The sequence below is a fragment of the Dermacentor andersoni genome, chromosome 1 (genome assembly GCF_023375885.2).
Source record: "Dermacentor andersoni chromosome 1, qqDerAnde1_hic_scaffold, whole genome shotgun sequence".
NCBI classification, from domain to species: Eukaryota; Metazoa; Arthropoda; class Arachnida; order Ixodida; family Ixodidae; genus Dermacentor; species Dermacentor andersoni.
This window is the reverse complement of record NC_092814.1, coordinates 354,149,082-354,221,170: the sequence shown is the minus strand read 5'-3', so window position 1 is coordinate 354,221,170 and position 72,089 is coordinate 354,149,082. Positions and strand designations below refer to the sequence as shown.

Genomic DNA, 72,089 nt, shown 5'->3' with positions numbered 1-72,089 from the left:
TTGTGTATACGTGCATGAGCTTTGTTTCCAGTGACACTTTGTTGCCCTTTATCAAGCTGTATCTTCGCATTTGTATATTCCATTATATATTCACATTTCTAATGTACGAGGGCGAGTCAAATGAAAGTGAGCCAACCCACCCCGCGCAATAATGGTTCGGTTCATTATCTGCAAGGCATGCGCGTAGCACACAAGCATCTCCCATTTACAAAAGTGACATGTAGGTGTGAGGATAAATGCTCTTTAATACTCTCATACACTGGGTTGAACATGGTTGCGTGACATAATGGACGCTCAAGAAGTTGAGCAGCGTGGTGTTGTGAGGTTTTTGACTGCTGAAGGTATTTCGTAAAAAGAAATTAGTTGCCGTAGGGCTGCCGTGTACGTTGAACATCGGATTTCATTGGCCACAGTGAAGCGTTGGAGCGAACGGTTCAAAGAAGGACATGAAAGTTGCAAAGATGATCCAAGACCGGGCCAAAGCCACCGTGCAATCACCCCCAACACAATTGCAAAGGTTGATGAGCTGATTAGACAAGAACGGAGGATAAGCATTGATGAACTGGCAGAGCGTGCGAACATCAGCCACGCTTTTGTTCCCACCATAATTCATGAACATCTCGGTTATCGGTTCTTGTGTGCGCAATGGATGCCCAATATGTTGAACCCCCGCCAGAAGATGGAGAATTTTTGCACTGCCTTGACTCATCTGATCTCGTATGACAATGAGGATGACGACTTCTTGTCTGCAATATTGATCGGGGACGAACCATGTTGCCACTGCTACGAGCCTGAAACACGACGGCAAAGCTTACAGTGGAAACATTCGAATTCACCACCCCCAAAGAGAGCAGAGGCCGTCATTTCCACCGGAAAGGTGTTGACTTTTTTTGGATCGTCAGGGGTCATTACTGATAGAATTTGTCAAATATTTACAGAGTATCAATTGTTTCCGATATTGTGACACGCCGGATCGGTTGCGTGTCGCAATCAAGGACAAACGACGTGGAAAATAGGTGAATGGGGTCATCTTGTTCCCCACGTCGCTGATGTGGTTAACACAAAACTGGCAAAGTTCAAGTGGGAAACGCTTCAACATCCGCCATACAACTCAGACCTGTCGCGTTGCCACTTCCACATTTTGGGGCAACTGAAAAAACAGCTCAAGGGAACCAGATTCATGTCGGACGATGACGTGCAAGAGTCAGTTGCAGACTTTTTGAAGCAGCAACCCAAGGAGTTTTATGAGACGGGAATCACGCGACTCGTTAGTCAATAGGACAAATGTCTAATTGTTCATGCAGACTAATCTTAAATAAAGTACCCCGTTTGTCATATGTTCGCATGCTCACTTTCATTTGACTGGCCCTCGTATATTTTGCAAAACTTCTGGTTTTTATACGTGCTCTCTGTTGCGACTATAATTTCGGTGCAATTACTCACGATACACGACTGGTGACACCTGCTCCTGCGTAATACATTGGAGCAAAGGACAGCGTTATTGAGATATTTCATTGGCCGTTGCATATGTACAAGAATATAAACAAGGTTCTTGAATGACAATGTTTCATTAACATATTTGTCCTCAACTTGTTCATTTCATGGCCCTTACATTTTTCATATCAGCGGCATGCACTGCTTTGCTGGTTTCGAACTGATATAGTTCTAAAGTTCGTGTAATATTTTCTTTACTTATTAAATAGACAAACAAATATCTCAAAAATATATCAGCATCTTTGGCAATGACAAAGCAGTATGTATTTGATCCATGAATTCATGTATTTGATCCTTCGACAAATTGTTTAAGAGGAAGCTTTAGCTCGGGCCCAGTTCCAACGCGGTCTATTCAAATACATGTAAAACGCAGAAACGCTTTTCTGAGATAACCCCTGGATCACTTTTAATGAAATTTGTTGCATTTGAGAGAGAAGGTTAAATTATAGTGTCTGCTGGAAACAGAATTTCGATTTGGGGTCTGAATTTTGTTTAAAATATTTAGAAAATTTTGAAATTTCGAAGAAAGTTAAAGCACGACGTTTACAAATTAATTGCTCTGCATCAAGAACAGATATTGCGGTTCTGTGAACGGCATCTGTTAAAACACTCAAAGCGGACAAATTTGATACGTCAATTGGTATCTTACGTGAATTTGTTACGTTGTGTACAAGGATTCTGCAAAAACCGTATTTCCATAATATAAATTTTTTTAGAATAATGTATAACAAAAGAATTTTGTCCGCTATAGATATACTATTAGATGCAATTCACAGAATTTAGATATCATTTTTCGTTATTGAGTTACAGTTTTAAACTTCATAGTTTAGCTTACTGAAAATTTGCGATTTATGCCAATTTTTAAGAAAGAAGTGACTGCCTAAATAAAAAATCCAAAACAAAAAATCACTAGAATTTAAGTTTTTCTTATAATTTCAAGAAACCTCGTCGAATTTGGTGCAGTGGTTGCCGAGAAAAACGAATTCTCCTTCTACATGTATTTAGATATGAGCACCCGAGCTAAAGCTTCCTCTTAAGGAGGAGGCCGAGCTGCAACGTGAGCCCCCCCCCCCCCCCCCCCGAACAAAATTTCTGGCTACGCCACTGGTTCAAAGGTAATCGGTCTTCTGAGCAAATGTATTCATGGACGAACACAGAAACCAGTCGCTCAACCAACTCATCTGGTGCCGCTGCCCTAAGAAAACTTTGTAAGTGCTTACACATTGAAGACAGCAACTAACAATGCTGTAGCCTACTACAATGATGGTAATACAGCACGAGAAGCTGTTCTGGAGGCCCTAGGAATTGTTCCAGGTCTGTTTTGTAATATTGCCCTTGACAGGATGGACAAAGAGCGTGTTGACAGAGCAGAATTCTATTCTTTATTCTTTATTCAAGAATTACCCCGCATTGCCCGAAGGCGTTATAGCAGGGGGGTTGCAGGAGGGAAAAAAACTAATATTCATTCGTACAGCACACTTGCTCTTCACACAGCTGATTCCACTCCACAATAGTTTTGACAAAAAAAGGAATCCGCAAACAAGTACGTCCTGGCACGGTACTCGCGGATTTTAAGTGAATGGTCATTACGGCTAGAAATATAATGTGGTTCTTTCAAGTAGCTTTTACTGCTAATTCCAGTCTTATTATTAAATATGAGGTATAAAAACTTCAGTCTCAACTTTTTCCGCCGAGAGGAAAACAGTTCCCAATTCAATTCGAGTTTCATTTCAGCACAACTTTCTTTCCGCCCACACCGCCCCAGGACGAACCTAGCAGCTCGGTTTTAAATTCTTTCCAGTTTATCAATCAAGTTTTTTTTGCGCAGGATCCCAGACGGCACAGGCGCATTCTAAAATTGGTCTCACACATGTTAAGTAAGCAGTTTTCTTTAGGTTCGGCTGCGAACATTTCAAGTTCCTCTGAATAAAATTGAGTGCCCTACCAGCTTTTACAATGACGTCATCCACATGAGCAGACCATGAGCAGTCGGATGATAGCGTCACACCTAGATACTTGTATATAGGTTCGTTTTTGATCAGGGTATTATTTATCTGGTAAAGACTTACAATCAGTTTCTTCTTTCTTGTAAAACATACATGAACACACTTTTTTAAATTCAAATTTATCTTCCACGTGGAACACCAAGTATTAATACATTCTAAGTCAAATTGTAACATGGCAGCATCTTGTTCACTCTTAATTGTCCTATAAACAACACAATCGTCGGCAAACAACCGTAGACATGAAGAAATACCAACAAAAATATCATTTATATAAAGTAAAAACAAAAGTGGCCCTAGGACTGAGCCCTGTGGGACTCCTGACGTCCCACAGGGCTCAGCCGAGAGTTTCAACCATGACTCTGCCGAGAGCAAGGAAGGGCGACGGATAAAAAGGAACACTAAGAAGGGTTTTGGAGACACTTGCAAGAAAGTCAGCAGTGAAATGTATTCTTCTGGAGCATCTTGAGCATCCACAAGCAATATTCGAACACAAAACCTCATTTTTCTCAAATTGCATTTTTTATGAAGTTTTCGAATTCAATGTACCTTTTCTCAGAAAGTATATTCATCCCATTCCAGTGAAATTTTGTACACATATACTACAACCAGTCATAAATATCCTGAACTAAAAAAAATCTGTGATGATGTGAACGATAAAAATGGAAAATGTTACACTGCAAGAAACCCCCCTTGTGGTTTTGTGCAAGCAGAGATGATTTTTTTGGGTGTGAACTCCGAAGTGGATATGATATCTGTTTAGTTCAGATATAACCTATGGGTATTTAGAATAACACTGTGTAATATTGTTATGGGGATGTTGCGAGTATAGAAAGACTATATTTACAATATATGTACAGGCTGAGTCAGAGGAGTTAAGATGGCTGACCACCAACACCACGCAGCAGCCAGCGTCTCCGATCTTCTTCGTCCTCTCTCTTCTTTCATCCTTCCGTAACAGGACCTCCGGGTGGCGAAGCGCCATCTCGGCACATGGTATAGGGGAAGAATTGCGAGCGAAACATAGCTTCAGCCGCGAAACGTGCACGACGTCCACGGGCGTCTGACTTGAGGATGCATCAAAGTGTAGCGGCGAAATCTCGTAATTTACGTCGTTAACTTGGCGTAGGACTTCATAAGGCCCTGTGTAGCGAGAGAGAAGCTTCTGGGAGAAGCCAACCCGACGACATGGTGACCAAAGGAGCACCCAAGCACCTGGCGCGAACTTCACATCGCAATGACAGCGGTCGCAACGCTCTTTTTGTATATGCTGCGAGGCTAATAAACGAGATCGGCCGACTTGACGTGCCACGTGATCGCGATCGATGACTTCACGAGCGTACTCAGTCGCAACACGCGGCACGGAAGCGAGGATGGTGTCAAACGGCAATATCGGGTCGGGACCATACAAGAGATAAAAGGGCGAATATCCTGCGGTGTCATGTCGGGACCAGTTATACGCGAACGTCACGTAAGCTAGTGGGCGTCCCAATCGCGGTGATCGTTAGAGACGTACATCGACAGCATCTCTGTGATTGTTCGGTTGAGACGTTCCGTAAGACCGTTCGTTTGTGCACGATGGGTGGTAGGCGGTGGACAGCTTGGGCTCAGTGGCACAATAGCTGAGAAAGTTGTCGACAACTCGAGACAAGAACAAGTGGCCGCGGTCTGTAACTGTCCAGGTGCACCGTGGTGGAGAAAGACGTCGTGGAGGAGAAAATCGGCGACGTCTGTTGTGCAAGTAGTCGGCAACACCTTTGTTATCACGTAGCGTGTTGCGTAATCAGTAGCGACGGCGATCCACTTACACCCTCTAGTCGTCGTCGAAAAAGGGCCAAGCAGGTCAAGGCCTACGCGAAAGAACGGTTCAGGGGGAACTTCAATGGGTAGAGTCGTCCGACATGTGTGAGGGAAGGTTTCTTCCGGCGCTGACACAATTCGCAAGTTGCGACATAACGACGCACAGGGCGGTAGAGACCCGGCCAGAAGAACCGGCGTCGTACGCGGTCATATGTATGCAAAACTCCATGGTGTCCCGCCGTCGGTGCATCGTGAAGTTGTTTGAGAACAACGGATCGCAGATGACGAGGAAGGACAAGGAGCAACTCAAAGCCGTCAGGGTTGAAATTGCGGCGATAGAGGATGCCGTCATGCAGCACGAACATGCAGCTCGTGCCGTCGGTGCGGCCAGATTGCACTCCGGCGATGATGGACTGTAATGCGTCGCGTTGTTGTTCAGCGCGCATGTCGGTCATGTCAGTAAAAGCCATCACGCAGGTCACCGGATCGTGCAACAGGATCGGGAGGATCCACGGGGTGACGCGAGAGGCAGTCAGCGCCCTTATGGAGGCGTCCAGTCTTGTAATGGACACTAAATGAAAATTCCTGGAGTCGCAAAGCCCAGTGTTTAAGCCGTCCAGTCGGGTCCCGAAGGGAAGACAGCCAGCAGAGTGCGTGACAGTCTGTGACGACCGAAAACGTGCGGCCGTACAAATATGGCCGGAACTTGGCCACAGCCCAAACTAAAGCCAAGCACTCCCGCTCGGCGATGGAGTAATTTCCCTCGGCAGGTGACCGCAGGCGGCTGGCGTAAGCTATCACGCACTCGGTACCATTCTGTTGTTGGGCGAGAACAGCGCCGATGCCATGGCCGCTTCCCTAGCAAGAAGTCTGATAGGATAAACTGATAAAAATTCTATCAGTTTCTTCTATTGCATTATGAAACGATACAACTGATACACTGATACACTGATACACTGATACACTTTAAACAGGAGGTTATTGGCAATCAAGCTACCGAATTGATTCACGCATACACCACGAAGATTATCAGTCTTCACAATCTGGAAAGCTAGTGAATGGAAGTGGTGGGTTCATTATTCATTACCATGCCTTCATAGCTGTTTGCCGGATAAGTATGTCAGACATTTCGGTTTGCTTGTGGAGGGTATCTATATACTTCTACTGGACACTTCACTGGATACTTCACTTCAGATGACATAATGAGATCATCCGATCTTCTTTCAGAGTTGATTGTGAGAACACAGTCTTTGTACGGATTGGGTGCAATGACATACAATGTACATACCGTACACCAAATTCTGCATCTTCATAAAAGTGTGACTAAATTAGGACCTCTTTGGTCGGATTCTTCATTTGTATTTGAAGGCGGAAATGGACTTCTTGCGAAACTGGTCAGCGGACCTAATGGTGTTCCTTTACAAATATTGGAACGTTATGTACGTGCTCGAAAGTTACAGGCAGCTCAAGCTAGTTTGCATCTTTCACCAGAAGCAGTCAGTTTTCTTGGTGCACAGGAGAGGAGAGCTGGTCAGCAGACAGTTTTGTTAGGCACTGGAAAGCTGTGCCTGAACTTGGATGAAAGTGAAAAACAGGCTGTAGTCCCCAACCGTGGCTGTGACTCAATAAGTGTCACTGAATATTACCGAATGGTCATCAACCAACGAACATTTCACTCTCTCCAGTACACTCGGACAACAAAGACTAACAACAGTGCATTTGTCAGCTTCCCATGTGCGTTCTTTCTCATTTGTAGAATTCTTACTGGAGCACATTCTTGTATAATTCTGCAATGCCAGAAACTATTTCCTGTTAAAATTCTCCATGCAAAGCACCTTGCAGTCTGCGTCAGAAGAGAGGAGCCACTAGTTTATGTAACACCCAGCGAAGTTATGCGCCTTTGTGTGTTTATGGAAATAGACCACAATATTTTTGCATCGACAATACCAAAGCTTTATGAAAGAGACTAATTCCCGTGCTCAAGACATGGTAACGATGAACAATATGTCTTCAGCCATGCTACATAAATGTGTGGTAATAACAGGTTATAGCTCTAAAGAAACAGAAGTTGGTAACAGTGCACTACGCTTTACGGCGTTGTGCAAGAATCAGCTTTTTATGTTTGAATATATTAAACAAGCCAGAGCCATCAAAATTCTAGAGCTTTTATTTTTTTCTTGCGATAGCCTCTTGTTTTCCTAATGAACCAGCTAGCCCAATTTGCCACTCTTCATTATTGTACTCTTGTTGAGCGAGTGCTTGGGGAATTGCATGGTCTGCATCTTGGCAGTAGTGATGCAGCTGCTTATGAACAGTCGCGGTAGCCAAAACATGACAATATTTTACAAGACTTATGCATGGTTTCGGGTCGGTGTCCTTACATGTAGCGAAGGACCCTACTTAACCAAGTGACTGCCTTGAGTGGGCGATCACAGTGAACAAACAGTGCTTCACTAGCATATGGTGAAGAGGTAAAGCTTCTCAGTCTGCATGCAGAGGCATGTAAAGCAGCTGCAATGATGCCTTGAGTAAGCAGTTGTGCTACTTGATACAACAGCATCACTTTCACACCATGCATCTATCTTTCTCACTGTGTTATTTTCTCCTTTGACTCAATGTAGCTGGTGCAAGTTTATCCGTTAACTGTGGCGGCATGACCAAGACACTGTCTTTTTTCTGAATGAAACAAGCAAACTCTAAAATTTTATTTTAACAGTGTATTACAGTTTGAATCAAAGACTCCAAACACTATATATGAAGCCTGTTGCTGTTAGTCTTCTTTGCTGTCGCGTGCTGAAGGCTACACAGGTTAAACTGCTCTTACACATTTCGACGTGCGGTGGTTGAACTAGCACCCAGTGAAGAATTGTGTCTTCTGATTTTGCAATATGTGCGCTTGATGTTTGGCTGTTTTTGTTCATGAATATGTGGTTTAAAAATAGTAAATCCATGTTCTTACTTGAATAAGTTCTCAGATCTGTACTCCCTTTTGCTTAAATAATATTGCTGTATTGTCATGTTCTGATGTGTTGCTGTAGATCTTGTACCAATAGCGATGCTTGTCCTGTTTCCTTGCTTCCTGTCAGTGTGCCATGCCAGTTTGTTCTTTTTGCACAAGCTCACTTGTGTTCTGTCACATATAACAACACTTTTGCGACGAATGCAAAAGCGCATAGTCTGGAGAAAATAGCTTCATATGAAGTTGGAATATGATAAAAACATGTGCCAATTAGATGACCTTCTATGCAGCATCTCTGAGCACAAATGGGCATGGTGATGTTGGTACTTCAGTCTGTTCTTTCCTCTTATCTGTTTGTTTAAATGTGGCTAAAGTTGCTTGCTCATTGTTTAGATAATGGAGTGTAAAATAAACCCTAGTCATGTTGGTAGTCATGTCGCTTGTGTCTCGTCCTTGTTCCTTTGTGGATGCATGTGTTAGCGCTGTTATAATTTTCAAATCAAGTATGCACCAACTAGCCCAGAAAGAAGTTTTAATGAAATCACAGTGGCATATAGTGTCTAATTTATGGCATTTGCAAACTTAGCCTGACATGTTAGAGCTGCAGTTAGTATCCACAGTCTTGAAAGTTCTTTGTTTTGCCTTTCTAAATAAACTTTATTGCAACAGTAATCCTGTTCTGGATATGGATTAAATGTTGCACATCCGTCTCGCAAAATTTGTAAATGCAATTTTGTATTAAAAGAACAGGAGCAGATCTGCTACAAAAATGGACCGATACTTTTCTCATGTAACTTCCCCAATGTAGTTTCACAGACTAAGTAACATTGCTGTGCTTTGAATACGTGTGCTTTAATTTATGTTGAAACCTGTTTAGGACAATATATCTGCATACAAGCAGTAAAAAGTTTTGATAATTGCACAGTTTACACAGTTCATTTTCATTTGATACTTAATATCCCAACTGTGTTTGTCAATCTGTTCACGTGGCAGGCAATGTGTTCGGAGTTGCATATTCAGTTCATTTTAAAGACACCCCTTCAGGCGTGTGAGCACTGGTGTGTGTGCTATTTCCAACATGCTTTATCAGTGCCTCAATTAGATTTCTGTATGTTGTATGATGATCTCTATCTGCGTTTAAAAGACTGATACGTCATCCCATTTCGTCTTGTAGGCAGCACAGTGATATCTGCTGCCTACCAGTCTGGTAAAGAGTTCTATGGGTCAGGTAGGAATATATATCAGACTCGTAGAAGGACCCGTCCAACCTATACATATTCCTAACAGCCTTGTAGAAATTTCTATCAGTTTTTTTGCTAGGGTTGCGTCAGTGCGGACTTCGGTCGGTACCGATGAATCAAAGAGGGCAAGTATGGGAGGGGTGGTCAGAAACCCGATGAGAGCGGCGAACGCGTGAGCCTGCTCCGAGCCCCATGAGAATGGTGCGTTTTTCTTTAGAAGATATGTCAAAGGCCGAGCAACGTCGGCGAAGTTTTTGACGAAACGGCGAAAGTAAGAACACAGGCCGACGAAGCAGCGCACGTCAGAAGCAGAACATGGCACAAAGAAACTGCGGACGGCGCGAACTTTTTCCGGATCTGGTTGGACACCCGATGCTTCAACGAGGTGTCCCAACACGGTAATCTGACGGCGCCCGAATGGACACTTCGAGAAGTTCAGTTGGAGGCCGGCTTTTCGGAAGACCGCAAGAATGACAGCGAATCGGGTAAGGTGGCTGCCGAACGTGGGAGAAAAAACAATAACGTCGTCAAGGTAACAGACAGGTGGTCCATTTGTAGCCTCGCAGAAGAGAGTCCATCATACGTTCAAATGTCGCAGGAGCATTGCATAGGCCAAAGGGCATGACTTTGAACTGATATGAGCCATCCGGCGTGATGAAGGCCGTCTTCTCGCGGTCCAGTTCATCAACTGAAATCTGCCAGTAGCCGGATCGAAGATCTATGGACGAGAAGTATTTAGCTCCGTGCAAGCAGTCCAAGGCGTCATCGATGCGTGGTAGTGGGTAGACGTCTTTTCGCGTGATTTTGTTTAAGTGGCGATAATCAACGCAGGAACGCCAGGTACCATCTTTCTTTTTCACAAGGACGAGAGGCGGAGCCAAAGGACTGGCTGATGGCTCGATGACCTCTTTGCGGAGCAATTTTTCCACTTCTGATTGGATGACTTGATGTTCAGCATGCGATACACGATAGGGACGCCGACGAATAGGATTCGTGTCTCCAATGTTTATGCGGTGCTGAACAACAGATGTTTGGTCTAAAGGGTTGTCGCCGAAATCAAAGATGTCACTGTACGATTCAAGCAGGAGACGTATGTCCGTGACCTGTGCAGAGGTGAGGTCAGGTGCAATCATTTTCGCGAAGTCCTCCGTTAAGGAACCAGAGCTGTGAGTTGCAATTGGTGCTAATAAACCACTCTCGGCATTCAGACTCCCGATATCAAATTCGGAACCAGAAGAAACACTGGCTAAGTACATGCCGGCCGGAATCATTTGAGGGCACAGGCTGAAATTGAGAAGTGGTAGAACGACGTCGTTATTAGTAACCGTGACCAGCATATGTGGAACAGCAACGTTCCGATTCAAAAGCACGTCGATGATGGGGCGAATCACATATATTCACCGTCAGGAACCTGTGGCTGAGCGGTCAAAGTGACGTAAATAACTGCCTCGGATTACAGACGCACATCGTGAAGCGAGCACAAGTGCGGTGGGGTGGTGCTCGGAGCATCGGCGAGTTGAGGCAGTTTTAACTGAAGAACGCCGGTCGCGCAGTCGATGAGAGCAGAATGAATGGATAAAAAGGCCAATCCAAGGATAACGTCGTGAGGGCAGTTGTAGATCACAGCAACGAGAACATGAGTAGGGCGGCCGGCTATACTTAAACGCGCAGTACACATTCCAAGAACAACCAGTACGCCGCCGTCAGCCACACGAAGCACTCGGGCAGCTGCTGGGGTGAGACTTTTAAACAGTCTACGTAGGCTAGCACTCAACACAGATATGTGGGTTCCAGTGTCGACGAGTGCCTGGACAGGTACGCCGTCTATTTTAACGTCAATTAGACTACTCCTTGTGGGCACAGACAGAGTATTTGCTGCAGTAGTCGGCAATGCAGCACCACCTCCGAGGGCTCCATTTCCTAGTTTTCTAAAAGGGTGCGGCCAAAAGCCACAGGGGACGAAAGGCGACGTGGCTGCGGCGAACGGGAAGATGAAGGAGACTGGTGTCCGCGCGGCGATGGTGAGCGGCTGTACCACGTGTCCCGAGCTGAGTTGTCGGCGCTGTTAGACTCGGCGGTGGGCGAAACATTGCGGGCATTTGCATCAAAATGGTTCTGGTTGGTCGGCGTGCGAGGTGCTGAGGACCACGAGTTGCGACAGCATCAGGCGACATGAGCAATGCGGCGACAGGTGAAACAGATCGGCTGGTCGTCCACAGTTCTCCACTCAGTCGGGTTGTGATAATGCGGAGAGAAGCGTTGGGGTGGAGCGAAAATAGAAGGGCGTTCGTTAGCTCTGGGATTGGCGACAGCACATACAGAATGTAAACCAATGTTTTCAAGTTTCTGGCGAACGATGGCTTGTACGAGAGGAACGGAAAAAATGCTAGCATCAGTGCTACGCGAACAGAAATCTGCGGGCGCCATCGCATACAGTTCACGTCGAACGATTCGCACCACGTGCTCTGATGGCGATGCACGCTGCTGTGCGGGTTGATCTTCACACGTCGACGTTGCGGCAGTACTGGGAAGTCGGCTTTTGGCTTGCTCGAATTGTCGGCACTCTTTAATGATAGCATCAACTGTAGAGCAGCTTTTGCACATGAGCAGATTACAGGCGTCGTCAGCAATGCCCTTAAGCACGTGCCCGACCTTCTCAGCTTCTGTCATGTCGTGATCGGCTTTACGACAAAGTGCCAGCAGGTGCTGGATGTACGAGACATCGGACTCCGTGGGGGATTGGGCACGGGACGCCAGTTCCTGCTTTGCGGCAATTTTACGGCCGGCTGGTTTGCCAAACAACTCTGTCAACTTCTGTTTGCATTTGTCCCAACTGGTTAGCTCCTCTTCGTAATTTTCGTACCAAAGCTTTGTCGTGCTTGTTTGGTAGAAGAACAGGTTAGCTAGCATTAGCGTTAGGTCCCATCTGTTGATTCCACTCACGCGTTCGTACATAGCCACCCACTCATCGCCGTCGGCGCCATCGGTCCCGCAGAAAGTTCCAGGATCCTTGGGTTGCACAACGACAACCGAAGGTGACAGCGATGTAGCTGGCGACGGTGACGTTGGAGGAGGCAACGACGTTGATCCCGCGTGCTCACCGTCATTCATGGTGCGGACGGTGATGCGACGTCCACTGCGGAGCTCCGTTTCCAGCCGTGGTACCCCGCATCTGGCATCAATATGTTACGGGGATGTTGCGAGTATTATATATATATATATATATATATATATATATATATATATATATATATATATATATATATATATATATATATATATATATACATACAGGCTGAGTTTGAGTAGTTAAGATGGCTGACCAACAACACGCAGAGCAGCCAGCGTCTCCGATCTTCTTCGTCCTTTCTCTTCTTTCATCCTTCCGTAACAATATTATCACATTCCTCTGCGTGGTTGCGGAGAAAAGGTACATCAAATAATTAAACACACCTGAAATTTTGGGAGTGGGCCACAGGAAAGGCAAACCATCTAGACACAAACAAAGTGTCTCGTGTTGTACCCATGAGCATCTTTTGTAAGCGCGGGAAATTTGATGGGAATATCTGCAGCCGTTTCTAAAATATTACGTTAAAACTAACATGTACCATTTACCCTACCATACCTCCTTAATCGCAATCGATCAGTTTTGGTTACAAGGGCAAAATCAGGCAAGCGTTAGCGCTTCCACAGCTTGCGCAACATATTAAAAGTAAATAAAATAAATAAATGAACAGATCTAACTAAGATAGTGCCTCTATATCTCTCAAGTCAAAACCATCAATGCGCTCCACAGATTGAGCCAGTGGAGGGAAAATTCAGTCTCTGATACAGCTTCTTGAACTACAGCTTCTAGAGGCGTTAAACAAAGGGACAGCAACATGTCAAGCAACTTTGCCTCTGCAGCTGGACTTTTGACTGCATCCGAGTGAGTTCAATATGCTTGATATGTCGACTCCCACAGTGTCGCTGATGTGATTTAAAGACAACAGTTCATTTTTAGTATGGCTTCTCTTTTTTATTAAACGTTTATGCACATAAATTGTTAGGATTTACTTTTTTAGCTCATGCATGGAAATATATAAATCTGATTAATTTAAGAACTAAATCTGTCCAACAAACCACGCTAAATGTTAAAATGTCAGCCAGTGCCAGTATACACAAATTTTATTGAAGCTGCTTCCTAGTGACATTTCAGCTTTTCAAGTCATCGAAGAAGTTTTGTTGTATATGCGATTTCACAACATATGTCGCTAATTTACAGCTTGAAGCAAACCGTTAATTTATGCTGACTTCTAGAAGCAAAATTTGTATTTGCATCATGAATTTTAGCAGCATGCGATATTTCACTTTATGGGAACATGGCCAACGGCCAACGGGCGGTGATAAGAGTGGAACTAGTATGTGGGTGATTTAGTTGGCCAGACAATCAAGGAAAAAGACCCAGTTGCATCAGGACATTGAACTTCTCAACAGAAGGTCAGACTTCGCAGAATGCTATGACATCATTAGGTTCTATGCTGCAGTGTTTCCGCAGGCTGAAACACGAGTGAGAGCAAACCTCATAATTAGGTATAGTAGGTGAAGTTGCACTTAGCAAAAATCCTTCACGTAGATGTGTGCCAGTCTGACAACTGATACATCAAAGACAGTGAACCTGTATAAGCAAGTTCTTACACCCTTCTGAAGAACTACGGATCTGTTTGCTGGCTCACAACATCGGTTGAATGCAGTAACTGCTGCTTCGTTTGAGTAGGGTCATGGTTAGTTGATAGCTACCACACAGTGACACAGTGACAGCTCCTACACAGCAACAGCTCCCACACAGGCTATGATGCAGCACCACAAGGTCTGCTTTTAATGTCGCATCCATAAAAACTTCAGGCTGCCTTCCGACATGGAGCCGGCATAATGCGAACTCAGAAGAAAAGAATTATGAATTACTCATTAAAAAAGCATGCCTATAAGTTGTCTATTTGAATGAGAAATACGCAAGGCAACTTTTATTATAGAACCATTGATAATTACATATAAAAGTACATTCGGGGCTCCGACACACATCGTGTAACATTTACATTTGACCACACCCTTGCATGCCGCTACACGAAATATTTTGCGGAACTCCTTTCAGCTGCTTCTTTGTAAAAGTACTAACTGAAGCAGTTACTGACAGATACTTCCTGTCGCAGACTATTACCAACCTTTCAACCTGCCGTGATTGCTTAGTGGCTATGGTGGGCATTTTCGCATTTCTATGGGGGCGAAACACGAAAACACCCGTGTACTTAGATTTAGGTTCACGTTAAAGAACCCCAGGTGGTCGAAATTTCCGGAGTCCCCCACTACGGCGTGCCTCATAATCAGAAAGTGGTTTTGGCACGTAAAACCCCACAATTTAATTTTTTTTTTTTAACGTTATAGAACCCCAGGTGGTCCAAATTAATACGGAGTCCCCCACTACGGCGTTCCTCGTAATCGGATCGTTGTGTTGGCACGTTAAACCCCATAATTCTTTTTACTAAATTTGCATTAGCAGCCTAATTATTACTAATGAAATTAAGATCTTCGCAGGTGCATGGAATTGATTGGAAAAGGTAACTGCCTTGTCCTGCACTTGAGGTCTATTATGCGTTGTAATGGCAACATTTAGTGAAATATTTAGTTCCATTCATTGCTTTGGATTAAAAGTTATCTGTCCCACCTCCTGGTACCCATGTATACAAACAGTAGGTTACGAAATTTCCATCCATGAACTTCTGTACGTATTTGTCTAGATACGCAGGTGGCCTCAGGTATGAGCTGTGCTTCCAAATGTATTGCTATATATACTCACAAGGCCGCTCCTAACAGACACATTGCACAGCAGCCTGTTCGTTTGCTGCATGATGCATTGTTCTTCACTGTTGGTTCCAGTATTTTTCTTCCTGTGCAGTGTACAGTCAACTGCAACTCTACATTGCTAGCATGACTGACTATTCATTAGTGGTGTGTAATGAATGTGACCAAAGAAAAAGAACGCGAAAATGTGTTCTTCATTTTTCATTACCTGTTTTATTTTGCATGGTATGCTGTTCAGAATATGAGAGAGCTAATAATGGTCAGGAAAGCAGTACTAAAAATTACATTTAATGAGTAACGGTCAGTACCATTGCTTTATTAAATGCACGTTACTAACACGTTGGTAATCTCATTCTAGGTAACTGCACCGCTGTGCACCAACCGTCCTCGGTAAACATGGTTGTTGCCCCAACACGTACTGGAATACTGGTGTAGTGAATACTGGTGTACTGGAATAGGGCAATGTGTCGTCCGGTGGCCAAAACGTGCCTCATTCTGCGATGACGACCGGGGGTGCTGGAGCACGGATGGATGGATGTTATGAGTGTCCCCTTTGTAACGGGGCGGTGGGTTGCGCCACCAAGCTCTTGCTATTATACGGCCTAATGTCCTTACCAGGTTAAACAATAAATAATAATAATAAAAAAACACTATGAACTCCCACAACCAAATATTCTGATCCCCTATTGCGAACTGTGCTTTTGTACGTCTCCGTTTTTTGTCGTTTCCCTACTTTTCTTCCACCAATCCTCCAATCGCCTCTTACTAATCCCTATTGCAGACATATTTACTTTTCCACTGCTCTCGCTGAACCCAAGGACTTCAAGGAGGCCAGTGATGTGTAAACCGAACGCTGGGCAGACATCTTCACATTCTATTAAAACATGCTGCATCGCTTCCCCAGCTTTACCGCAGCAAGCACATGCTTCTTCTTCCTTCTTATATCTCGCTTTAAAGGTGCGTGTTCTAAGGCATCCCGATCTCGCTTCGAAAAATAATGAGCTTGCCTTTGAGTTATCATAAATTGTTTCTTTGCTAATTTCGTTTTTTCCTCTTAGTAGTTATTCATGGCAGGTTTCTTTTCCATTGCCGCCACCCATGAGATTATTTCAGCCTCTCTGACTTTCCGCTTGACATTTTTTGTTGCTATGTTGCCTACCCTACAGGCCGCATACCTGCTGGTAAACTTCCTAGTTCTTTTCCTCCACTGTGAATCAATGTTTTGCCTGTACAGATAAAGACCTCACCTCGCTGCAGTAGACCTCACGCTGGTCTACTGCAGCGCCACCTGTCGCTGCAGTTTGGAGCCACCGCTGGCAAGAGGAAAAATAAAGGTGCAAAACAGGGCCTCCGGGATTCGTAGTTATGGTTGTCGCGGAGGTTATGCATATACGCACGGAGCTCGCTGATTGCTTGCTGTGGTCTTTCCTGCCGCGTTCGCACATTCTTTATGTGCACGGGAAGCGCTGGATTTGTAAATATCTCTGTGTGTGTCTGTGCGTGTGCGCGCGTTTTTTTTTTCGTTTTTTTTTTTCAGTGAAACCTGGCGACCACCTTTCTGGCTGATGCAACATGAAAGGAATCCCATGCAATCCACCAAGCACAGTGCAGGTGCTCCTTCCGGGCTTTTTATAGTTGTGTTTGGAAATACTAAAAAGATATGCGTGCTTACCGAATGGAACGAGTAGACGAGTGTTTGTTTTCTGCAACCGAAACGCTGAGCAGACGATTGGGAACACTGCATGATATGTGGTTGGAAACGTGCAAGCTTAGATGCCGTTTTGATGTATCCTAACAGTTTGTAGCGTTTATTTTTTGTGAATCATATTAATTCCAATCGTTTTAAGAGCGTTTTAGTTCACAAATGCAGAAAGCTTTGCACATGGTTAAATTTCGCGCGCTAGGCACGCCGGCCGCTCGCAGCGTTTTCTGGTGGCGTCATTGCAGAAGCGTCCCCCCGGTTCTCTCGTTGTTTTGCTTTATGGATGATACACTGCCCCATTTCAGTACACCATAACACGGGCGACACGCGTAAGAATAGTCGCATAAACCTTTATTAAGTTCATCAGACGATACTGCGATCAAACAACAGATCAGAGTTTGGCTACCAGCCAGCGCTACAACTCGATAACCGAAAGTGTGCAATTTTTGTAAAAGCAGCTAAAAAATGCCACCTGTTTTGTGTATTGCTCTATCTGTGTTGGCGTCAATCTTGCTCTGCTTTTACCACGTTGCGTAATTTGAATGCAAGGGAATCCAAGACCGGCCAATAGCCGCTTAGCGCTGCGCCCGACCGGTGAGGTTATGCGCATGTGGTAGCGTGCATTTCGGAAATCATGTCGACAACAGAGAAAGCGCTGCAAGTTCTGCGGTATCTGCCTCGTGTGAAAATATCCAATCTTCGTGACACGCCTGGCAGCAATTATGTAACCCAGAGTATGCTGACAAGAGGACCGCGGCTGCGCCCATTCTGGAAGAAAGATGGTGCAAAACACCACATGAGTTGGCCCCGCCTGGGCTTTGAAGGAGGCCAAACGCCGTTTTATCTGAAGATCCCCATGGAAAACTACAACGAAAAGCATTTCCTTCGCCGTCAATACCCTCCGATGTCTCTGAAGCAGCTGCAGCTCCTTATCGATCTCGGACGCGTCGACATTACGCGGCCCATAGACCTGGCTGACCTGTGCAACACAAAGCTGTATTTCTTGGACCCCCGCGACCGCCACTTCGGCGTCCACTTGACTTCCGAAGGCATGGATGATTTCAAAGCCAAAGTAAGTGGACCGCACTCATCCGTTCGAAACAAGCATTCTACCTCCGCAATTTTTTTCGCTGTTTTTCAGTACGGTCTTCAGGACCACTGGAAAAGCTGGTAATGCAGGGGTGGTGGTATTCTGTAAGTGTCCACGTAGTGGACATGTGGGACATGTGCATCTCGGTTGGCTGACGGCGCCTGTCTCCTTTAGGCGTGTACCCCAGCCCAGCCAATCATAACATCAGAGCAGACGAAATGGACATGTCCACGCACAGACACTTACAGAATCACCCGCCCCCCTCCCACAGGTATTGCAGACATTGTATTTTTTTTTCATGTTCTGCTTTATTTTAAACGAAATTGTTGGGGATCAGTCAGGCTAAAAGCTGTTACAAACAGCTCGAGAGTGCCAAGGGGCCCGTCTTGACAGCATTAGACTCTTATCATAGGAATGCATTACATAGTTGATTGTGTAACTAATGAAATATAGCCTAAGACGCAAAGCAGATTACAAAACAATGATACAGCTACTAAAAGAGCAAATATGTTTAATAACATAGAAAAAAGTCCTGATTGTCATAACGTTGCCTAACAGCAGGTATAGTGTTTACATGAGTCTATCTTGAAACACACCACATGCATAAAGAATTTGCATGTACAAACGTGCGAGCAGTTATGAATACTTGTAGAACACAGGGAGGAAGGCATTGTTGGTCACTACACATGTGTAGGATGCTCAGCATACCGCTCACTACTGTTATCTGTACGTCAACTCCCGCACCCTTAGGAAGTGGATAATAATCTCGAAAACATGACTAAAGCCTTTTCACTGTTCACCTGACTAACAGCTTATATTGACTTTCGTGCAAAGCTTCAGAGGCACAGCGGATGCACAAGTTACCCACTCATTGTATATGATAAGCATCAGCGATTTTGCCTGGTATCTGTCATCATAGTTATGCCAAATAAATCCTTCTCTGAAAACTTCGGAGTACACTCTTTGCAATACAAGGTAAGATTGAAGCCAGTAAAAGGTTTCAAACTGTTGCAGTGTTTGTGCAGCTGAGTGGCATCTCGACACCTATAGTTCTTTGTGCCTTTTCTGAAATGAACAGATACCAACTTGCCGAGGTTGCTACCATTCTCAGCTTTGTGTCATTGAATGGTTCATCAAGCTCTCAAATGTAAATTTTGATTGCCAATCTGTTGGGTAAATTTTGAGTGAATTCTGCTTCACCCTTCTCGTATTTAATCCTTGGCATCCTCAAAGCCCTTGAATTGCCCTTGAGCGAGAAGAACCAGAGGAACTGAGGGGCACACTTGACACAGTGTACGAGGGCTTATTAACCAGTTGTCTGCTCTTAAGATCATGCACTACATGGCACCCGCATTTCAATCAATGTTCCAGTTCTGCTTCCATGAACATGAGTGGTGCAGGCTAACATTCCAAGGGTTAAGTTATAGACACATGTGCAAAAAAGGGGATGGAGGAACACGCGCCACCTTATCTCTCTTGGCAGAGCACACCATATGTGTAATTTGGAGGTTGTGAGTACTGCTCCCACCAGTGGCAAACTGTCTTCCCTTCCCCCTTTTCTCCCTTCCTTTTACTACAAATGTTACGTTTATCACAAGTTTAACCCTCATGCATGAATAATCATACATTTATTTAAAAAAAAAAAGTTAATTTTCCTAATGCTTTCCGTGACCTTATATGGTTGTTGAAAGCCCTGTGAATTTCAAGTCAAATATGCGGTTCTAATTGTTATACACACACGCTCAGTGGACAGGCTCTGAGGCGAGCATCCACCTCTGGGTGTAGTTATTTCGTGCTGAATATGCTTTGCTCATGCAGCCACCAGAAAGTGTGGTCACTCCCACCATAGCATTAAAAGCAGTTGTTGAACAGCTGGTCATCAGTGTAAAAGAGTAATCACATTTTCTCAAGTTACTTTGGTTGCATTTACTGTGTGCCTGTGAACTCTTAATCAGTCATGGTTATTATTTTTTGAACCTTCACAAGTTTTTTTCTATTCAACATTCTGTTTTTGTTCTGCAGTTCTAGATTCATTTGAATATTTTATGTGTGATCAAGTGAAGTTGTTGCTGCTTCTTTTCTGGGTGTACCAATAAGCTTGACCTCTTTGAATTTCATCATCTGCTTAACATAATCTGAAGTGGTAATCAAACTTCGAAGTCGACTGCATTTTTGTAAACAGCATGCATGGCCTTACAAAACCTTAGCTTCGCATTGGTGGCATGCTCAGATTTGTCTGAGAAGCACTTATAAAACTTAGGGTATGGATTGGCATAACTGACAATGCCTCCTTGTGTAAGCATTTTCTCTCAGTTAACCCAACTTCTTCATGATGGCCTCATAGTGTCAGATATTCTTTATATCTTTGTATCTGAGTAAACCTGCACAGGCTGATTTCCTTCTCTTTTTTTTTTCCGCAATACAATTGCATGCACTGTGCTGTAGTGACTGGTTACAGTGCAGCAATTTGGTTGCTTGCAGTTTCGTTCATTTCTTGAACAGCTGTGTCTCACTGTTGTCCCTTGGCACACATTGTGGTACTTCATCAACCTTCAAATCTGCGAAACGAGAACTAAGCAGTGTTTCCATCTCGAAAGTTGCACTTAGGCTATCTATTTTGTTTTTCCAGATGTTTAGATGTGTGCTTTATAATAAACTGAATGTTAGTGACACCTACCACTCCTGTGCCATCTGCCACCAGAATGTCGTACCAGGACTATGTCAGTTAAGCTCTTGCTTTTGTGCAGGCCAAGGTGCAATCGTGACTCTGCTCCAACTTTCACACGTTGCTCTTTGTTTCTGTGCAGGTGAACATTGAGGTTCAGCATGCCAGAGAGCCTGTAATTGCTGCCATTGAACGCAATGGAGGCACCATCACCACAGCCTACTTCGACATACAGAGCGTCACAGCCCTCATGAATCCTGTAAAGTTCTTCAAAGAGGGTCGCCCCATCCCAAAGCGCCAACTGCCGCCAGAGGATGCCATTCGTTATTACAGCGACCCAGAATTTCGTGGCTACCTGGCCGATCCACAGGAGGTGGCCAAGCACCGATTTCTCCTGGCACAAAAGTATGGCTACGAGCTGCCGGACTTAGAGAGCGATCCTGATCGTGAGATGTTGAAAGAGCGCAAGGACCCACGTCAGGTTTTCTATGGACTTCAACCAGGCTGGGTCGTAAACTTGAGAGATAAGGTTATTCTTAGGCCAACTGACCCAGAGTACAAGGAATACTACAATATCTGAGTGCCAAGTGTAGTGCATAATAGCTTTTTAAATGCTGCCTAGGCACAAAAATTTGTTAGCCATGTGTAGAGATGCCTATTCATTGTCACCTTGATATCAGTTTATTATTGCAGTCAATTAGTATGCCTTAGATGTCTGTTTTTCCTTTTAATGAGTGCAAAAAAGATCTGTAAGATGCATGGTTGCATCTCTAGGAAGGCTTTGCCTGAACCTGTTGAGTTGAATATGAAATAGTGTTGCACTTTTCTGTGTATACTAGCTGGTCTTGCTATTAAGCTTGTAATTTCATGCACATTTTTTCTGCCAGGCTACTGTTGGTAATGCCATGAAAAAAGTTGATAATGTTAAGAACAGTACTAATAAAGCAATACTTGATATTTTTGTTTCATCTTGTTTTATAATTTGCACAAAGAAGGAATGCAATTAATTTTGAAGTCATCAAGTATAGAATAAGTTTCATTGGTAGCTTCCTTCTTAAGGTACACATTACTTTCGTCACCATGCCTCTGATGTCTGTTTTTATCAAGCTCCATTGACTGAAATAGCTTTTAACCTGGTTACTTATGTTCGCTACCTTTTATCAGTCTTGCCTTCGTTATGATGATTTGTTTTCATTCGTAGTTACTGAAGTTAGCTCATTACTGCTTTATTTCACACTTTTTGAACAAGCTGCACACGATAAAAACTAGTGTTAAAAGATGAAACATTTTGATCATCACCATTGAACAGGAGCTTCAGACAGCTCCTTATGGCACTACTGAGGATGTTGCTTTGAGCAGATCTTCTGAATTTTCTGTAAGGCTTATGGAATGTGCCAAAACAAGACAGCAAAACAAGTCAAAGAAGTGGACAGTACCCCTACATTTCATTGAGATGGAACGAAAATGTATTTCTTAACTTTGTACCCTTAGCTCACTTGGGACAAACTGCTACATGTTGCAAAAAATGTTTGCTATGAGATTATTTCATACTAATCATACTTACCCGTAATACAGTCTATAATTTGTATTCACAACGAAGTGCGCAAGTTATGCATGTCATGTGTTGCTACAGGTGCTATATTTTGCATATTTACACCATATTTATCATAATGTTACAAGTGTTTAGTGCTTCTTGTTCAAAATTCAGCTACTAAGATTGCCATGATGCCCTGCATGGAATGTACAGAAGGACATCGCTCAATTAGTTTGCTCTTGCAGCTACTTGGCATTCCATTGAATGGTCCAAATGCCCACTCGTCGCAAGTGATGACTTGAGCTACAAGCTGGTTTTGAACCATGGACAGGCAACACCTGTGAATCCCATGCTACGAAGGTGTTTTTAAGTTTCCTGCAAGAAACTGGTCCCAATGACATACTGTGATCAGTTTTCAGTATGCCTGATTGTGTTTGTTGTGCAATGTAGTGTGCCCTGTATGTCATTCCACATGTCATACATCATGACATGTAGAATGATACGGCACAGACACAGATTATAGCTGCTGCAGAGCCATTTGACATCTGTAAGAGTACTATGCTGTTGTCACTGCAAAGTGGTTCGAATCCACCGAGAACACGAGCATTTGTCCTCGTACAAGGAGCAAGTTGTAAATCCTGATGTGAAGCTTGAGCTACAACCTTTGTTTGAGAACTATGGGCCAATATTCAAGCTGTACCAGTGGGCAGTGGCGACGTGGGAATTCAGGTTTGAACTTGTGTGTTATCAGGACTGACGTTACTTTTGCATTTTTGTATGGGCAGTATTTAATATCTGATAATTCCCAATGAAATGAAATCAATCGCACCCGCCGTGGTTGCTAGTGGCTATGGTATTGGGCTGCAAAGCACGAGGTTGCGGGATCAAATCCTGGCCGCAGCGGCCGCATTGCGAAAACACCCATGTACTTTGATTTAGCTGCATGTTACAGAAACCCAGGTGGTCCAAATTATTCCGGAGTTGCCCACTACAACGTGCTTCATAATCAGATTGTGGTTTTGGCACGTAAAACGCCATAATTTAATTGTTTTCAATGAATCGTTAAGGATGGGATTGCTCTGCCAGAGCTGAAGATTTACGACTAGCTGCGCCAAATATGTAAAATTGCCTCAAATTGCACTCGTGCTGCTCCAAAAAGTCGCAGGCCTGCGCAGCACAGGCAGCACAGTTGCAGCGCAAGCTGGAGGAGCGACTCTATAGGAGCTCCAATTTCGGCACCACGCACTACAGGGTCTTTGTGGCAAAGTCCATTTACGTTGTTTGCACGAGAACGATCTGAACTGTCTGCCCAGTGTGGACAGTGAGCTGTGGCTTGTGCCACGGCTTTGTTCTGCTCTCTGCACACTTGTCTGCTCAGCCCGATGTTGCCTGGTTGCAGCCACACGCGTAGCTCTGCGATTCGCTTCTTCAGCAGCGGTTCAAACCTTGCGATGAGGCGCCATAACGTGTACTCAAGAGTAAGCACAGATATTTAGACTATGTGGTGCACATGTCACATTCCTTGACCCGTGGCACGATACATTGCTGTTGATGATGATGATAGTTTATTGGCATCCCCTTCGAAACGGGATGGTGACAGATAGTAGCTTAGCCTTCTTGAGTTAACAACCAGGTCCACCTACATGCTACAGGCAACTGCTATAAGCAATTGTTACATGTCGGGACACCTGGTGCAATGCAACGGAACTGCAATGCAAAGTTTGTAGGTACCGACGCTACGCGGCACGCACGTCAAATGATAATGGCATTCCCTTTCAAATGGGATGGTGAAAAACAGTCACCTAGCCTGCTTAAACTAATCAGGTATGCCATACATGTTTCTCATTACATCAATATTTATATATCTTCATAATCTTCTTCCTCAAACCTTCTTTAACTCCCTTGTACCGCTACCTGTGCATCTGCTACATGGCGTTCTACCTGGTTAATGATACACAACAGCAATATACAACTGCAACTGCAATATGCCACTGCAATGTAAAATGTGCACTTATCGACGCTACATGGCATGCATGTCACATCACGTGTCACATCACGACATGTTTATGGGGCATTTTTCCGCTGCATGCCAGCAAGCGCTGGCGTGGCTCAGTGTCTCTTTCGTCCTTTATCAATATGAAACGTGGTGCAACTTGCTGAAGAAACAAGTGGCACACCGATGGACCACCTTTCTATACTCAACGAAACAAATTTGTCCTTGATGTTCGCTCCCACGTAGAACACCAGATAAACGTGGCAAAGATTCGATGAAATTTTTGAATGTGCTTACGTGTACAATACAGTGCCTGCAGAAGATGCATAATTTTCGCAGGAAGAAAAACGTTGCAGATAATGGCACGTGCAAAAATCTACCATTCATGGCCACCCCATGCTTCGGCCATCGCACGCATTTCAACCGTTTTTTTCGAGCCAGAGTGATTCATTCTCACGATACCTATCCAAAGGTACCCCCGGGTAAGTGCTAGGTGTTGTTTCTTTAAAACCATGTTAACAGTTTCTATGCCTGATTTTTCTTGTTTCTTCAGCCATTGGCCCTCATTGCACAATTTCACTGTTCTTGTGCGAAGTTGTGACGTCCTATCTGTTCCTTAGGGCAAGATTTTCCCTTGAGTACCTCTCCTACATAAAAAGAGAGCGTCTTATGAAGGATCTTATTGAGAGTGTGTTCCCTGCACCATTGTATTGGTTAATGTTTCAGGAAGGGGCCTGGGCAACGCTTACTTAAAAGGGTTAAAAACATGTGGATACTGGCAAATGTTAAAACATTTTTCTTCAAGCTTCATGCAGGCACCTTGCCTGTTAAAACGTGGTTAGAGGAAAGAGGGATTTATGTGCCATGGGGAAGCAGATGCTTTCTGTGCAACAAAGCTGAAATGATCGAACATGTTTTCATTGATTGTAATAATGCCATATTCATAGTAAAATATTTTTGCGCACACAATTGACAAGGACACAGTGAAGGGGGACACACGAGCGTGTCCTTGTCAATTGTGCGCGCAAAAATATCTTGCTATGAATTCGTACCAACTCGTCCAACTATCAGTTCTGCTGCAATGCCATATTCTTTTGGGATATATTACAGAAAGCTTTAAAAATAGACCTACCCCTCAATCCACATTACGTTGGTTTTTTTACCACCTGAACGCGATTTTGAACAGGGACGTTATCTTTTTTACTCAGGCTGCATGCAGTCTGGCATAATCTGTTAGCGTATAGACTGTGATGTTAAAGGCCAATCTGTGAATATATTGTGGAAATGGTTGTGAAAGTATGTGACGTGTACAAGACGATTGACTGTGATGAAGATGTGGTGTCAATGGTTGATACTTTAACACACATAAAACGAGTGTGATCTATGATCACAAATTCCTTTGAGCATAGGCGCCGACTACGGTGGAGCTGCGGGGCTCGAGCCCCCTCCAGAGCATTCCCTGGGGAGGGGGGCTGAGCCCCCCCCCCCTCGGGCGATGCTGAAGCACACCCCCCCGCCTCCACGCACACACCTAAAGTGCCATTACCAGAGCTTTGTCACCCACATCATTTGAGGTTTCTTTCGACTTTTGTCGGCCTTTCTCACTTGAAATTTGACTGGGGATAGTAGCATACTGCATCATTGTTGGTGCGGACGTGCATGGCGTTTAATTCATACTTTCGCTTTATTCTGCAAATCCTGACAATAGGAGGACACGCACATTAAAAGTACTAGCGGCGGCTGCCTCATCCGTATTTTCTCACTTCAACATGGTTTTAAATTTCCACTGTAAACACCAAGCACATATACAATGTATTTAAATATACATACAGGGCAAAGTTTATTATAGTATTTTTTGAAAGAGATGGAGGTACCCAATTAAAGATTATTTCTAAAGGTATGGATAGCCTATGTCTAGAGAATCAATCTGTTGCTGTATGTTCACCACCCTTCAAATTGACTTGCGTGCTTTTTTTTGACCATGAAAAAAAACTATACACTTCAGTGACCCCTTCGGCAGTCATTTATCAATGGCGTGTGAAATGCACATGAATGTTGTGCGTCTCAGTATTGCTTCTCTTTCCAGTATAGCAATACTAACGACTCACGAAAAAAAATCATTTCTAATAATTTACAACATTTACTAGGGATGGAAACTTCGTCAGTTGCATGCAGAGGTCATAAATATATACAGGGTGTCCCAATTAACTATCATGCACCAAGATTTAAAAGAAAGAGCAATGCATTATTCGAAGTAAACCTAGTGCATATTGTTTACAGCACAGTGAAGTAGCTGCCAATAATTTTTTCGTTACTGAAATTTAATTAGGTAATTGCAATTAATTACCTAACTCGAGACATACTATCCTAATTATCAAAGTGTCAATGAGGCATTTGAAGGCACAGCCTAGGGACATCTAACTGCGGTATTTTCAGCTATTTTTTTTTTCCAAGTGATAAATGAACCCTCGCGAAATATGGAAAATACCATGTGAGTGTGCACCCACCCGGATCATAAAGCAGTGCCCTCGAACAGGCTCCCTCTGAGTTATCCAGAACGAAACAAAGGAAATAAAGAAAAGACATCATGATCGAGCTATTGCCTTACCTGCCGCGCCCCATTCGAAGTAGCATGTCACATTTGGTGTTAGATGGAAACAAGCTGGCATAGCTGTTGTCTTAGCGTAGATAAATTGTACGGATGTCTTTTTTTTTTTTTTGCCACAAAACCTATCACGAAAAAAGTAAATTGCCAACGTCGGTGCAAAGGTTTAAAGGTGTGTTTTGTTTCGTACCAGTCGCCATGTCTTTCTCTAATGAGCAGAAGGTAAACATGATCCTTGCTTTGGGATCTGCAAATGGCAACAAGAGGAAGGCCGTAAATATATATATATCGGTCATGGAAGTGTGGCAGTAGACCAAACGGGTCGACTATCATCAGAAATTATGAAAACATGAGACCAACCAACAGCTTCAAGTAACAGCGGCGGAGGACTCCATCTTTGAGTCCTAACCTACGCATAGATGAAACATCATGTGCTCAGATGAAGCCAATTTTCGCAGAAACGCTGATGTAAATTTGCATAATGCATATTATTGGAGGGACTCCAATCTACAATGGGTAAAGCGCAATCGGCACCAGTACCAGTGGTCGCTTAATGTGTGGTTCGGAATTTACGCTGGTGCTATAATCAGTTCCATCTTCTTCGATCACACACTGAATGAGCAGTGTTACGTGAACGAATTGCTTGAAGGAGTGGTGGATGAGTTTCTCAGCGAAGTCCCACTGTCTTGTCTTTCACTTCTGTGGTATCAGCAAGGTTGGGCACCCGCACACTGCAGCAGCCGAGCACGAAACTGGCTGGATACGACTTTTCATGTGCAGTAGATTGGAAGGCACGGGCCTGTAAATTGGTCGGTTAGGTCACCTAACCTCTCCACTCGATTTCTTTCTTTGGGGTTGTGTGAAAGATGGTGCGTACATGATCAAGACGGATGTCAAATTAGCTCAAGGCAAGGATAACGGATGCCTGCCATAGAATTCAAGCGTCGATCATCAAGAAAGCCACTGAAGATGTCATAAAGCAGACTCAGTGCTGCGTAGCTGCAGAAGGAGACCTATTTGAACACGTATTTTAGGCAGAAGCTGGTATTCAACAGGGCGTACGAATTCATCGATAATAAGGGCAAACTGAAATCTGATGTTTTTTTGCTCTTTGTGCAGGCATCCCGATTGCCAATTCGGCTTATTTAGAAGTGGTATATGTTTTTTCTTGAACGCTCGGTTTCGCCATTTCTGTACACGCGAGTCGCTTCTTGGTCTATTTGTTTCGTCTTTATTTTTTGGCACGAACCTGTTCTTGCAGCGCACATACACTTTCATGGAAAATAGAACCGTCACTTTAATTTGGTTTCTGGCACGAAATATAGCTGTGCACGCACTATTTCGATGCGGCACCGGAATTTTGAAACATTCCACGCCTATTCCATTGCTTTTTGCATTTCGTGTATAGTCAATGCCGCGCTTCAGCCTCCTTATCAAGGGGCTTTTGTTATCTATGTGATCAGACAGCCTTGAGAGATGGACAATAAGTGTATCCTAGAAATGAGAGGAAGGAATAGCTGCGAAACGCGAAACCTGCTGTTGGTGCTCCTTCCGCACCATTATCAAGGTGATGCGTTGTCTCTTCGGGTTTGCGACAGGCATGCAGTTGCTTTCAATCAGCATATTTGAAGGCGCTGTTTTCTGATGCAAGTGGGAGCGCAGTCACATGGTATTTTTCATATTTTGTGATGTTTCTTTGCCAGTCGGAAAAAATTGAATGCAATTAGTATGTCACTGAGAACAACCCAATTAGATGTCATTTGGGGGTGCCTACAAATGTCCCATTGACAATTTGATAATTAGGACAGTACTTCTCGAGTTAGATAAATAATTGCAATTACTGAAATAGATCTCAGTATCCACAAAATTACTGGCGGCTGGAGTAACTAACACTACTGCTCTTCTTTTTAAGTCTTGGTGCATGATAGTTGGAGCACCCTGTATAATTCACTCAGTAACCGAAATGACGCCAAGCTGGATTTACTTGAAATCAGAATCAACAGCAGTCATGCATGCGCAGCAGCGCTTATATTTGGACTCACAGAAAATGAAGGGAGAGAAGGAGGCTGCAGTTCTGCCGGAAAGGCGAAGCAATATTAGTGATAGCCAAGTACTATACGACAATTACACAAAGGAAGATTACACCACTGAGAGCAGCCAGATTCTTGGTGGTGCAAGAGGACTTGGCCTGTGAAACTGTACTGTCTCCTACTATGAGGTCTTGTACATTCCCGTATTCTGCAACAGGTGATATATACATATATATATGGGGTTCGGGAAGCTGGACGCCCCCCCCCCCCCTCCGGAAAAATGAAAACTTTCTGCCTATGCCTTCGGAGGCTTGTAGCCAAGCTGGAAATAAATAAATAAAAAAAAAAACTGGTGTGGCTCAGTGGTAGAGTAGCTAATTTCCACGCAGCGGGCCTGAGTTCGATCCCTGCGGGAACTGCTTTTTTTTTCTCATTTCCAACGATAGCTGCGACGGAAACGGGTGGCGGCGATGGCAGACACCATTATCACCCGAAATGGATGTTGGAATGAGCTCATAACGGCTTACACTGTAAAACATGTAGTGTGACAACCAAGGGTTCATGTTCAGGCCAGTTTTATTAGAAAGTGTTCTTTAGAAAGTGTATGAAAGCGAGTTTTCTTAGTTTCATCCTCAGCATGTCAGGAGCTGCCATAGGAGCTACCATCCAGCCTGCGATTCGCTGCATTCGTGTGTGATAATGCACAACAATCTACTGCACTCTGTTAGTGTGTCCGTGAACCTATGTACACCTTTCGTCTGGACCTATCAATGGCATACCTTCAAACTTATCCCATGAATTAATGAGAACTTCTTGCTGGGCAAGTTGGTATTGATTCATTATACCTATTCTTAAAGCACCAGAAAACCACACACAACTCACACGAGAGAACAACAGGACAGAGCACTCTCGTTCTCTCTTGTGTGCTGTGCGTGTTTTTCTTTTTTTGGCGCCTTAAAAATAGGTATAATTATCCCATGAGACACCAATGAACACACAACAAACATACAACAGAAGGCACACATTCAATCTCCGAATCCTGCCAGCGGGGCTGACAAACCAAGTGCCATGCTCTGCTGTAAGCTCGGTCACCTTGCATTGGGAAATAGCTTTGTTCCTTTAGAAATGACTTTTCAAGCAGTGACTGTTAATGCTTATTCAAATCATTCAATCTGTTTTTTTAACTCGTCTATGATTGTTTCATTTACAATGTCGTGAATGCATGGGGTGGGGGTGCGTGTATGCGTTATAGAATGCAAATACTAAAGTTTCGAGAGGGTTGCGTGTCACTTGCCAGGAACATTGTGGCAGCATACAAACCACTCTATTAGAGCCTAATGACATACAGTTTAAGTTGTTTGAAGTGCCCGTCACCTGAAGTGCCTATCATTGATTTGAAATACAGCTCACTTTGTTCTAGCTTCATGCTACGTCTTAGCACCTGTGGAGCCATAAATTAGTTGAAATAAAGCATAGTTCAACTAAAAAGTGTTTTACTACAAAGCTGTGCTGCAATATGCGAGTTACTGCATTGCAACGTTGCTAAAAGCACTTGAATCATGCTACTACTGGCCTCACTGCAAATTTTTAGCAAAGGCCAAAGTCCATTCTATCTGGTAAGCATTATCAAGCAGAACACGGCTGATTTTCGCATCGACTTCGGCCTTTATTTATATTGTTACGCGCGAAGGAGACCGTTTTTAACCCTTACGGATGAAGGGGACCGTTTACTTTAGGTCGCGAAGGTGAGTGCAAGAGCGGCCAGCTGGTTAATCAACGCAGCGTCGTTCTCTTCTTCCTTCCTCTACTCGGGACCGCAATCACGTTCACCGGTCTTCATTTTCTTCATGCGTAACAATATTTATGACCTATTACTCAACATTGATAAATTTCAGGGATTGTACCAACCTGGTCTACAGGACCTCGTGCACTGATTGAAGTTAAAGCAAAGTTAATAACAAAGGTTAGAGCGCTAAGCAGACGAGGACGAAGTGAGACACAAATGACACATACAGGTGTTTGTGCCTCACTTTGTCCTTGTCTGCTTAGTGCTGTAACCTTTGTTTTTAAGTCATGAACCAACTAGCCCAGCAACAAGTTTTGTTAAGTCATAGTTAATACATTGAAGTCAGCTTTTAATAACGGTTGAAGTCTTTAAAATTCCAGAGACTTAATCCTAAAGAAAAGAAAGAACCACTGCAAAAAAAATTTGATTGTGCGGCCCACTGTAGCAGCACAACTGGTGACTGAGCAGGTCAGAGCGAATGCCAAAATGTTTCTATGCCCTGCTCCCACATGACCACCTTCTGCATCATGACGCCGCATCACAATATGTTTCAGAATAATGCTACCATGACTGTCACATGCCTTTAGTTTTGTGGTGTGGAGGGTGCAGCACCAGCATGCTACATTCTATGTCAGGCCCTTCATAGTCATTTGTGAAAAATATTGGTGGTCTTGAAGGCCAGCAGCCACAAAATCCTAGTTTCAGATGGTGTAGATATGGAACTGCCTCCATTGTGCAAAATTTTACACTTGAAATACAAGTGGATGTGTATCAGAAGGCTAGCAAAAGTTAACATTTTTGATAACGAAACTGGGCAAAAAAAAAAGAGCACCTCTATTACCACTCGTCATAAGTGATGCTTGACTCGGAACACACGACTCCTTGACATGACCTCCGAGATTGGGCGCCACCCATGGCATGCTGGGACTTTCGTCATGTCTGCTATCTACCAGGTGCATATATTGTCTGCTTTGGTGCTCTTTAAAGGCTGCTTAAGAAAATTAGGCAATTACCAGCCCTGCAGCTTTGCGAAGATAGCTTGAGTAGTAAATAAGTACTATTCATTTGTTACCAACTTTACCAAAGTCAAATTTCGTTCCATGGTGTTAGGCTGCTGAGCGCGAGGTCGCGGGATCGAATCTCCGCCACGGCGGCCGCATTTCGATGGGGGCGAAATGCAAAAACACCTGTGTACTTAAATTTAGGTGCACGTTAAAGAACCCCAGGTGGTCTAAATTTCCGGAGTCCCCCACTACGGCGTGCCTCATAACCAGAAAGTGGTTTTGGCACATAAAACCCCATAATTATTATTATCAAATTTCGTTGCAGTTGGCCTTTAATAGAGAATGCCACTTGGAACTACTCTGCAGGCATAGAAAGGCTGCGATTTGTCATAGAATTCTGCTTCATTGAAATTCAACACTGTTACTGAGTGTAAGACGAAGCTTTAGCTCCGGCCTAACTCCGATGCTGCCTATTCAAATACATGTAAAATGCAGAAAAGCTTTTCTGAGATAGCCACTGGGCCGATTTTAGTGAAATTTGTTGCACTTAAGAGAGAAAGCTAAATTATAGTGGCTGTTGGAAACAGAATTTTGATTTGGGGCCTGAACTTTTTAAATAGAAATTTCAAAAGTTGGTAAGTCTGACAAAAATAGAAGCACGAAGTTGACAAATTCGTAGCTCTGACAAAGAACAGATATCACAGTTCTGTAAACTGCACTCGTTAGAGCTTTCAAAGTGAACAAATTTGATATGTCAACTTATATCTTGCGTAATATTGTTACATCATTTACAGGGATTTCGCAAAAGGCCTACTCACATATAAATGGCTTATTTTAGAGCCATGTGTAATGCAATCAATTTTGCCTGCTTTATATGTACTATTAGTTGCAATTTACAGAACTGTAATATTGTTTTTGATTGCTGAGTTACAGAGTTATAAAATTTTGATTAAAAAATTGAAGAACTGAAAATGCACTGCCATCAGTCATGCAATTTTAACTTTCTAACAAACCTCATCAAATTTGGTGCACTGATTGCTGAGAAATATGATTTCTCCTATCCCATATATTTAGATAGGAGCACCCGAGCTAAAGCTTGTTAAGTCACAATTGCCTATCCCATGGCCCTGAAGCAATCGTCAACCATTTTTTGTGATCGAGATCATATAGAAACTGCGGCATCTGGATCAGAATAGCAAAAACAAGGTCGCATTGCTCATTTGTTCTTTCCAGACAAATTTTTGTCGTAACTTTTACCTCATTTTGTTAATTCCACTTGTTGTGAACCCTCCTACCTAGCAAACATGGTTACAAGTGCACTAGACTTTAGCAGCAAGTGTTTATAAAAAAGCATTCTTGCCTTGCAGGATGCTGGGGGAACTTTTGATTTCTGTGGTAGCTGCAGGTACTTATCTGCTGCATACATGTGTGTCAGTGCATGCACATGTTTGTGTGTTAGACACATCCATGCCAGTGCATCGACTTCAGGAGCAATCAAAACAGAGTAGAACTGTGGATCAGGTGCCATAGAGACCATGTGCATTATTACTTGCGAATTCTTACTATCCATTTCTTCCTGCTTGATGCAGGTAGACCACAAGCTGCATTTGTTCTGAAGGTACTGAAGCACAGCAAGTAGGCTTATGGCATATTTGTTTATTTGCATATAGTGGAACAGTTGTGTACAACAGGACACTTACAACAGTATAATGAAAACAGTGCAACATTAGATGTCTAAAACATACAAACACCACATCTGAGTAGGTTGGGCAGTCTTCCTGGCCTTCCAGTTTGTGCTTTGTGGAAGGGAAGACTAGGAACTAGGTTAGTCCTTTTAAGGCAACAATATGTAAATTATTTCCTACAATGCTAATTGCAACAGGTGCATGAGGATTCGAGTATACTTTAACCCAGGGGCTGATTGCATCAGCGGCACACTTAACAGAAGTATCTCAGTGTTTGGAAGTGCAGAGTAGCATGTGGACTACTTCATAATTAACTTCTACTTGAAGGTTATATTTAGAGTGGGGTCACTGCTTTGTTCACTAGCATACCACATCTTGTGTCCTGTTGTTCCTACTTTGAGTCGCAGCTTGGTAGGAGCTGCATCGCAACCAAGTACTCTCCCTTCACTGCCAGGGCAGGTTTGCAAGGCATAAGCAATTCTCGAATGATCAGTCCTTTGCACCATGGGCTGGTCATAGGTATTTTCTTACCAATATACTCCAGGACCTGAAATGTAACCTAGCCAAATAGGAAAAATTAGCTATGATTGTCACTATTTGGGCATTACAGAAACTGGTAATGAATGTTTCTTTATTTTCAATCGGTACCCAAAGTGTTTGGTTAGAATAAGAAACAGTGAAAGACATTTTTTCTCATCTATAATGTAGAATAACATTTGCGCCCTGCAGCATTACAATATGCTATGACAGCAGATTCAATTGGGGTCAAGCCACTTCTCATTTTGTACACTTGCAGAACAAATTAAAATTTACCAGTATTTTGCAGGATCTGATATTTAATGTGCGTAGCAGTAATATTTGATGTGCACATCAGTACTGTTTAAGAGAGTTAAAAAGTTGTGACTGGCGTACTGTCTGATTACATGTATATATATAAAAAGAATAAGTAACTCTGTTGTGCTCTAACCTTGTGAGCCTAAAGTTCATGGAACCATTTTACTGACCTTTTTTTTAAATTCAGCTTAAACAGATGTGGGAAAAGAAAAATTTATTTCTTAGCGCTGCAGCTTGTTCCTGATAAACTGCTTATACTTAGTTCGTCGATTAATAAGACAATGTCCAAGTGCCTGATTGTGAGCCTGTGTGCATTGAAACTCGTACAGGAGCTATGTTATGCTGTAGGCTTGTCGAAGCATTTGCAGCACAAGCTAAGGAGAGCCAATAAAGCAGTGTGCCACTGCAATTACTCAGAACAAGGCTTCTGCTATTACAAACCAATAAGTGCATTGCTACTTGTTCAAAGCCATCAGACGAGTTACGTTGCATGCAAACTCTACTGACCTTGGAGTGGGAAGGAAGAAAATGGGTATATTGGGTACGTAGTGAGTGTTACTGAAAAACACTTCATACAATAAGAATCGGATATGTTGGAATATTGCTGAGTCTCTTGTGAGAGTTAAGCTAATGTCGTCTTGTGTGCCAGGCAATTGCAGCATCGCAGGAGGAGTAGTGAGAGTCATGCCGTACTTGCACTGATGCATAGTAGAGGAAGAATTATGCAAATTGGTATTCTTTTCTTTTTTTCATAGCATTCTGCTCATTGCAAATGAACTGTCCTGGACTGTGAACCAGGACTTCCACTGAGTTCATTCTTTACAATCTTGTGCACCACCTCTCTCTGATATTCTCTTGGCTTTGAGTGTTCATAATGCGCAGAATGGAGAGGAATAGCCAGAGCCACTGCTTGCTTTCTCTGTATGTTCAATGAACCAACAATATGCCTGAAGGTCTGCAACTGTTGGCTTGTAACGACCACATGTGAGCCACCTGACGACTGTGATTGGCTAATCTTTGGCCTAAATTCGAACATCTGCCCACTCTGAAAAGTAAAATTCAAATTTTGTATTGAACTTTTTTCATACATGGCTCAATTGTCACGCACTGGAATGCTCATTATGTTATTTTACCACAAACTTTATTCACCTATGCTTCCCAAGAATCTGATCCAGCGTGCCACTTCCTTGCATATTGCATGTGATGTACACACACCAAAGTGAAACTGGACAAACTTTCATGCTGGCTACTCAATTCTTGTTTGCATTCAGTGTTGTTGATGAGAAGGCTGTGCATGGAATCTGGAATGCGGGGACCCCACAGCTTCTAGAGAGCACACAAAGATGGCCCCAACAAATTGCACCAGTGATTTGAATGTATATTTGCTGTCCTCTGTTAAGAATGAATACTTTCTGAGTGCCTGTTTTGTCTGTATGTAGATGTGAGAACTGTCAACAGTATGGAGGTACGTTGCTGTTTAGTTTTGAGCACTGTCTGCTGCACTCTTGTATTTAATAAGGGCCATTGATTCATATTGTAGCATGGCAATTGGCATGGGCACAAGAGTTCGCAGTGCACAGCCTGTAACCGTCAATATTAACATGCATTTTTTTTTCCAGTTTTGGGGTTTCTACATAGTTACAGAATGCCTCAGCATTCTAGCCAAGATCGTACTGAACTGCTAGAAACATGCTTTTGGCAAACTATTAATTGGAATGCCAATGTGTTTTGTAGCACGTTTTGAAGTTGCATATCCTTGAAGTGGTGCTAGCCTTACGATTTCTGCTAAGCAGACATGACCTTCACTACTCTTCAGCCTCAATTTTTCAATTACACCATGTGCCCTAAAGTTAGCAATTCAGAAGTTAATTGGCAAAATTGTCACTGAATTATTTCTTGCTATTAATGTCTCCCTAGCCACATAGCCTGTCAGAAGAACAGCAGTGGCCTGGATATGACTTTCTTTATTTAAACGTTCCACATAAAAAAGAAACACCTGCTATATCAGGCAAGTTGTTTACGTTAAACAGAGGTGAAAAGGCATGAGAAAGCAAAAGCAAGTGTTCAGTTGTAGCTGACCTATACTACTTTGTATCTGACATGCCTTGCAAACGATATTGAAGGTAGCGAAACCCACCTTACTAGGACGGACTTGACAAAGAGCATAGAGCCAGCTGAAGCTAGTCTAATGCACTAATTGACTAGCACTGAATCAGCTGACATAGTGTTTATCCTTCATAAATTGCTCGTTGCATTTTCACACTTTATTTTCATGCTCTTTAGTATTTTACTGTTAAGAAACAAGACAAAAATGACACTAAGAAAAATTTAGACTTACAAGCAATGTTGTTCTGCATTGAGTATATGAATAGATTTCAAGATGTAGGCTTGGAGCTACTTTTGGCAATGGAAGGGTGCACTTTGCATATGCAAGTTGAAAGATAGAGATTAGACAAAGTGATACATTATGGGGGCCCATCTCTTTATCGGAAATATTTCTGAAAATATGGCTTTGAAGTCTGTTCACCTTTTTGCATACTTTTGACGTCACATAACTTTATATGTAGGAATGCAAAACTTTAATAAGACAAGTTGGTGTCCCAATTTCTCAGTTTCCTTGCCATTTGCGAAGAATTCATACAGTGATAGTACTGCTTCCTGTGTTGTAATTTTTATCTATGAAATGAGTCTATTTTTCTTTAGCCTTCATACACTTCCTGTTTTATGGCTTAGAGGAGTATTATTATAAGTAAAAATTGACTAGTATAGTAGCTGTCTACCTTGAACTTCCTACAGAAGATAACTGGACGGCTTTTGTACATGCTCAAGTGTTTATGCTAGATGTTTAAAAAGACCTGTAGTTTCAGTGCGGAGTAATGAAAGCAAAGACTGATATGAGTGCAGCACCGCACTAGAATGTGTAGGTGTGACTCAAACCTTGATTTTATGCAATGGGCCCTTTCTCCATTATTTTAATGTATTCATTATGTGAGAAGAAAAATTTACTTGTACGATGCCACTGTCATTGCCATGCTCTTCTAGCATGTTCCCTTTTTAAAGTTCTGTTCATGTTCTCAAGTTATTTAATTGGTAGCTTACCAAGATGCAGCTACTAAATTATACTCTCTGCCACAATTGGTAATATCAGCGTTTAACCAATTGTTAATGCGCACTCTTGTGTGGTTGCACCAATTCCTATTGCTTTTCCACCGGAGTAGTTTTTCGTAGAGAAAACAGTAGCATCGGCATATGTGGGCATCATCATATGAGGGCAGCCATGTACAATTTTTTTTTCCAGGTCGGCGCTTTTCCATATGCAATTTTCTTTTCCTTTCTCTCTGGATATTGTGTGTTACACTTACAAGCTCTAATTCTTGAGACTCTGATCTCACATTTGTGGCGAAATTTGCTCATCTCTGAAGTAAATGTACATCTTGTAATGCAATGCAAAAAGTGACCAGAATGAGAAACAGAAGAAGAGATGGGACAAACTGCATCTATTCTTTTTTTATCGGCACTTTCTGTGCTGCATTACAACATAAATTTACAGTAGCTCTCCCAACTTACTTTTGTTCAATTTCTGTTGTTTTACCCACGCGAGAAAGCATGGTTACGTTAAGTATATACCTGTTTTCTCCCGTCTCTCGCAACACTTGGGAGCAGCTAGAAGTAGAAATGAAGAAAACGCTGCCTGCCGGAGCACCTTTTTCGGAATAATTTCTGCAGCTAGAGGAAAGCTGCGGTAAAGAGCCTGGTGTGCTTTTGCTGCGAGGTTCATCTGCCGAGCCGGTCGCGGTAAAACAACCGTCTCCGATTAACGTGGCGCGGCGAGGGTTGAGCGGTGGCGCCTGCGATCTCCTTCAGCTTTGCCAAACACTATTACATGCTCGAGAAAGGCAGGCGCCATCCCCGCCTTCGCGAAAGCATAGATGAGGTATGTTAGCTAGAAGTTGTCTGTCACGTGTCTGCGATCAGCAGGCAGCGCAGCAGAGACGCATGGCGAGGAAGGCTGCGGCGACAGTGGCCGATGGCAGCCACCAGGATTTGCCAGCAGGCGAGGAGGAAGGAAGAAGGCTCGTGGCGGTCCCTACGGAGCTCGGAGGCTGGCCCGGCGCTGTCTGGGGCCCCGACGCCCGCCTCGGCGGCGGCGCTGGCTGGCCTACTGCGCGTGCTGGGTTGGAAGGATGAGCTGCGTAAAGAGAGAGAGACCTAAACGGCACTTTCTATTTAGCATGTCCGGTGCACTCCTAAAGCAATTGGCCACACCGCTTTTTAATGTTGCTCAAACACATCCATCGCTTCTACCTTCAGCGGGTGCACAAATTCACGGGTGGAGACAGGAAGCTAGGATGTCTCACGTTCTTCTGTGCATCTTTCTCAAGTGTACAGATATATTACATGGAACAGTTCCTTGCGTGAATTGTGAATATTTTCATTCTTAGAGTTTGAAAACGGAGTAAGCTTAATTGCCAAGCGAATAACTTTGCAGGGAAGCCGACCTATGCCAAATCCTAGGCTGTAAAAACACATCGCAGTTAAAGGGCCCCTCACCAGGTCTGGCCATTTTGAGGTGACAAGCGCAGACCATTCAGTGCGCGCCAAGGATCGTGTTTGCAAAGAATTGCATCGCTACGCACCGCGGAAAGGTCTGAAATTTCAATCCGAACGCTGTTTTCCCTTTCCCTCGCGGCGACCGCGCTCCAAGCTAGACGGTGACGTACTCGCGTCCCTGCGCCTACGTACTCGGGTCCGCAGTGTGACGTAGCTCGTGATCACACGTGAGACTTCAAGAATTATTCAAGACAACAACTGTTATCTGTGATCTGTTGCTTGAATTGACGAATTGAAGTTTAGAGAAATAACAAAACACACAAACGGAATGTCTGCTTGTTTTTTGTTTCACTTCGCACCGAAGCGAGAGATGCACTTCCACTACGTCTTATTGTTCGCATGGTCGTGCGGTCACGTGCGCAGGTACCGAAATTATGCCATTTTCTACCGTATTCAAGCGGCGTGATCATGCTCTGCGATTCGCTTGTTCAGCCTCAGTATTCGTGTAGCACTGAATTATACCACTAGTCATCTGTCCTTGTGCGCAGCGCGCAAAATCGTGCGTTTTGCGAAACCAGACAATCACAACAGCTCGTGCGCAGCGCCGAAAAAAAAAAGCGAGGAGAAAAAAAAATGAAGGCGTGGTCCGTGACGTATGCGTCATGCGATTCTCGAGGCCCGGTATGAGAAATCGCAGGGAAGGAATTTCGCTTGCGGAGGCTAGACTGGGCGAGTGGAGAGAGCGTCTAGTTAGTCAGTGGAGCTCGCCTCCTGAAATCATGGGTTCGCGGCACTGAAATATTTCTATCTCGGCTATTAATGAGCCGATTTGAAATTTTTTTTCCCGTCAGAACGCTCCCTAGAGGACACGTAACTACTTTCAGCGTATAACCAAAATTTGCTATGGGGTCTGGTGAGGGTCCCTTTAAAGGAACATCGGTATGTTTTGAGTCGAAAAACGTGAACGGCGTCACTGTAACAGTAAGGAACATTACACATGGGATGGATGAGCATAAAGGCGCTAAAGCCGCACCTCGTCACGATTTTAGTGTCCGCTTTTAACTAAAAATTAAAAATACCGGGAGGACGCCATGGCAATATGGCAAACTCCTTACTTCTGAATGGGACGTTATTATCCCAAAATTTAGAAGGGGCCCCAGGCAAAACTACCGTAAGTAGCAGTCAAGCAGAATAAATCCTGATATTTATTATGGTAGCAGACACTTAACTCATTTCGGAGCTTCAAGTGTGAAAATTCGATCGTGAACCACATGCTTGGCCCGATTATCCTACCCACTACCCCAAACATGTCTGAAGCCACCATTTAAATATAATAAAATTCCCGATAAAACATTCTATCATGACCAGACACATTGTGCGTATGGGTGTGCGAATCATCGAAATTTCGAATACGGATCAAGATATTTTTCTATTCGTATTCGTTAGGGGCGAACGGTGCTGTTGAACTAAGGTCTGTGGTACTTGCATAGGCAGAAAGGCCTATGCAAGTACCACGGCTACTCGTTGAAAACACACAAGGATATTATCGAGCGGCCGTGCAAGTACACTGCGTGCACGAAACAGCACTGCAAGTGCGTAGTGAATGGCTATCCTGAAGGCTAGCTTCATTGCTGTACGGAAGTACCGGTCAGTGAGCTGGCATGCGAACTGCGGAGCAGCTAAATTTTCGCACGATGAGGAGGGAGGGGGGAAGTGGGGAAGGGGGTGACTTGTGCTTCGCTGCCCCTAGATACGAAAGCGAAGGCTCTATGCTTCAGTATATTACTCTAAGAGAGTATGGTCTTCCCTCAATTCTGACTCCATCGTCTGGCGCATGCACTTCTATTGTGGATGCTAAATAGGGCGCGAATGAACGCGGCAACACGTGGGCGCATTCGTCTGTCTCACTTCAGCTGCGTCCTTGTCACAGTCGGTCACTCTCGAGCATCGCCCTCGCAGTGCGGGCATTCTTCTGGTATGCGCCGTGCAGGTCGAGCGGCTCCTAAGTAAGCGCCGAGAGCGCAATTCCCGATGGCGCCAGTTCGCTCGTTCGCCAGCTCGGCTCTTGTTCAATCCCTTACATATACACTACAACGTCGCGCTGTTCAGCACGAGGTCATAGGTTTGATCCCGGCCGCGGCGGCCGCATTCCGACTGGGATGAAATGCAAAAGCGCTTGTGTACCTAGATTTAGGTGCACCTTAAATAACCCCTGGTGATCACAATTAATCCGGAGTCCCGCACTACGTACGGCGTGCACCATATAATAAGATCGCGGTCTTAGCACGTAAAACCCCAGAATTTCATTTTGAATTAATATGGCGCCGCGTCGTTACGCTCTAGGGGCCGTATTCACAAAGTCAAAAGAAGCTATGCGACAGTTACTGCGATTACGAAAATCATGTATCAAATCTGAGGCATTATTTTGCAGCGATACCCATTTCATTTTTCATTACCGTCATTGTCGCCTCTAGGCGACGATCCCGACAGCAGCGGTGCGCGGCGGCAACCGAGGCAATGACGAAGGGGAAAAATAATGCAAACTAAATGAATTTCCACAAACTAATGCTGCCCCAGGAAGTGAGGGGAGAGGGGCAGATTTGCGCGCGTCTCCCGACTCTCTTCTAGTCCGGCCGCGGCCGCGCGCGCATTGCCTGGAAGGTAATCTGCAGTGGATACAAAGGCTACTCGAGCCGAAATGTAGTGTGGCTTCGTGTGCGCTGCGCTCTCGCATGCCTAGTCTTGGAGGTCGCAGTAATATCATGCCTCGGAGACTCGTCGAAGCTGGAGGCAGCGGGAAGCGTTCGCTCGCCGCTGCCGCCGGTCTTCATCACGCCAGCGTTCTGACAGCGAGTGTCCGCTGTCATCGAGTGAGATCTGTTCATGCTTGCCATTGAGCACGTGACACCATGCTTATTAGTTTAGTTAATGAGAGAATGTTTACTGCCATTAATACGGCCGATAAAACTGCTAACCTTACTTCGTATAGCTGTCTAATAATTTGCTACCGGAAGCAGTGCTTCGTCTTTAAGGAGAAACTGCGATCCCCCCCCCCCCCCCTTATTTTTTTTTGTTGTTGTAAGGATGCAAATTTCCACGTCGACTATATAGCATCATCCGGATGTATACCAGTGACTTGGCCCATCCCGGCAATACCGGAGGCCACGCGATGCAGTGGTCAAGTTCGAGAAGAGTTAGAGACCATTGCATATAGTACATAATGCCCCCCAGTTATACATGCACTCACCTATGGTGGCGGCCGTGGGTGTGCCGTGCGGCGGGCGTCAGGGCTTGCGCTTCTCCCCGCAGGCGGGGTTGCGGCGGCAGCAGTAGGTGCACTGCTCCCTGAGCATGCCGAAGCCCTTCTCGTAGCAATTCGGGGAGCATTTATCGGCACACCGCCGCGAGTACGTCACCAGCACGCCGTTGAGTCGCGTCACCTCCACCTGCGACGATATCCGAGGGGCTGAAGAAAGCTCATTTATTTGTGCATTAATGCGTTAGCATTGTTAGGGCACTTCACGCGCTTTCCGGCCGGCCAAGTAACTTCATATCTATGTATATTTGTATCTAACCGTTTCCTCGCATACCTGTCACTGGTTAGATCGTGGTCGAATGGGTAATGCATCCAGTTGCTGTGCTGCGGGAACAGGGCTCGAAGCCAACTGTCGAAAAAACTTCAGTCACCGCGTATGTGGCAATGTGTACACATGTGCTTGCTCTTCAGCGAACCTCTTTCACGCCATGGGTCACTGTAGATGGGGTACTGAATAGGTACCGGGGTTCGAACAAAATATTTGACGCCGACTTGGAGTATACTGGGTGTGTGTCACTCGGTCTGTGTTGCAGCTCCTCAGTGAACCTCTTTGATGCCAATTTGGGTGTCTGGGTATGTGCCAGTAGGTGCGTGCCGCTCTTCAATGAACGTCTTTGACGACAACATGAGTAACTATAGATACGAATCACTGGAAAAATGCTGCTCTACAATTACAAAAAGGACACCTTAAATTTCTCCCATGCTGAAGGGAATCGAGCCCACGTAACAAGGCTTCCTCAACGGGAGCAAACGAGTGCTTTAGCAGGCTGCACCACAAATGCCCTTAGCATGTGCCGCTTTTCAATGAACCCCCTTCACGCCAATACTTTAGCGAGCCGTTCCATAAATGCACTGGGTATGTGCCGCCCTTCAATGAACCTCTCGCCGACTTGGGTCACATGGGTATGTGCCACTGGGTGATCGGCAAGCGAGGAAACAATTCTCAGCGTTCGCAGGCACTGTCACGCCATGCTTCGAATCTTGGAGGTCACGCGCGGACTTCTCGGCCGCGCCACTGGATGGTGCAGCGTGTCCAGAAAGAAGGGCTTTAGAAAGAAGCGCGAGAGAGGAGTCCGGTTGGCGCATAGCGCATTTCTCGGGGCTCACACGCACCGGCGCGTCATGAATTTCGGAAGCCGCGCGCATGCTTCGCGGCCGCGGCGCTAGATGGCACCGATTGTTCTTAGGGAAGCGTGGAAGAGGAATCTCGTTGCACTACACGCCTCATACATAACTCGTTTCGACGGTGGCAGTACGCTGTGTCGCTATATTGATTCAATGCGAAATACATTACCGTTGACAGTAATCGTGAGATGGGTTCTGCTTAATTTTTATTTATTATTTCTATTGCGTGGGCTTTTTTTTCGTACCAACAGTAAAAAAAAAATACGTTCCTAAAAGGACAAAAAAATTCACCGACGATTATTATACTCCCGAACGCGAAATTTGAGCGCAGCACTGGCACTGTTACTGTTTTCACTGGTTTGGAGCCGCGTTTCTTTCTTTCTGTGCGTATAGGCGGCAAATGAGATGTGCGCGTGCTTCTGCCTCTTGATGGCAAAGCTTTACGGATGTGCCTACGTTCAGTAGAAATGACCAAGTTTCGGTAGGCGTCATCTATCGTCTGTCGCAGAGTCGTACATACCGTAACCAAGTGGGTGCGCCAGTGCTGCGAGCGTTGGAGGCATTTAGTACAAAATATTATTGTTGACTTCCAATGGTAGATCGCGAGCGCTTGGCCAGATCACGAACGGAGTGCGTCGCTCCGACGGAGATCGCTCTCATCTGCTCGCACCATATCTGCGAAGGGAGTGCGTGCGCTCCCGCGGGGGCACTTAGTACAGGAAAATCAAGTGAGAGGGCGCTAGAATAGAGAGAGGAACAAGCGCTTGGAAGCGCAACCCACCACCCCATTTCACTGTCCGTGTCAGAAGAATCATCACTCGACTTGGAAATTGTACTGTCTGTGTGGGAGCTGTCTAGGAGCGCGAACAAAATCTCACGGCCCGAAGCGGCGTCCACGTTTCCCATGTCGTCCATAGCTGTCCGCGACCGGAAACAGGTGACCATGACAGGAAGCAGAGGCGGGGGAAGGAAATACGTCACGAGGACTTCCGGTCAAATCTGCCGATTTCGGCGGAGCAAATATTTTTGCTCCACGGAGCAATCCGGGATCAGCGGCTGGTCCCAATCTGCCATTGGAACACACAGCTCACGCTCCCATTCTGCCATTGGAATAGGATTGCTCCATACAGAGCAGAAAAACTTGATCTGGATCTGCCATTGGAATTCAACATAAGAGACACTAAACGTGCTCGTTGGGTGTAGCTCGAGTGGTAAATACATTACGCTCCTGAGAAATCTCTCTAACTGACTTAGTCGCGGAGAAAAAAACAACAACTAGCGGCCTAATGCTTTTTCAGTTTATAACGACCGTGAACACGTCAACACGGGTGTCATTTGTGTGTTATTCTCGCGCTCATTTTCAATTTGATATTGTTGGCGCACAGTATGAACCCTTGCTCCTCTGTTGCGTTTAATTATTTTTCCGTTTTTTACAGAACCACAAGTTTCGCTAATAATGAAGAATTTTTAAACAACACTAATATATCAATTTAGGTTGGATTGTTTTTGCCTGTGTTCTCGTTCGAGATGGGGGTTTCCCGCATTTCGAGGCCTGGAGAGCTTCGGTTGAAGAATTCCGCGGATCGAGGCGCCGATAGCGCGAGCGTTCAAGGCGCATTAAGGTTTCATCATGGTAGCCGCATTAAAGGATTCTGTGACTAAGCTGAAGAAGTCCCCTACTCCCCTCACTGCTATTCGCGCTCTCTTTTTGCTGATGTTAAACAGCTTGCTTACCCCGATGCCTTTGTCCTTGAACTGCCCCTGTAAAGCGTGGTTTGCCTGCATTACAGAGTTGTTTAGTGGCAAAGGAATTTTAGTGGAACGAATTGTGAGGATTTGAGTGGTGGCGTTAACTCCGTTATACCAAAGTATTGGCGACGCACAGCGCGACAGACGAGAGGCGATGTGCGCTATGTTTCGCCATGAATACGCGCGTAGTTCCTGTAGCTTCTATTCAAATGCAGTTGAACAGGACGATGAACGAAAATCAGCTGTACAACACTCCCTCTTCCAGGACACCCTGGTATCCTATATCAGAGCCGTCCTGTAGCTATAAGACACCGGACTAGGTGTTATATAAAGATGTTTATCTTTTTCTCTCTGCCTCTAAGAAACAAAAAACCTATAACAATGAGCAAAAAAGAGATTCCTGAACATAGCGAATCGAATTGGTCCATGGTTGGTGAAAAAAATACAGAAGCGGGGGTGGGGCAGTAATCGAGCTGAGAGAAATGCATAACACCGTGCACGCAACTTGTCGATAGCTATGCATTAGGACCCACTCCGCTTACGCATGCACATATGTATTTTGCATAGACATGACATGCGAAACTCGGCGTGTCGCGCTCCCTGCCTGACGCGCTATGATTTCTCTATCTTGGGCTGCGCATTCAGTTAACGAAACGAAGCTGAAACCCGCGAGAGTTGTCTGGGCGGCCGTGTTTGTGAAGGCAGCCACGACGCCCGATTTACTGGAGCCAATGATTAAATAGCTGTCGGACGACGTCGTCGCTGTAGTACGCAATGGCCTACGTGGTCGGTTATGCGTAACGTGCCCACCTTACAGAAGTTTGAGTTGACGCTGCAGTAGGCCACGTCCCTCTCTCGCTGTCCAACCAGGCAGGGGTGGTCCACCGAGAACTTCTCGATGGTAAAGTCGGCGTCGCACGTGTGGCAGCGCACCCTGGTGCCGAAGTAGAAGTCCGTGTCCCCTGCGCCGACATCACGCGCTCAATTTGCGCTCGCTCGCTGTGATAGCGTAAGCAAGTGAGCGTTAAAGATGACACGGGAACATACTTTTCGTGCACGCTAATACCCACATTCACACGGACGGTTTAGGTGCGACAGATGCCGGCTTATCACCGGGGGTAGAATCCATTCCCCATTGAGATCGACTACTTGCGCAGAACGTTTCAAGCACGATCAAAGCGCGGAGAATGACATCGAAGTCAAACGTGCTGGCCAAGGACTGTCTACATGTATATAGCGTGCGCGCATGTACATGGGAAAGTGTATGTGTGTGCGTAAGCATTTCTTGCTTGTTCAGGTAGGTATATCTACCTGAAAAGGCGAGCAATACTTGCACGACCAATTGCAATGTACGTGCAGTTAATTAAAGAGATTCACTAAATAAAATTGCAATTATTAACTGTAAGGCACACGTTGCCATTGCGAAATTGCAACGTAACAGTAAAGAAGGCATGCATGCCTGCTTAGATTAAATCGCAAGTATAACAACACTTTTGAGATATCCGTCCCTAAAATGTAGTCCGAAATACTCTGACGTTCCCATTAGTTTCCCAAAAGCCATCCCCTAATAAAGTTCCGGATTGTTGAGGCACCCAATAGAGCAGCAAAGATGCGCAGTCGGCCGCGCGTGGACGCGTAATGCTCTGCGATCGCGGCTCGGCGCCAGATGTTGCGATGGTGTGCGACACACTGTGGTGTATGGAGTTGGTTATAACAATTGTGATAACAATGACAGTCAGACCAACAAACAGCTTAAAGACAGGTCGAAATATCAGGTAATTTCATATGCCGAAACTATCCTACAACAAACAAACGAAATTTAGTGATCCGTTCGTCATACGTATCTGTCATCTCCTGTGGAGAGATGAAGCAAGCAGGTAATCTATCTGTTGAAAACAAAACCACGCGTAGTAGGCAGCCACATTTGCCGACATGCATTGGACTGCTTCTCGGCGTCACCGAGAATGTGCGAAGTTGCGTAGACCTGCTCCCTCAGCGCAGTATACCGACGCAGCAAATCAGCCGCGCATATGGAGTGCGTCCCGAAGCGTCGACCGAGGCGGCTACTCACCTGCAAGGGCATGACAGCGCTGGCGGTGGACGCCCCGTGTTTGATACTAAGCAACTCTTCTATTAACTTCTTGAATAAAATGTTTCTACCACCACCACCATTCAACGTACAGTTGGTTATGAGGGAGTTACAGCTTTCTTTCCCTCTTTCGCCCGCTTTCGTGGTTGCTTGGCGGTTGGAATTCGGCGGTCGATGGTCGGACTTGCGATAAGGCGCCAAAGCCAAGGGCTCGTGCTCGCGCAACCGAGTTGCCCGGCGCGTTCGTGGGCGAACGCCAACATTGTAGCTCTTTGATACGCACGTGCTATTGTGTGGTGTGTGAGCTTTGCTGTGTCTGAAGGCTTAGATGCGGTAGGGCATGGAGCGCCCGGCAAGGAAAATGTTCGTTCGTTCGTTCGTTCGTTCGTTCGTTCGTTCGTTCGCATCGCTCGCTCGCTTGCTCGTTCGTTCGTTCGTTCGGTCGGTCGTTCGTTCGTTCGTTCGTCCGTCCGTCCGTCCGTCCGTTCGTTCGTTCATCCGTCCGTTCGTTCGTTCGTTCGTCCGTCCGTCCGTCCGTCCGTCCGTCCGTCCGTCCGTCCGTTCGTTCGTTCGTTCGCTCGCTTGCTTTTGGGGGAAAGGGAGTGCGGTCCCTTGGCTTTTTGTTTATTCTTCCTCAAGGCCTTTCTGGCCATGATTGCTTCCGGCGCGGAGACTTTTGCTGATGTGTGCGTGCTTCGAGATACATCATAGCTTGCTTGCTGATGCGAACCCGCCTCTGGTGCAGTGTTAACGAAACTTTGACGCTGCAGTGCCAGAGTACTTGCACCGTGCGACCATTTTCGCCCTGGTTCTGTTGAAGCCGTCAGCTTCATTGTGACCACCGCCATTCAACAATCTAAATATCACTTCACGCGGGGGTGAAATCGTTCAATTGGCTGCGTAGTAAATCTTTCTAGCCTTAGAGCGTCGAAAGTGTCATCCTCAATGTGCATTAAGGAGGACAGGAGGGCAAAGCTACAAAATGCCGCTCACGTATGGGCTGGCACAGGTGCTTTAAATATCTGAGACAGACGCCGCACATCTGTAAATGGTGACAGACGTTTGACGACCGCTCTGAAGGGAACGTGTTGCCTCTATACGAAAGGAACCCGCCGTGGTTGCTCAGTGGCTATGGTGTTGGGCTGCTGAGCACGAGGTCGCGGGATCGAATCCCGGCCACGGCGGCCGCATTTCGATGGGGGCGAAATGCGAAAACACCCGTGTACTTAGATTTAGGTGCACGTTAAAGATCCCCAGGTGGTCGAAATTTCCGGAGTCCTCCACTACGGCGTGCCTCATAATCAGAAAGTGGTTTTGGCACGTTAAACCCCATAATTTAATTTTTTCTATACGAAAGGAATTGACGGTGATATCATTTTTCAAAGCTGCCAGAGATTTCACATAGTTGTCTTGCTAAATGAAACAAACTTTTTGAAACAAACTTTTGGCGCGAACACGGCTACTGGTTAGGAAAAAAAGTATGCGTGAACTCTCTTTTGAGTTTGCTCCCGCCCTTTTCAGATTCGCAAGGGCGCTTGGTATGTTGCAGTGGATAAGTGCTGCTAATTGTCCGTCTCGCACAACGACGTTTCGCGTCTGCAACAACGGTCGTGTGACCTCACCACCGTGTACCTCACCACCGTGTACGAGGGCCTCTGCGCATTATCTGTCTGCGAGCTTCGAAGTCACGACGGAGCTCGAGTTTAGGAAGAAAGTTTCTCGGGAACGATCGCTTGTAACACACACACAAAAAAAAGGTGGGGGGCATATTTCCACACAGTACAACGTTCTGACGAAAACCATGGAATTTTCTTGACTACGTCAGTCGAACAGTTCGAACAATGCATACTAAAAAAAAATAGCGGAAGGCGCTGAAAACTAGGCGCACATTGCGCCTCAGTGCTTGCACGACGCCCTGGTCAGGCGCTTTTGCCTGTTGCCGCAGTCGAAATTCGTGGGCGCTGCGCTAGATTTCAGGGCTCGAATATTAAGGAGTCAACAGAAGTACGGTCGCTGTGTCATTATGATGTATAGCTGACCGTAAAAAAGTTTTCGAAGCAGGGAATTCACGAAAAAATAGAAACCTTCGCATTTTGGCACACAAATTAAAATTATAGGACCCCTAAACTACCTCTGATAAAAAAAAAAAACAATTGCGTGCTCCTCTCCAGGCTTTTCCAGTTCCTTCTTCACGCGTCGTGACGTTATAACAGTGTCATGTACGTGACGTGCAGGGTAAAGGTTGTAGACTGGTTCATGTACGAGAACATCAGTTCCTATCTGTCTGCTGTAGCTCGCCTTTTGCTATGCAGTCGTCTCCCTTGCCTGTCGTGCGCAATCATCGGATTTCATCTGCTGTGGCGTGTTTTGCGCTGTGCGGTGGCACCAGCGCGTAGTGGAAAAAGCGCCGAGTCCTGGTAAACGTAAGTTCATAGTGTGTTCAAACAAGAAAAAAAGTGCCAAGTTAGGCACTGGCGTAGCCCCGACGCATCTTCTAAAGGAGTGCGCGGCCACGAGCAGAGAGCGCCCGTAACGAGAGTAGTGAACTCGAGGAAGCAACTGCTTACCACGGGACAGCAACTGCTTACTACCGGACAGCAACTGCTCATCGGTGTCCCGTGGCATTACTGAAGCGTCGGTGTCATTGGCCATAACACAACCGATCAAACATTGGCCGGCAGCAGCTTCTTTTGGTTTTCAGTTCATCGCAACTGACGCGAAAAATTGGAAAAATAAAAAGAATGGAAGGCTATTGAACCTCCAGTTGAAGTCGATGAAATGCAGTCTTCCTGGGTGAGTTGGGAACGACATCTTCGTGATCGGTGCTCATTTTTAGACCGCACTATCTTCGGGATCAGCTTGCGCATTTTCACACTGCGCCAGTCGGCCCACATTCTGACTTACGATGACATGTTAATTAATTTTAAATAATTTCCGGGGTTTCACATGTCAAAACTACGATCTGATTAGGAGACATGCCGTTGTGGGGGAAAATCGTCCGTGGCGTAATGGTTACAGTGTCATGCTTTTGTGCTAAAGGTCCTCTGTTCGAATGCGGCCGTCGGAAATTTTTATTGATTTATTAAGGCTAAAGCCTTAGACGGCTCATGGGACGAAAATTTGGCCGTCCGGCGTTATGGCACAAAAATCCAATGGCGCCAAAATGGGGGGTCAAACCCTACGACTTTTGGTTGGAGGAAACAAGCAACAGGTAGTAACAGCGCATTAGAATAAAAATGTCAAGTAATATAATGGATGTCCTGTGAGCCCGCAGGCTTTCGCCTTCCCCCTCTTTAGCGTATGTTAAAGTGGCTGTCAATTTTGTTTTTTGAAGAACTGGCAGTTTCGCCCGAAAGCGACGCATTGACAGCGATAGCAAGGTTCAGCAATGCGCTTGGTCTCACTCGCACAATCTTCAAATAAACGCGGGTGCGACATCTTGGGACGCAGCGTGTAAGGCAACTCCTGCTGGATTAGAAGGAACAGCGCCTTGACTTGCTCGCGAAAAAAATCTTCAGGGTGTTCTATTCATCTTGTTCCTCTGCAGCGTCTTATTGCTATGCCTCTTGTTGGCGCAATGGTTAGAGTACCGGGCTGCTGTACTGAAGGTACCGTGATGGAATCCGGCCGCATACATTATTATTTATGTTTATTTATTTCACTTAAAACATGTATACGTATACTCGAACACACACACACACACACACACACACACACACACACACACACACACACACACACACACACACACACACACACACATATATATATATATATATATATATATATATATATATATATATATATATATATCCGAACAGCATGGAGACTAGTAGACAAAGGGGCACATGCACAGTAGCCCATATCCGCCCACATCTTTAGATTGCACTAGCTGCGAGATCGGTCCACGAAAAAGGCTTGAAACATACCCGATACGGAAAAGTGGTGGTAAGTCGCTAAGAAAGTTTCGTCTTTAAAAAGTCAAACAAGCGTTGTTCCGGACACCAGAGGAACTGGTTATCTGTATTATGGAAGCGTTGTCTCTATATTTCAAGCTGAAAAAATGTAATTAAATTAGAAAAGAAAAGTTTGTTCGATGTTGTTTTGTTCGTCGTTTCCTGTAGTGTGGGTGCTAAGCTGTTGCGGGAAAAAAAAATCATAACCAACTGAAATACTGGCGGTAATTCCGTTTTGACACGCAGGTTCACCTGCGTGTAAAAACTGCTAATAAAACCTTTCCAACCGCAATATTGTCAGCGCAATGAGCCAGTATGCTGAAATTTGAAGACACCCGCCGTGGTTGCTCAGTGGCTATGGTGTTGGGCTGCTGAGCACGAGGTGGCGGGATCGAATCCCGGCCACGGCGGCCGTATTCCGATGGGGGCAAAATGGAAAAAAAAAACACACCCGTGTACTTAGATTTAAGTTCACGTTAAAGATCCCCAGCTGGATGAAATTTCTGGAGCCCTCCACTACGGCGTGCCTCATAATCAGAAAGTGGTTTTGGCACGTAAAACCCCATAATATATATAAATTTGAAGACAGTGACTTTTGTCTGGGCTGCTGATATTGGTTTCAACAGCGGAGCTGTTTAAGCTTTCGTTCCGCCGTGGAGCGTTACCAGAAAACTCAGCCCAGCTGTGCGCAGCCTAGCGCTGCACCGAGCCACGCAACCTCCTCGCACCCTACGCGCGTAGGGCGGAGTCATGACGTCCCAGGCGAGTAAAAGCTCGGAACAGCCGGCGCGGCGACACACCTCTCGCCTCCTCTACTCTATGCGTACGTGCTGCTGCCATGGGCAGTCCGAAGAAAGTCCGGGCGCCGAAGAAGAAGCTGCTTACCAGGAAGAGCGCCGTACTGCCAAGCTAGAAACGATGTGTCGCCGCCGAGCTGATCCGGAACACCGCGCCGAAGCTGCGGCTGGGAAGAGGCAACACCGAGTCGAGGATACCAAGTTTCAGTCCAGGGAACGCGAGGATCGGCGCCTGAACGCTCGACGTTGCCGAGAAAGCGATCCCGGCCAGCAATGACTCGAAAACTTCCAGCGTCAAGCCCGCCGAGACACAGGAGGTGCGAACGGTCGATTCTAGCGCGAATTTCTGGGCATAGAGTTTGGGCACAGCTGTCGCGTCTGTGACCTGTAAGGAAGCTCGGTGCGCGGCTCAGCGGGACTATACGATCGACGAAGGATAGCCGATCCTGCCCATCGCGCCGATGCCGCTGCCGACAAACGCCGTCGCCGAGCCGAAAATCCCGAGTTTCGGGCTAGAGACAACGAACGCTGCCGACTGAATGCTCCGCACCACCGGGAATCGGTTCCGGGCCTGCGAGTCACCGAGAACTTTCAACGCCAAGCCCGCAAATCCATGGTATATAGGTGCGAACGGCCGCTTCCAGCGCGAATTCCTCGGCACAGTTCGGGCACAGCTGCCGTGCTTGTGACCGGCTCTGGCTCGACGTGGATCTCTCCACCGTGAGCTCGGTACGGAACTTCGAACAGAAGAGCTCTGCCTTGCAAGTGCTTTGCGAAGCCTTCCCCGACGACGCCGACCACGACGACGGTCGGACGTCGAGGACGAGGACCGGATCGACGATGATAACGACTGGTACTGAAGCACTGTGCATAATAAATTGTGATGCATGTACTGTGGCTTGTATGCGTGTGACTTGCTGGGGCTTGTGTGTCTTACCGGCCTGGCCGTGTATGATCTCGCAAGAACTTGGCGAAACTTAGCAAATTTTGGCGACACTTAGTATGAGCATAGTTAAGCCATGCATAACCTCGTAAGACTAGCTTAGCAGAACCTAGAAACACTAGTATGAGCCTGGCCAAGCTATGCAAAACATTGAAAAACTTAGCGAAACCTAGCAACACGAACCTACCCGAGCCAGGTATAACCTCGCAAAACTTAGCAAAACCTAGCAACACTTAGCAAAAGCCCGAACTAGCTCCACTGTGACCCAGCCTTGCACCACTATAGTGCAAACTGCCCACATTTCTCTCTTCCTCTGCATAGATTTTCAATATGTTTCAGTTTGACACTATTAAGATATATACATAAGCTTCAGTTTCTAAATTGAAGTTTCTTAACTGAATTTCTGAATAACAAATTCAGTTTTTGAATTGCTTCAAATACGCATTCACCTGCTGCTTCGCGCCAAAGGCATAACAATCGTTGTAGTATTTGCGCCTAAATAACTGCTCATTCTCAGTCGATTATGACATCGCACATACCTGGCAAGCTTGACATGCTCGCAGAACGGACGAAACACCCTTCACATTGAACAATTTGAAGTAGACCTAGTATCTAAGGACGGACACCATACATGTATGACCGGAGCAGTAAACAATTATACAGTGCTTCAGTGTCACTTCAACAGCGTGCACGGTAGCATTTATTTTTGTTGATGCGGTAAGGGTTTCTTTAATAATCTGTATTTGTATGGGTCATTGTTTCGAAGCAAAGATCGACGGCTGTCATTTAGGGTACCGCATTTCTCAAGGCATGCACGCTCGTCCGGTAATGCCGTACGGAATTTCTCACGAAGAAAAATCGCACAACATATAGGATCGCAAAGAACTATTGTCGCATAGTTGACGACGGCTTACCCAGTGAAACCAACAAGGGATCTTTATAAGCTGCTGAGAACTATACATGTGCTCGGAAGAGAGGTACAACTCACTTTGCGCCCGGACGACCGTAGAAGCGGCCACCAGAAGGCAGGCGGAGACCAGAAGACAGGCCCGTCCCATGTCCCGACAAGGACTGATGGGTGACCAGTGGCATAGGGAAAGCTTTTCCAGCACTTTTTCTTTTTTTACCTTTTCCACTTCCGTCGAAAGGCCGCGCCTTAATTACAGCCCTAGCAATCACGCCGTACGTGAGCAGACGACACAGAACAGTGGGCGAGGCAGGGTATCGCAGACACTGTGCCGTCAGAAGAAAAATAAAGGGCAGAAAAAGAACAGTAAATCACACTGCAGGCGGAATCCTCGAGGGACCTCTGACAACAGGGTGGAGTTCTTGGACGTGACCGAGCTCCGACGCGTTGTGTCACACTGGCCACCGCGAGCACAGCTGGCGAGAGCGAGGCTCGCGGCCCAATCGCAGGGCTCCCTCGCGTGACGTCACGCGGGCGAGCGCGAAAGGCATGCGTCGGCTCGCCCTTTCTTGTTTCGTTTTGAGTCCGTGATCTAGGGAAACGCAGATCCGACAGCAAAAGAGACAGACATTTGCTCTCGGTTTGAAGTGCATTCGTGACTTAACTGGGTTAATGCGCCTGCCTTTGTTTCATGCTTTCTCAGTGGTCGTCAGTGGTCGCGGTTAAAAAATGTTTGCTAAGATGCACCAACTCGCCCAACAAGTTTTTTAGACCATTACGTCATGGCTGGTTGAGCTACCTAGAACATGAATAGCAGCGCAAGAAGTAGAAGAAAAGAAAACAAGCATCATCAACTGGCTAGCAAATACAGAACAAAACCAAAGGTGGTACGTCAATTTTTTTTTTTCGCTTTTAAGTGTACGGCAGCGTTTCAGGCAGCTACAATGCACGAAAAAAACAAAACAAGGAAGAACGCGAAAACAAACAAACAAGACAGCACGTAAAGCGCAGGGATCACCCGCGTGTCCCGCTTAAATGTAGGGGCGCGGGTTTTTTGCGGTCCTACGGCGACTCGGCATGCAGTTAAACGGACCACGCGAGAGACGCAGGAGTACGACCGTTAATCTTGTTCCGCCCAGTGCCATTTTTTCGAACAATTAGGCGCCTCCCTTTAGTCGGAGGTATTAGCTTGCAGCGGCGCGTGGCGAGTGGCACATCCGCCATCCCGTGCGCGCCATGTGACGGCTCGGTCGATACGCCGTTCGGCTGCGGGGGAATTCCAAACATGGGCGAGTGCCCTCACCCCCCTCGCATGGCAACGGCACGCTCCCGTGCCGAATCCGTAACGAGACGCGCCTCGTAGGACCCACCGGGGTTACTGAAAGCAAAAGTTCAGGCAAACGACCTCGAGACACGTGATCCGCGACCTCAACGTCCAGAGGGAACACTTATATATGCACTCGGCAGACTTCATCACCGACGCCGTCAGTCGGTTTCGGGTAGCCGCGTACGGATTCGATGTTGGACAATCGACCGCGTATTCAAGGTCGAATGAACATACCATTGCGACGCGTGCTGAAGATCGAAATAGCACGATCTGCCAACTGCCCATCACACTCGACCAAAAAACAGCCGACGTGGTGGATCAGTGACTGTATGGCATTCTGCTGCTGAGCGCCGGGACGCGGATGCGATTCCCGACCACGGTGACCGCATTCTGATGCGGGCGAGATACGAAGCTTCTGTATGCTATAAACTCAGTGACATGTCATAAAGCTACATGTGGTCAAGATTAATCCAGACTCCTTCACTATATGGCTTCTCTGATAATCTATTTATTGCCTGAGGACTGGGACAATCCGGAGAATCGCCACAGACGACTCTAAAGACTTGACCCTACCATGAAATTTAGGCTACCACACAAAATTTAACGCAGCTGTACCAGTCTCCTGCACAGACTGAGGCTGGGAGAGGAGTTCACGTGCGGGTACGTGCACCTCATGCGACGCACCGGCCATCCAGATTGTGAGCAGTGCATTGCGAAAGAGACTGTAGGTCATGTGCTGTGTGACTGCCCGCAGTATGTGGAAGAGCGACAGAAGTTGAGCGATGACCTTACGCGACTCGGCAGCCCGCCGCTGTCGGAGGACGTTATTTTAGGCCCTTGGCCAGACGTAAAATAGTTTTAAGGCCATCCAGGCCTTACTTGATTGTTTTTTGAAACACGGGCCTGGATTTAAGTGGTCGAAATAGCTTAATATATGCTTTACATCTTTCGCCATCATCGTCATCCACCATGCGCTTTTTTCTTCGCTCTTTCTTTCCCTCTTCCCCTTCCCCCAACTCAGAGTAGCTGGCGAGAGGAATGTACCTCAGGCCAACCTCTCTCCATTTCGTATCACTAAACCTTTCTCTCTCTGAGGACGTGAAGATCAATCAATCAATCAATCAATCAATCAATCAATCAATCAATCAATCAATCAATCAATCAATCAATCAATCAATCAATCAATCAACGTCGAGGCAGGCACGAGTTTCAATTTCTTTTTTCGCCGATGTGGAGACAGTCATGTCACTAACTTGATTGGTTTTAGTGGGCTAATTACTGTGCATAAAGAAGAAAAACGTGACTACCTCTCTAGCGCATCGCTTTGCGTTCTATAGCAATTAATTTCGACGCCTCGCTGTCATTCATGAAAGTTAACTTGACTCTATGAAAGTTAAATATACCTGTTGTACTGCACGAGGTATGTTCCAAAAGTTCATGCAGTGAGTCTGCAAAACAATATGGAGAGGCTGTAGTGGCAACATTCTCTTTCTCTCTACACTCGAGAGGACCCGGTTGAACTCTAGTACGAACCAGACTGCTATGTGACAAGGCAGAATTTTACGCGCCCGCTTCATAAAATAAAAAATTAAATTGTGGAGATTCACGTGCCAAAAACACGCGTCGCGACTTGATTATGAGACACACCGTAGTGAGGAACTCAGCGTTAATTACGACCACCTGGGATTATTTAACGTGCACCTAGATCCAAGTGCACGAGCGTTTTCGCAATTCGCCCCCATCGAAATGCGGATTCCGAGGCCGGGATCGAACGTGCAACCGCCAGCTCAGCAAGTCAGCGCAATGACATAGTTGTTTATGACATAAAAGGCGCTACGTCGAAATTCTGAAAACAGCACTGGACGCGTTCCGACTTGCCGTCGACACCGGTTGCACAGACCTTGCATTGCTAACAAGCTGTTTCAGCTCCGCAAAATTCATCAACTCGTCATCCAGCTGCCCTGCAATACATGACAATACATGTTTAGTTTTTGTCGAGATTGACGAACAAACGGAACAAATTATCTCCGTTACAGATCCTTTGCTCCTTTGCAGCACACGCGCCTAAATGCTTTGTTCGTTTGTATACGCTCAGCGTTTGGGAGCGCTGAAATCACAGCGCACAAGCGGACATGTCACGTGGTATTTTTTGTTGTATTTCGTGGGCACCTGCAGTAAGCGGAAAAACACTAATGCCTAATAGATAGAAAGTCGGAAACTGTTTAATCGGACGTTTTGCAAAGCGCTCTACAACTTTCTAATTGGAACTGTTTGCGTAGCTTCGTTGCTTCCGAAGCTGGTTGGTTAAGGTTGACTAATTGTGCAACCAAGCAGAATACAAAAAAATAGTGTGACTTACTCCATACAATAACCACCAACATGCATTTGCTCGCGTCGTCTTAGAGTGCATCGGTATATTTTTAAACTCTGGCTAAAGTTAGCTGGGACACCCTGTATACAGGGTGTTTCACGTAACCTGAGCTAAGGATTTAAAAAAAGGGGGTTAACCGCAGTTGAAACCAAAGCCATATGGTTTGCCGTCATGTGGCGCTCCTTAGAGTATCTTTTATATTCCACTTAATAGGTCAATTAACTGAGATTACTTATGCAAAATTTTTAACATTCACTTTAGGGCCAAGTGCGTTTTTTTACGTTGCAGACAGGGTTCAGAAACGACCGATCCAATTTTTTGTGGCAATGTATACATGCTGCGTGGTGATTTTTTTTTTTTTTCAGCGCTTAAAGAAAGTCCGAGAAATATGAAGTAAAACCACGTGACTGCGCTCATGCGCTGTCGTATTGCAGCGCTCTTAACCGCGCTTCGTGCAAAAGAACCGCGCGCGCGGACCGTGGCGAAGTGAGCGGCCGCGGCTCTAGGCATCGGCTTCACATCTTCGGCGGTGGCACACAGAAAGGAAGCGCCGTCGCCCTTGATAAGCGAGAGGCTCGAAGCACGGTTGAGAGCGCTGCAATTCTGAATAATTGAATAAGTGAAAATTTCGAATAATTGATTTTAGTTAATAAACTAACGAAGCGGAATATAAAAATATATTGAGCAGCGCCAAGGGACGGCAAACCATATGTCATTCATTGATTTGACCCAGCTGCGGTTGAGAATTATCTTTAAATCCTTGGTTGAAGTTACTTGAAAAACCCTGTGCATATATATATATATATATATATATATATATATATATATTACATTATTAAGAAAACGTCCTTCTAAGCATTGAAGCACGAAAATAACTCGCACACCCAAATTAATTAAATTAATTAAATTATGGGGTTTTACGTGCCAAAACCACTTTCCGATTATGAGGCACGCCGTAGTGGAGGACTCCGGAAATTTCCATTGCACCTAAGTTTCTTTAACGTGCACCTAAACCTAAGTACGCGGGTGTTTTCGCATTTCGCCCCCATCGAAATGCGGCCGCCGTGGCCGGGATTCGATCCCGCAACCTCGTGCTCAGCAGCCCAACAGCATAGCCACTGAGCAAGCCCCGGCGGGTCAACTCGCACACCAACGCATTTCTCCGCAAAGTTCGGGAATTAATATCTCGAAACTGCTGTCATTTGCGAATTCCTGCCAAGTGGATCCGCCTTGAGATGTCCACGCCTAGAATTCGAAAATTGCAATATAGGCAATACAGTAATTAGTCAGGAACTTAGTTATTGAATGTTCGGTAATTAGTCAATTATGTATTTAATTTTTATGCAAGTAATGTACGCCTCTTCGAGTAGACCAGCTCATTAACTAGAATTGTAATATATATACCTCAGGAGACATTAAACAAATTTTGAAAGTGTTCGCTGAAACACCCGATAGATACACGAGAAGTGCTTCGAGCGGCCGGTCGCGCGGTTATTTTGCGTGTATCCAGGGGCTTCTATTACGCTCGGAAGAAGACACTTATGTACCACGTATCGAGCAACAAAAAGCTGTATCGGGAGTTCTTGTCGCTCTGTAATTTTCTCACTGACACTTTTAATTGTAATATTTGACAAGGTGAATAATTAATTTAGACTAATTATGTAAATACGCGAAATGCAAAAAATAATCTGAGCATCTCCAAGCGATGGCAAACAACATTAGCTTGGTTCAGTCCACCTACGTGGCATTTGCATATATTTAAATCTTGGTGCATGATAGTGGGCACACCCTCAACATTGCGGGAGAAATGGCTATAAGGCGTTAAATAACGTGAAAGCATTGGCTAGTTGCTCATTCATTTTCAGGTGGGAACAACGCTAAAGACATGAGCACAGGTGAAGGCACATGGAAAATGACCCGCGGCGCTGCCTGTCAACTGAATTACTGTTGCGACAGACAAACATTTACATATGCTAGAGCGAGTCATCAAGGGCATAAAAGGACATAAAAACATTTAAAGAAAGGCAGGGGTCGGTCATCCTTGCACAATGGTGAATTCACTCGGTAAACGTGTCTGGTCAGAGCAGTTAAATATGCCTTCTCCGTGTGGGTTTAACAAGTGTGTGCTTGACACCATGTGTCATGGTTTTCCGCAGGTCCGGGGTAAATCTAAAAGCAAGGCCGTGGGCCCTGCGTCGAGGCTGTTTAACGCGGCGCGATTTTTCAGTCAGCAATTCCGTCGCTCCGCCACCGTCATGAGCGTCTCAGCTCCCCGCTACATAGGCTTCGTAAATTTGGTACCGCCGTCATGCAGTCGCAGCGATCGACGCGATTTTGAAGGGAGGCGACAGAAAACGCGCTCGAAATAGATACTTTTTCTGCCAAATTTAATATTACAACGTGTCTCTGTAATTGCGGAAGGAGCAATCCTAAAGACACCGACCTCAAAGAACAAAAATATTAGCAAAAATATACGTTAACCTACAATAACCTAAATGTGTCACTACATCAAAAACAGGTAATACTTGTAAGTTTGATTACCTAGCTCTTTCTGAAGAATGCTTAATTCATGGTCAAACAGAAGCTAGTCGTACTCATGATTGAGTATCTGGAAGAATTTCCCGGATAGGATGTAGTGTCCACGGACGCCTCACAGAAAGATGAGAAATCGGTGATAGGCATCATGGAGCTTTGCTATTCTTCTTACGGATTATACTGCAATTTATGGGGCCGAATTCATGGCCATGTGCTTGGCCCTATACAAGAAGCACCTACTTAGAGCAGCCCCTTTCGTGCATGGGCCTTCCTCTCTAGGTGAATAATATTTTATCTTTTGGTGCAAGTACCCTTGGTCAAGTCCGAAAGGAAGTGTGTCAGATACGTGGTTGGTATACAGGGAAACTCTTATGTTAACACCTTTTCCTCATTATTCATATTAGATCGCATTTTTTTCATAATTTACCACCTTCGTCAAAATTGGCATGACGATTTTCAACAAAAGAAACCAAAAGGAAAACAATTTGTGGTCACCATTATTTAAATATAGGTAGTATATTGCTCAATAAGTTAACAGCCAGCCAGGATTTCTTATTATGTTTCCATTGCGAACCATGACCAATTATGACCCCCTCTCGTGGGTACGTGCCATAAGTTGAAAGAAGAAGAAATGCAAGCAAGCGAGGCAAGCAGGCGTGTTTCCGCTACTAGCTTTATTCTGGCTATCTCGCCTTCTCATCTACGAGTTCTGCAGCAGATCGACGGTGGCAGCGTGCTGGTCAGCCCCATGATGAGGCGGTGCGAGGCGCTCTGCACAAGAAAGAACGCGGCTGCCAAGAACTCGCCCGCGACTCTGCCGCAGCTCCCACCATCCCATGTCAAGTCAGCAGCCCTAGGCAGCGCCGCCGAGTGTCCCGCCTCCTCGATACCGCCATTATTTGCCAACAATGCCCAATGGATCAGACGCGTCACCGCGAACCTCGAGATGCGTTGGCATGCCCTGTCGCTCCATTCTATAGAGTGGCAGCGCATGCTGGAACAGCTTCTGCGTGAGTTACAAGGTCTCTGGCAAAGGGACAGTGACTGCTGCTTCGGCGATGAGCCCAAGCCCAAGCAGCCGCGCCTGAGCTGTGGATGGGACGGCGGCTGCAGCACCGCAAGAGACAGAACTATGGAAATCGGCAGCAGCAGAAACAATGGCATCAAGGAACACCGCGCTGAGGATAAGCTCTCCTCAATCGTCGTGCCTCTGACCGAGTCTGTGCCACCCGAAAAGCTCGAAAATGGCATCATGGTTAGGCAGATGGGCAACAGGGACCTTAAGATGGCTCGCAAGAGAAGGTGGCGCTTGGAGGTGTTCCACGATGTTGGGAATTCTAACGAGAGCTCGCCACAGCTCTCCCGCGAGGACTGCATCCGGATCTACAGCTACATCCCGGATTTGGCGGAATCGGTCTTCTGGGAGCATTGCGACGACTTGGCAAGGGACGGCATCGATGAACGTGGCACCGGCGTCGTTGATAGTAGTGCTGCCGTGTACAAGGTGGCCGACGAAGAGTACGATAAAGGGGAGTATCAGGCGTCACCCCTCATCCAGTCAAACATCTCGAACGTCGACTTCTATAAGATGACACTGCTCGAACGAGCATCGCTGTGGGACCGTAATGGAGATGACGTCGTGGGCGCTGCAGGGCTGCTGGATGACGAGTTGAGGAATTTTGCGGAGCTGAAACAGCTTGTTAGCAATGCAAAGGTCTGTGCAACCGGTGTCGACGGCAAGTCGGAACGCGTCCAGTGCTGTTTTCAGAACTTCGACGTAGCGCCTTTGATGTCATCCGCAGATGTTGACATAGAAGAGGACGCATCCGTGACAGGAAGCAATGAAGGCGGCGTGGATAGTTCTTTCGATGCCAGCGGCGAGCATACAACAAACGACGTGTCCGAGGAATCCGGCGACGAGCCCGATGGCGCCGCCTCATCTCGCCATTGTTGTGGCAGCAGCAGTCATAGCCTGGACACGTCAAAGAGTATATCGCTTCTCAGCAAGTATGGGACTAGGTTTGTGGAGACTGTAGTACAAGTTGGCTCGGCCTTCTCAGAAGGCAACGCAGCAGCACCGAGAGTTGTATGCCAAAGTCTGTATAAGAAACGCTCGCGTGAGCGTTGCTCGCACGTCATAGAGCTGGGTCCATGTGGAGCTCTGCAACTGTGCCCACACCCGACGTCAGGAATGGCTCTGAATTTGATGGCAACTACGCTGACAGTCAAGGCACAGGTTCAGCCATGTACAAGCTCAGTATGTGTTCATAAAAACCTGTCATCACCCGACCGCCGGCCGCAAAGGTCCCGTGGCCTGCGGGCATTGCGCTCTGGTTCGAACGGCGAGGCACTATTTGGCTCTCCTTCGGCGCATAAGGGGCATAAAAGTGGCGATGACAACGGATCCCATCTGAGAGGCGCCTCGGCCCCACCCATTTCAACAGGCACCGCTGGCTCTCTGCAGAATGCGTCTTCACCTTTGGGCGCAGAGAACTACAAGTACTGTGCTCCTTACATCAGCTCCAAGAGCTACCTGTTCTCGCGATCGCCCACCCTGGCCCACGTGGAGGAGGAAAACTCAGTCTCGGAACAAGAGCGCTACGAAAACCAGGACCCACCATACTTCAGTGAGCCCTGCTCAACCAACTTCGACAAGACTGCAGGTGAGGACCAGGTGAAGAAGCTGCTAAACTTTGGGGACGACTACTGGTCCTTCATCTGGAGCCCGTCAGACACGTCCTCGCCCAGGGGCCAGCCCAGAGACCTCCCAAGACGATCCCCGCACAAGGCTCACCCTGCCACAAAGCGTGCAGGCACTGTGGAGTTTGACTCGGATTCAGACATCAAGGACCTTCAGCACCTCTTGGGCCAGAGCACTCGTGCTTATACCTTCATCAGCAACAGCCTGCACAAGATTGCCGCCTCTGGCAAGAATGCGCCTCAGGAGCTTCGAGAGGAAATGTCACCACTCAAATTTATGGAGCTGGTGGCAACTTGCCATACCAACCTGCACTGCTTGAAGATTATGTGCATCTACCTCCACAATGAATAAGACTCACTGGAGCTACGGAAGCTCATTAACCATTATGAGGCCCTCGTGACGGAACTGAAGGCCGGATTCGAGAGGGGTTGTCATGCGATGGCCGGGATGATAAGGCCATGCCGAAAGGCTCGCCAAGCCAGGCCGACGTGCTCCAGAGCCTTCGCAGCACTTGTATGAAGGTTGCCTAGCTCATAGTACATATATAGGATCGATATTACGAGCAACTTTACTTCTAATATAGATTAACGATATGGCCCCTTCAATTGAAGTCAGGCTATTTGCAAATGATTGGTTTTTTTTTTTTTTAATGTGAAATGTGTTTCAGAACAATGCCTACTGACGAATGACTGATAACTCTAGAAAAGTTGTGTGATGAATTTGCCACGAAGGTTGACGTAAATAAAACAGCATATAGTAAGTATATACTATGTGAAACTGTAAGCATGAGGATTTCCAGCAAAAGAGATGCAGCGAAAGAGAAATGGTTTTATGGAGGTAAATAACGTGAAGGCATCGGCTAGTTGCTCATTCTTTTTCAGGCGGGAACAGCGCTAAAGAAATAAACGTAGGTGAAGGCACATGGAAAACGACACGCTGCCTATCAACTCGCTTATTATTGCGAAAGCGAAACGTATAGATATGGTAGAGCGAGCCGTCAAAGGCACAAAATACATAGATTTAAAATATGCAGACCCCACGCACTGTGGGAATCGATGAAAACAAAGCATTGTCTGCTGGTTGCTTTGATTGACGATAATTAGCGGTGATGTGGTCGGCGAAAGCTTAATTACTTCAACGTTCAGTCTATCACGAGAGTGGTGAGTTGATGTTAAATCTTACCTTGCGTGCAGCACTGCTATCTGTCTGTCTGTCTGCGTAGTACACAGAACACACAGGGAGAGGTGTTTGCTTGAGGCGTTGTTGTGAGCCATATTTCATAACCTCTGAGAGGGTTCAGCATTGTAATTGCGTCGCATGGTACATCGCATCGTGGCAGAAGTATTAAACTCGAATTGGATTATGGGGTTGTATGTGCGAAAACCACAATCGGATTAGGAGGCACGCCGTAGTGGCGCACTCCGGATCAATTTTTACACCGAAATCTAAGTGCACCAAAATCCAAGTGCACGTGCATTTTCGATTTCGCCCCCGTCGAAATGCGGTTGCCGTGGTGGGGATCAAATCCGCGACCTCTAGCAATAAAGGTACCGCGGCGGGCACACAAATGGTGATTTGACGGTCGACCGCTTCCGTATAGTGTCACCTGAACCCTGTGGTGCGTTTTAATTAATGCGGCTCTTGTTCTGCACGCATTGCGTAATTTGCCCGCTTGACACATATGCATGGTGTTCATTTTTCAGAAATAGCATAAACGTACTGTACCGTACCTTGCGCTTAAGCTTATCCTGTTTCCAAGCAACCGCTGTCGTATAGTAGTAGGATTTCCTTGCGTTGTCACGTCACCCAACCCCCCACCTTGTGTGGAACTGCCTCTTCTCCTCCGTACTCTCTACAGTTCTATTTACGTTCCCTCTGGACTCGCACGTTAGTAAAAAGGGAAGCGCTGCAGTTTCTGCAATGTTTTTGATAGGAGTCACGGATAATTACAGCTGTCAACAGGCTAACGTAGCTTCACACAGGGAGCTCTTTAGGGCATTGTGCACATTCGACGCGGTGAGGTCCAAACGAGTTTCTCGGGTAGCCTTTCCGCTCTAATTCGCTCCTGTCATGTATACCCACGCTTTGAAAAACCCGCCGACGTGGTGGGCCAAAACAGCAGCAGCCACAGCAACAGCAGCAGCAGTTGGAAAGTCGAAGGAAGAAGCAACAAAAGCTTCGCTTTAAAATCGGTGGTCGGTCATCCTTACACAATGGTGCATTCAGACGGTAAACGTGTCTGGCCAGAGCAGTTAAATATTCCTTCTCCGTGAGGGCTTAACAAGTGTGAGGATGACACCATGTTTCATGGTATTCCACAGGTCCCGGGTCAATCTAAGAGCGAAGCCGCGGGCCTACGTCAAGGCTGTTTAACGAGGCGCGATTTTCAGTCAGCGATGCAGCGATTTCCGTCGCTCCGCCACGGCCACGAGCGTCTCAGCTCCCCGCTACATAGGTTCCGCAAATTTGGTACCGCCGTCACGGAGTCGCAGCGATCGACGCGATCTTGAAAGGGGGCCACAGAAAACGCCGTCGAAACACAGACATTTTCTACCAAATTTAATATTACAACGTGTCTCTGTAATTGCGGAAGGAGCAATCCTAAAGACACAGACCTCAAAGAACGCTGTGCATACTGTACTGCCCAATAAATAACAAAAGTTAAACATCTCATTAGTTTTCGTGTTGCTTTATTGTAACAGTACTGGGGACAGGAATACTTTGAGGGCAGGCGCAAAGTCTTCGGGGTCGCTGCTGCAGAAATCACGCCGTCGTCGACGCATGTGAAAGTTTTCACCAAAAATCGCTGTTCCACTCGAGCGGTAACATGTTTTTTTTTTTTTTCTCGCCCCGGTCGTTGCATGTGAAACAGCCTTCATGTGCCAGTCTAGTGTACACTCGGGTCCTAACTCCGGCTGGCTGCTACCGGCTTGTCGGTTTGTTCTTTTGCCTTAATAAATGGCTCGTATACGCTATGGGGGATTGGTCAAGAATCGAACGAGTAAGCAAGAAGATTAGCGCTATCTAAAAAGAAGAACCAATGAGAAATTTGGTATAAGATCAAAAGAAACGAAAAATAACACAAATTGCGCTCCACTTCATCCCAATTCTTCTTCACGATGTCGTTGCGATTGTGCTTTAGCATGCTTCGCGGCCCCAGTTCTCGCCTGTCCCCGCAGTGAGGAAGAGGAAATGGCTGCCGCAGTTCCATGCTGATACCCTGGCCTAATTGGCGCCCTCGTACAAAAAAAAAAAAAAAAAAAAAAAAAAAATCTGAGAAAAAGTGAAATTGCTCTCGGCCGGTTGAGGGAAAAATGCAACAGGAACTTTGGTATGCGCCGGGATACTTTACATATATCGCGCTTATGTAAGACATCGTTCTTGAATTTGGTTGTGTGTTGATATCCGGCTCTCTAAATTATAAGCCGCAGCCTGTGTTTCAGATAGAAAGACGGGCCCTACGGCATTGTCTTGGTGTCCCTAACTATGTCGCGAGCTCTGTGTAGTATCTAGAGGCAAACATACCAGATTTTGCGTCGAGATTTCACATGCTAACAATAAAAACATTTCATAGAGCATACGAAAATATTCCTGGGAGAAGTTACCCGGTGTGTGTCGCACAACCGGCGCTACTTTCTGGCTCTATGTGGGTGAGAAATAAGATCCCTAAGGTCGCGTTTACGGAGAGTACTTTAGCAAAAATAAATGTTAACCTACGATAACTTCATGCAATGTGTCACTTCATCAAAAAAGAGGTAATACTTGTAAGTTTGATTGCCTAGCTCTTTTTGAAGAATGCTTAATTCATGGTCAAACAGACGCTAGTAGTACTCATGATTATCTGGAAGATTTTCCCTGATAGAATGTAGTGTCCACAGACACCTCACAGAAAGATGAAAAATCGGTGATAGGGATTTGCTCTGAAAGACTATCATGGAGCTTTGCTATCCTTCTTACGGATTATACTGCAATTTATGTGGCCGAATTCATGGCCACGTATTTGGCCGCACATAATATTGCTCGCAGACTGCCTGTCGATTGTTAAGTCACTAGAAAGCACAAATGATTCCCTACTGTACCGGTCGCTACTCTTTTTCGTGCCATCTCATGCGAAATAATTTCCGTTTTTGTGGATACCTGGACATTGTAGATTAGGACCTAATGGTATTGCAGACAGATTGGCAAGGCTGCGTTTGGGGGGCCAGTAGGTTTCTTTATACCCAAGGCTACTCTGCCGGCGGCTACAAGATTCCTTAGGCGACAAGTCGTAAGTAGAAAAATGAACCCCTCCTTGCGTCACCGGATTACGGACATTTAGCGTTAACTTCGAATGTCCAGTCTGGTCCTTTTCGGCACCGCGAAGTTTCGATTATCCCATTAGGGTATCGAATACCGCAACTAAATCTGTGCATGAGTGCCTGTGGGTTCGCACCATCGAACATTTCAACGTCATGTGGGCATGTAGAATCATTGGACTACTTCCTCCTCTATTGCGGAAACTATAATTCTGAAAGAAATGCTTACTTAGAGCAGCCCCTTTCGCGCACGGGCCTTCCTCTCTAGTTGATTAATATTTTATCTTTTGGTGCAAGTATCCTATGGTCAAATCCGAAACGAAGTGTGTCAGATACGTGGTTGCTATAGGGAAACTCCTTATGTTAACACCTCTTCCTCATTATTAATATTAGATCGCATTATTTTCATAATTTAACAACTTCGTCAAAATTGGCATGACCACTTTTCAACAAAAGAAAACAAAAGAAAAACAATTTGTGGTCACCATTTTTAAATATAGGTAGTACATTGCGCAATAAGTTAACAGGCAGCAAAGATTTTATGTTTCCATTGCGAACCATGACCAATTCCAACCCCCTCTCGTGGGTACGTGCCATAAGTTGAAAGAAGAAGAAATGAAAGCAAGCGAGGCAAGCAAGCATGTTTCTGCTACTTGCTCTAGTCTGGCTATCTCGCCTGCTGATCTACGAGTTCTGAAGCAGACCGACATTGGCAGCGTGCTGGCCAGCCCCATGATGAGGCAGTGCGAGGCGCTCTGCGCGAAAAGGAACGCGGCTGCCAAGAACACGGCCCCGACTCCGCCGCAGATCCCACCATCCCATGTCAAGTCAGCAGCCCTAGGCAGCGCCGCCGAGTGTCCCGCCTCCTCGCTACAGCCGTTATTCGCCAACGATGCCCAGTGGATCAGACGCGCCGCCGCAAACCTCGAGATGCGTTGGCATGCCCTGTCGCTCCGTTCTATAGAGTGGCAGCGCATGCTCGAACAGCTTCTGCGGGGGTTACAAGGTCTCTGGGAAAGGGACAGTGACTGCTGCTTCGGCGATGAGCCCAAGCCCAAGCAGCCGCGCCTGAGCTGTGGATGGGACGGCGGCTGCAGCACAGCAAGCTACAGAACCATGGAAATCGGCAGCAGCAGAAACAAGGGCATCAAGGAACACCGCGCTGAGGATAAGCTCTCCTCTATCGTCGTGCCTCTGACCGAGTCTGTACCACCCGAAAAGCTCGAGAATGGCATTATGGTTAGGCAGATGGGCAACAGGGACCTTAAGATGGCTCGCAAGAGAAGGTGGCCCTTCGAGGTGTTCCACGATGTTGGGAATTCTAACGAGAGCTCGCCACAGCTCTCCCGCGGGGACTGCATCCGGATCTACAGCTACATCCCGGAGTTGGCGGAATCGGTCTTCGGGGAGCATTGCGACGACTTGGCAAGGGACGGCATCTGTGAACGTGGTACCGGCGTCGTTAATAGTAGCGCTGCCGTGTACAAGGTGGCCGACGAAGAGTATGAGAAAGGGGAGTATCAGGCGTCACCACTCATCCAGTCAAACATCTCGAACGTCGACTTCTACAACATGACACTGCTCGAACGAGCATCGTCCAGGGACCATAATGGAGATGACGTCGTGGGCGCTGCAGGGCAGCTAGATGACGAGTTGATGAATGTTGCAGAGCTGGAACAGCTTGGTAGCGATCCAAAGGTCTTAGCAACCGGTGTCTACGACAAGTCGGAACGGGCCCGGCACTGTCTTCAGAACTGCGACGTAGCGCCTTTGATTTCAGCTACAGATGATGAGAAAGAAGAGCAAGCATACGTGACTGGAGGCACCGAGGGTCGCATGGACAGTTTTTACGGTGCCATTGGTGAGTACACAACAAACGTGTCCGAGAAACCAGGCGACGAGTCCGATGGAGCCGCCTCATCTTGCCATTCTTCTTGTTGCAGCAGCAGTCAGGTCCTGGACACGTCATGGAGTATGTGGTTTCTCAGCGAGTCTGGGAATGGTTTTGTGGAGACTGCTGTACAAGTTGGCTCCGCCTGCTCTGAAAGCGACGCAGCAGCACCGACAGTTGTCTTTTGCCAAGGCACGTGTAAGAAATGCTCGCGCGAGCATTGCTCGAGCGTAATAGAGCTGTGTCCATGTGGAGCTCTGCTGCTGTGCCCGGACTCGGCGTCAGGAATGGCTCTGAATTGGATGGCGCCTACGCCGACAGTCAAGGCGCAGGTTCAGCCATGTACAAGCTCAGCATGTGTTCAGAAAAACCTCTCGTTACCCGACCGCCGGCCGCGAAGGTCCCGTGACCTGCGGGCATTGCGCTCAGGCTCAAACTGCGAGGCACTATTCGGTTCTCCTTCGGCGCATAAGCGGCATAAAAGTGGCGATGACAGCGGATGCCACATGAGACGCGCTTCGGCCTCATCGCTTTCAACAGGCACCGCTTGTTCTATGCAGTATGCGTCTTCGTCTTCGCGCACAGAAAACTACAAGCCCTGCCCTCCGTACATCAGCTCCAACAGCTACCTGTTCATGCAGTCGCCCACCCTTGCCTACGGGGAGGAGCGGAACACAATCTTGGATCAAGAGCGGGGTGAAAAACCAGGATCCATCATACTTCACTGAAGTCTGTTTTACCTACTCCGAGGAGGCTGCATGTGAGGACCAGGTAAAGAAGCAGCTGGACTTTGGGGACGACTACTGGTCCTTCATCTGGAGCCCGTCTGACACGTCCTCGCTCAGCGGCCAGCCCAAAGAGCTCCCAAGACAATCCCCACACTAGGCCGAAATCCCCACGAAGCGTGCACGTGGATGCACTGCAAAGTTTGACTCGGATTCAGACATCGAGGACCATTAGCACCTCTTGTGTCTGAGCACTCGTGCTTATACCTTGATCCGCAACAGACTGCGCAAGATTGCCACCTCTGGCAAGGATGCATCTCAAGGGCATCGGGAGAAAATGTCACCACCCAAATTTTCGGAGCTGGTGGCGATCTGCCGGACCAACCTGCGCTGGTTGAAGGTTATCCGCATCTACCTACCAAATGAAGACACACCGGTGCTACAAATGCTCATCGACCATCTAGAGGCCCTGGTGGCGGAATTGGAGGCCGGGTTCGAGACGAGTTGACAAGCGATGGCTGCAATGAGAATATTCACGCCGAAAGGCTCGCCAAGACAGGCTGACATGCTCCAGAGCCTTCACAGCAGTTGCATGAAGGATCCCTAGCGCATAGTACATAGGATAGATATTAGGGACAACTTTATTTCAAACATATATTAACGATATGGCCCCTTATATTGAATTCAGGCTATTTGCTAATTATTGTGTTCTTTTTTGAAATGTTAAAAGTAAAGTGTTTCAGAAGAAATCCTACTGAATGAATTACTGATAGCTCTTGAAAATTGGTGTCATGAATGTGCCAGGTATGCGAACCTATATAAAACAGCATTGAGTTAGTATATACCATGTAAAACAGTAAGCATGAACATTTCCAACAAAAAGAAAATAACGTTTAATATATACATACGCTGTAAGGTATACACTACTTGATTGCACTACTCAAAGTGTCTTGGTGTAACAATTACTGGCAATTTCACTTGGGCCAAGCACATAAAATATGTATCTGGATCCGTTCAAAATGAACATGGTTTTATATGACGTAAGCTAAAGGATGATGCACCTGATGCAAACAAATAGCAATGAAAACAATTGTCCGATCGGAATCGGAGTGTGATCATATGATCATATAGTTTCGAATTCTCAGAGACAAAAAGTGCTAAAATGCTCGGGACCTATGAAGCCAACATACAATAACGGCAAGGAAAGCATAGGGCAAGTTTTTTTTGGTGTTAATTGAAGTGTACTAATGATAAATGAAAGGAATATGAAAGTGGACGAAAAAACAAGTGGCCGCCGTTGGGAGCCAGTGGCAAGTTGAGTCCTGAAGAAAGAGAGCGCGCTTGAAGTTGTTTTAGTGCGTCCGCATCAGAACGCTCATGTGGATGAAAACCCGGCGGCGTCCGTCAGTTTCCTCGTGGCGTGTGAAAGGAGGAGAGAAGTGTGTGAGGTCTCAAGTGAAGAGGAGGAACGAAGGAGGGAGATGACGTGAGAGAAGGTGTGTGAAGGAGGGAAAGGGTGGTATGATGTCACACCTTGTATGAGCCAATTGGAATACAGGTGGCGCGAAACGTCGCGCTTCGGCGCTCACATACGGGTCATTCCACGCGAAACACCCTTAGCCAGACCATAAAAGCGACCATCGCTGATTCTCCTGGAAAAAATTTGGCTAGTTGGCTATTGTGTGAATGACGTTTCATTGAAGCAATTCCTCAGAAAAGAAATTTAGTGACGTAAGCATTCTTTAAGAAAATGTGATTAAATTTCCAGTTTGCAGACTATATATATAGTCAGCTGTGAGTGCCTCTTGGCCTGGTCAAGCCTCGTTTTCGTTCTGGTAAGAAGCAGCATAGAATAAATGACACTGTTTTCTTCCTCTGAGTAGGACAGAATGAGGTTAACTTAGCTACTATCTGCCACTGCAAAAAGCTGACTTCTATGCTGCGTTCGCCTACCTCACCGCCCCCAGCCCCCAAAATTAGAAGTGGTCAATTGCCGAACATGCTTTGTTTAAGATGTATTTATACACCTGTTAAGTGAGACAGCAGCATTCGCTTGGCTATAGTGCATATGCGTACCAAAAAGATAGCCGGCGGCGCGTACGTGTTCTCCAATGAAGACACAGGTCGCCAGTGCATACAGGTGACTTTATTTGCGCACTTAAATTTATTTTTCTCGCCACAGACAACATTTACTCCAATTAATATTTCTATATCACAAGTTGAAAGGTTGGTGCGTAAAATGAACTATCTCACGTATTTTTATCTAGATGTCCTCAATGCTTAATTAAGGTTTGAACATTGTCAGAAAGTGACTTTTCGGCAAGTTCGGAAGTAATTGTCTGGAAGAGTACTTGCTTTCATAGTCGAACATTATTTTTAGCATAACCTATAGCAACGGAAGAAATAGTAAAATAATATTGTGGCCGGAACTGTGTTTAGGCAATACATTTCTAAAAACGAGCAATTTTTTGCTTTTTTTTACTAGGCCAATTAAACGCGGAAAATTTATAAATGTGTTCGCCTGTGACGTCACACGAAAGAGCTACGC

At 45.8% G+C, this 72,089-nt stretch overlaps 2 protein-coding genes across 2 annotated transcripts; one reads left to right on the top strand and one right to left on the bottom strand.

The window, feature by feature from the left end:
• The first annotated feature begins 17,600 nt into the window (after positions 1 to 17,600).
• On the top strand, positions 17,601 to 21,749 carry mRpL15 (mitochondrial ribosomal protein L15). The gene is made up of 2 exons (XM_050166519.3): positions 17,601 to 18,109; positions 20,935 to 21,749. The coding sequence occupies exons 1-2, from the start codon at positions 17,672 to 17,674 to the stop codon at positions 21,370 to 21,372; spliced, it is 876 nt and encodes a 291-aa protein (XP_050022476.1). The 5' UTR covers positions 17,601 to 17,671; the 3' UTR covers positions 21,373 to 21,749.
• Positions 21,750 to 42,067: 20,318 nt separating this feature from the next.
• Positions 42,068 to 53,847, bottom strand: LOC126516407 (uncharacterized). The gene is made up of 3 exons (XM_050166522.2): positions 53,778 to 53,847; positions 45,815 to 45,966; positions 42,068 to 42,260 (listed from the first exon to the last, which is right to left on the bottom strand). The coding sequence occupies exons 1-3, from the start codon at positions 53,845 to 53,847 to the stop codon at positions 42,099 to 42,101; spliced, it is 384 nt and encodes a 127-aa protein (XP_050022479.1). The 3' UTR covers positions 42,068 to 42,098.
• Between the last annotated feature and the right edge of the window lie 18,242 nt (positions 53,848 to 72,089).

Excerpts from the sequence above, each read along its gene's own strand:
- mRpL15 (XM_050166519.3), top strand. The coding sequence starts at position 17,672 with ATGTCGACAACAGAGAAAGCGCTGCAAGTTCTGCGGTATCTGCCTCGT. Across the intron at positions 18,110-20,934 it reads TGGATGATTTCAAAGCCAAA|GTGAACATTGAGGTTCAGCA; the intron begins GTAAGTGGACCG and ends GTTTCTGTGCAG.
- LOC126516407 (XM_050166522.2), bottom strand. The coding sequence starts at position 53,847 with ATGGGACGGGCCTGTCTTCTGGTCTCCGCCTGCCTTCTGGTGGCCGCT. Across the intron at positions 45,967-53,777 it reads TACGGTCGTCCGGGCGCAAA|GGGACACGGACTTCTACTTC; the intron begins GTGAGTTGTACC and ends ATGTCGGCGCAG. Across the intron at positions 42,261-45,814 it reads TCAACTCAAACTTCTGTAAG|GTGGAGGTGACGCGACTCAA; the intron begins GTGGGCACGTTA and ends ATATCGTCGCAG.